The sequence below is a fragment of the Crotalus tigris genome, unplaced genomic scaffold (assembly GCF_016545835.1).
Source record: "Crotalus tigris isolate CLP2741 ecotype Arizona unplaced genomic scaffold, ASM1654583v1 scf7180000017686.862900, whole genome shotgun sequence".
NCBI classification, from domain to species: Eukaryota; Metazoa; Chordata; class Lepidosauria; order Squamata; family Viperidae; genus Crotalus; species Crotalus tigris.
Window position 1 is genome coordinate 274,532 of NW_024096566.1, and position 72,089 is coordinate 346,620.

Genomic DNA, 72,089 nt, shown 5'->3' on the forward strand with positions numbered 1-72,089 from the left:
CTTAGGTGCTTTGGAGAATAGCTTGACCCCCTCTTCTTTGTGGCAGCCCCTGAGATATTGGAACAGTGCTATCATGTCACCCCTCATCCTTCTCTTCATTAAACTAGACGCACCCAATTCCAGCAACCGTTCCTTATATGTTTTAGCCTCCAGTCCCGACATCTTTGTTGCTTTTCTCTGCACTTTCTAGAGTCTTAACATCTTTTTTGCATCATGGTGACCAAAACTGAAGCATTATTCCAAGTGTGGTCTTACCAAGGCATTATAAAGTGATATTAATGCTTCACGTGATCTTGATTCTATACCTCTTATTATTGCAGCCTAGAACTGTGTTGGCTTTTTTGGCACCTGTAGCACACTGTTGGCTCATATTTAAGTGATTGTCATGAGGACTCCAACATTCCTCTCACTTTACTACTATTGAGGGAGATACCGCCTATATTGTACCTGCACATTTGATTTTTCTTGCCTAAATGTAGAATATTACTTTTTTCATAGCGCCCAATGTTCAAGTCTGTCAAGATCCTTCTGTTATCTTAAGCCTATCTTCTAGAGTGTTGGCTATTCCTCTCAGCTTGGTGTCGTCTGCAGATTTGATGAGTTTCCCATCTATATCTTCATCCAAATAATGATAGGAACCTTTCTGCTATCAGGTGGATGATGTAGCTATCTCTTAGGATGATGTTGCTGTGTTTCGTTGATATGATGTTGTATTTTCATGTTGCATTTTTGTTGCAGTAAACTACTTCCAACATTATTTGATTGAACATCATATAATCCATAGTAAATAATTAAAAATTCAATTGAACATGTAAAATCTGTTTTGCAAGGAAGTTTATTATGATTGTGACATCACACAGTTGTTCAAGAATGTGCACACATTTCAGAATATATACAAGTACAGTCAATTAGACACTAAATATTAAAATGCAGTGGAATCACAAAGCAATTTATATGACATAAGTTCAACTCTAATGTACTCTCTAGATCAGAGGTCTTCAACCTTTTTGATTTGGTGGCCCGGAAAGGAAAGCAAGCACCGCTGTGTGCCAGTGTAAATGGCCGCATGCATGCGTGCACACATGCAAACGGCTGTATGTGAATGCATGTACACAGCAGCATGTGAACGTATGCGCATATGCAAATGGGGATGTGTGGACGGGAGTGCTGCAAATGGGGCGGCGTTAGCACTGACAGGACCCTATGGGCAGCACTAGTGCTGGGGGAACACTTGGGGCAGGGCAGTGTTAGCACTGATGGAATGCTTGGGGTGGGGGTGGTGCTAGCACTGACAAGATATTTGGGGCAATGGTGGTGGGATGCTTGGGGCAGGGTGATGCTATGCAGGCGGATGTTTGGGGAGGCACTAGCGTGAGTGTGTGGGGGTGAGTGCATGCATGTGCAGCCCACAGGTTGGGGACCCTGCTCTAGATGCAATAAACAGTACAATTAAAAGCTGAATAATACTAACCAAGACACAGTTTAAACAGAGAATGAAACAAATCAATTACAACTATGAAAAATTAAAGTTCAGAGTTAGTTATAGATTAGATTATGCATAGAAATTTTATTTTGAATATCACACATACATTAATCTCCGTTAGAATATTATAATGCATTGTAATGAGAAAAAAGTTATATTTTTAGAAATTAAAAATACTTGAAGTTTTCTAAAAATATATAAACAATTTATATTTATTATATGGCTTTTACTCAATTCAAAATATATGGCAATAATACTAGTTTCATTGATAATATTGGATAATGACTGTTGTGTGTGTGTGTGTGTGTGTGTGTAATGGCCTGGCTTAACAATGATCTTAGACAATATACTGCAATGTATTAATATTAAATTGCTTATATACTTCCCTGCGTTTCACACAGCACAGTGGAAAATTTCTACACATTTCTGTTAGATCCAAATGGAAAAAAATAAACTCTATAGTCTAATTTACAAGTTATAATAAATCTGTCATTTTGCTACAAATTATAGTATCAGTATATGGCTTGACAATCTTATAAGGTAATGGTAGGTCAGATATAATCAAAATTTGCTTAACAGGCCTTATAATAGCACATAATATAAGAAAATGAGCACAGAGAAAGTAAGAAACATATAAGAAGAAATGAAGAGAGATTAAGAAGAGACCGTACAACCATTTTCTGAAACAGTATAGAGTTTCCTGCTTGAGCAGGGGGTTGGACTAGAAGATCTTCAAGGTACCTTCTAACTCTGTTTTTCTGTTAAGCAAAAACTCATCTGTAGTCAAAAATTGTGGTAAATAAACTTGGACCAGGACCAGTTTCTAATAATTAACATACACTTATGTACATTCTGGCAATTAAATTTGAGTATCTAGCAAAAGTATTAATTCTAGGAACACTTTGGTTAATTTAGAGTCATATTACAGACTCACTTTGAGCTGCAGAAATTGAGTTGCAATCCTTCTGTTACTTTGCATGCTTTTAAGGCATATACATATAAAAATGTACATTTGTGGGTTGAAAATTGCAGTCAATATGCAGTAAATTCTATGTAGCAAATTATATTTCAGTGTGGCTATTTTATCTAAAAATACAAGTTTATTATTTGGAATTATATTTAAAATACAATAATCTCTCTTTAATATGAAAAATAACTGCTTTTAATTCTGTAAGAACACTTTCCTTAAAAATTTCTGATATAGTGTTAAAATATTTTCAGAGCATTTGCAACTGAGTACAATATGTTACTAATCAAAGATTCTGGACTTGCAGTAAGGTTTATAGTGTAAGTATTTATATTTTTTGGGCATATAATAATAAATTCCCTTGTGGGAGTCTGATAGTTAGAAAACAGTTCACAGAATCTAGTCAATCTAATTCCAAGTATATTTATTTAGAAGACAGCATTACTTAATTCAATGCAATATAAAGTACTTATTGGGGAGCAAGAGATCAACAGTTTATTATAAATTTTATTGAAAATTATATGGATGAAATTTCCTTCATTGTGAATTGTATTGATTTATTTAAATTTATTATAGCTCTCCATGCCTAATGGACTTTGGACAGTAGAAATGTTTATCTTCATTTTGGTCTGATGAACCCTAAAAAATTCCTGTTATGTCTGTTAATGACTATAGATATTTTACATTACACAGTGGTCAAACATGAGGCAGCACTAATAACTGTTACATGTACTTTGTATTATGTTGAGGATTTACTCAGGTTTACCTATTCCACTCACAGAACAGAAACAACAAAATAAAAAATGTTTGGTGGCTCACATTAGAAAACAATTGGAATTTATGTGGATAGTTTTAGTATAAGATCATATAATTAGGATGATAAATGTTTAGAATTTTTGGTGATAGTTTACTTATGTTTCTGTAGGTTACCTTTTCTGGTACTTTTTCACCATATTTCTAATTTATTTTTTAAATATATTTAATAAAATTGCAGGAAAACTGTGAACAAATAAGGATGTTTGAGCTTATCCCAGACTTAGTCATGATCCACTTATATTAATAGGTTGTTTAAAGCCAAGCCTGCTATTGCACAACTATGAAAGTAAAATATTTTAACATCTAATATTCTAAATATGATAAAATTTAAGATGAGCTGAAACAACCACCTGAAATTTAGCATAGAGCATATACAAGGTCAGTCATGGCTAAAGGAAGAAAAAGATCATTCAAGAAATGGCTGGTAAATACAAGAATTTAAAAGTTTCTCTTTAAATTGATTTGTTTAATTGTTTGGGATAATTTTTTCATTTCCACTTTTTAGAGTTTTGACTGTTAGTATATTCTTAAAAAATCAAATCAGTTTATAAGAGTTTAGACCTTTATGTTCCATATAAAATTATGTTAATTACTGTTTCCTATTTAATATCATTCATATAATAACTGTACCAGTCTAGTAGGCATGGCTATACACCCATCAACAATGATTCAAAGTGTTTGATATCACGTGAGCACAGCAATTGCTTAAATTTGAAAAAAGATGTTGCTGAATTTAACAAATTCAGTCCAGCTTTAATAAAAACAGAAGAAAGCAAATTAAATAATCCTATCTCTCATTTATATAAACTTCCATTCTATAGGTATAATAGCAATATCAATGTTGCTTTTTATTCTTGCTGGCCTTATAAATATTAGAAAACAAGTACTGATTCTTAATGATAAAAAAGTTACTTAAACATTTTATTATCTACTATGTAATAATTGTTACAAAAAGCATTTAAATACTGCAAATCTAATGTAAAGTGTGAAAATAATTCAAAATAATATGTGTTCCACTGTCTGTTGATTCTAAAATAATATACAAAATGATGGTGAGCAGTGAATACATTTTTCACATACACCTGGTGTTTTGCCATTATTTAAGAAAGGATGAAAAGAAACTAAATGTACATTATTTAATCGTGATGATAATGAATACCGTGTTTCCCCGAAAGTAAACCCTATTCCAAAAGTAGTCCTCAGCTGATTTTTTTGAGGGTGGGCCTAATAAAAACCCTACCCCAAAAGTAAGGCCTAGCGCGGGGCGGAGCGAGTCAGCCCAAATCTTATGTGCAATCACCAGAGCGCCCCCTGCCCCCGGCCTGCCAGGGCACTTCACCAGTGGCCACTGCTGGCCCCGACTTCTCCATCCGTCTGCTTGCCTGCGGCCACAACAAACTAAACCCTTGGCAAGCCCCAGACTCCGTCTGCCCTGCCTGCTGACCCTACTGCTGCTGGGATACCTCTTGACCACATCAGGTGCCATGTGACTGCCAAGTGGCTTCCCGTGCTGCTTTGGGCCTTGTGGGGCTCTTTGCCCTCCTGGCTGTGCTACTCTGGGCTGCACGGCTGGGCTGCTGCCTGCCAGAGCCGTTCGGTAGTGGCTGCTGGTGGAACCGTGCCACCCACGCCGCCATCTTTGGGCTGCTGAGTGCCAGCCTGCATGCCTACCTGGTGCTGCAGGCGCTGGGCTAAGGGCTGAACCTGGCGCTCTTCAGATCTGGTGGCACTGCAGCTCTCATGCTGGCTGGGCACTTTTGTCCTCTACAGGCTGCTTCTGCCGCATTGCCTTCGGCCCGACTGACTGCTGTTGCTGCCACCATAAGGTGAGGAATCAAGGCAGGTGGCGGTGGAGTTGCTTTCCTCTACCTGCCAGACACCTGCCAAAACCGTGTAAGATTGCTGCCCCCCCCCAGATGCACTAGCTTCCCCCAAGCATTTTTTTTTACTAATCTTTCAGCTGCATTGCATTTCTCTGTTCACTTCTCAGCCTTCATGCGTGTTTGTGGGAGAAAAAAAAGTTCAATCAGACTTTTTAACTTCTTGTGATTAGAAAGTCTAATTGAACTTTTTTCCCCCCACAAACAATGGCAAAGGCTGAGAAGCAACAGAGAAACACAATGCAATTCAAAGGCAGGTTAGTGGGGGAGGCTAGGGCATCTGGGTGGCAGAAGGCGGCAATCTTACCATTCGTGGCTTTGAAAGGTGTCTGGCAGGTGGAGGGAAGCAACTTCACCACCCACCACCACCTGCCTCGACTCCTGACCTTATGGTGGCAGCAGCAACAGCCGGCCAGGCAGAAGGCAATCCAGCGGAAGCAGCCAGTAGAGGTCAAAAGCGCCTAGCTGGCATGAGAACTGCAGTGCTCGCAGGGCTGAAGAGCACTAGGGTCAGCCCTTAGCCCAGCGCCTGCAGCACCAAGTAGGTGTGCAGGCTGGTGCTCAGCAGCCCAAAAACAGAGGCGTGGGCGGCATGGTTCCACCGGTGGCCACTGGCAAAGAGACCTGGCAGGCCAGTGGCGAGGCAGCAGTCCGGATCTGGGTCGACTCACCCCATGCCAGGCACAGTGCCTTTCCCACCACCCACCACGGCCGCACCGGCACTATATCTGGTACTATACTCTCTCCACCACATTGCTTCTCCACCCCATGTACAGGCCCCATCCCACCTCTGTGCACTTGCGGCCTACTGACATTAGTACCAGCAAAAAGTACCTCCCTGAAACTAAAACCTAGTACTTCAGAGCCCAAAAGAAAGTAAGACCAGGTCTTATTTTCAGGGAAACACGGTAGTAAGGTTAATCTTTGTTTCCGCAGTTGCAATACTGATAAAATTTCCCAATAGACTGTATTACATTATTTTTTCTTCCTAACATTTTCCCATTAATGCAGGGCCCACTTTTTGTAGCTCAACTGAATGTTGATTGCCTGGTTACTCTCCTTAGAAAAATATTTGCACAGATGATGTACTATAAAATTACAGAAGGTTGCTTCAGATTTTTAAAGAACTTAACAAATAACATTTATTTTGGCTGTGCATTTCAGCATCTTCACTGACTTTAAATGGCAATAGCAGAACATACTTAACTGGTGGAGCAAGGAACATGTTAGCAAAAAACAGAATAATGATCCAGATTTTGATATTTGAATGTTTTAAAAACCTACAAGTGAAGCTTCAAAAATGGAATTAATATTAATCCATTTATGTACATTTTATTTTAGCAGATTCATTGTAGAAACTGACTGTGTTTTTATGAAAACACAATAAATAGCACATTTAATAAAGCACAATAAATTTAAAATATACTATTAATATCACAGGAAACATTACAGGTAGCCAACAGTACCTTGGTGTATTCCAAAGAATATAGTCTTTTTAATTATGTTAAGATAATCGAATGCTATACTTGAATACTTCATTTTACTCAAAAGCTCTCAGGATGGAGATACAGTAAGTGAATGCCAGGAGGTATTGCCTATGACTATTGAAAATTAAGGCAAGATAATTTACATTGGTACTTTTCCATCTATTATATGTGTCACTATATCATAATCAAGATGTATATTAAGTAAATATGATGGCTGCTGAATTCTAGTGATCTGCATCTATACATCAAGAGAATAAATATTAGACTTTTGCATCTCTACTTTGGAATATTTAGTGATATAGTGATGTAAATGGAAACTTTAGATCTATCCTATTTGATTAATTTGTTAGAGCTTTCAATCAGATGTTCTACATTCATAGTATCCTTACTATCTATAACAGTTGTGAAAATGCTTCCCTAAACTAAACTTATTATATTTCAGTTGTTCTGAGTGAAATTTTATGTTTGTGTGCATGTATGGAAAATATGGGTTATATTTGGTAATTCAATAAATTATCACATTCATCATAGTATAGGATATATTGCTGGCTGCCCTCAAAAATCAATTTTTTTTCCTACTAAGTAAAAAAGTTAAATCATGGCAACTGGGCCAAAGTTTATTAAAATGAATAAATGTAATAATAAAGTTTATTAAATTTAATAAACTTTGATCCAGTTGCCGTGATTTAACCTTTTTACATGCTTTTGACCTGGATGATTGAGTCTACATTTACATATATTTCCTGCTATATTTATAATTGAAACAGTTATTGTTTAAACAGCCGTCATTAAGCTTAGTTTAGATGCTTCACACATAGTTCTGCTTTATTCTATCTGCTAATAGCAATCCTTTGGCTAATTTAGATATCAAAAACCATAGGTAGGTACCATTCAACATATTACGTAATATTGTTTAAGTTTACCAAGTTTTCTTAGAATTCTAACAAAATCCTACAATAAGACAATAAGGGGTAAGTGAAAAAATCCAAAAACAAGACCAGATGTCTGTAATTAAATAGATCTAATATGGAAGTTGTGGATGAAGCATGTTAGGTTATACTTAGCATTCAGAAACAAATTAATGGCTGCTATTCCTTGCATAAAACACAGTGTAGGTCAGGTTTAGGGTTAGGTATTTGGAATTGTCTGGGCTTGCTTTTTTTTTTTTTTGCATTTACTCATTTACTCCCAAGACTCCAACACAGAGATTATTGACTCTCAATCTATGCTATTTATGGGGTACAGGGGAGACAAAAACACCTGACTATGCTTTTTTTTTTTAAAAAGTATCTGCTTTAATCCCCTCTATGGGAGATATGTTGATTGCTGAACAGTCCTGGAGAATTCAACATTTATCACTTTTTGGTTGAATCTTAATAACTAGGCATTTCCTTTATTGACCAACAGTAATGTTTGTTTGTTTTTACATTTAAAAGAAATTAATAGCTTTTAATTATAACAAAGTTATACGGTAAATACTAAATCTATAATGGATTTCTTAAAATTTTCAAATAAAAACTTTTGAATATACTTCTCTGTTTTGAGGCAAAGAAAGTCCCAGATTCAAAATAGAAGAACCACCATATTGTACACTTTTATATTTCTCATTTTAGCAGGTAACTGCACTTTCATTTTTCCTTTCTTTTAAGTGGAGGAGATGGACTTGGGTGGCCTTATCTGGATCCAGTGGAAGTGCTCCCATCCAGTTGCACTGCTTAACTTTTTAATTTTCCATAATTTCCCAATATGTTTGGTTTGGATACTATATGAAATTTAAATAATGGCTAGATTCAGCTACACTTTTGACTCCAGAGATTGCTGGATCAAGGGGAAAAAACACTTCAGAGGATCTAAAGGCTAACAGTAATATCAACTGCCAATGATATCAGATACTGATATCAAATATATCTCATCTTTAGCTTACTAATCAGAGCATTAAGAATGCAAGCCAGAAAGCAGAAGAGCAAATAGATAAAAGTTGGTATAGTAAATTTATCTCTTGAAGTGCTGAAATCTAAAATAGCTCTACATTAGTTTGAACCAAGAAATAGATTTGGCCTTTATGACAGACCATGCCCAATGAACAGGCAGGACTAGAATAAGGAACCTAGATTGGTAACTACTCTTCTGGCCTTCAGATTGGTAACTACTCTTCTGGCCTTACTTGTGCCATTGTCCTTAGGAGTCTGCAGTAGTGGTGAGAACTAGCTATAGCTGTATTAAATGGATAAATGATATATATTTACCAGCTGTGATTTATGTTTTATTGAATTTATAATCATGGTTTCAGAATAGCTGTATGCTGTTTTATTTGTTTACTTACAAGTTAATGAATAAAAAGGTTTACATTTGATTAATTTAAAATTGTCATTAATAGCATTAAAAATCCGAAAAGTAATTATAATTTGCTGACAACTTTCAGAGGACTGTATACAGTATATGTGATTGTCGCTCTGAGGCCTCTTTATTGAGTCTTGTATGCTAAATGACTCTATATCTAATTGGTTGCAAGCAAATCCATTCAAAAGAGATTTATCCTGAATAAAGTTTACTGAATTCAGTGGAACTTGTTATCTGCTAAATTTGTTTAAAACTTAATCTTGGAATGGCAGGAGTGGCTTAAATATCCCACAAATCAAATTCTTCAAAATATAGTAGTTTTTATCTATTATGCTGAAAATGCAGTGTCTGCCTTCGCCTGTATTGCTTATATTCTGATAATATCACAATGCCTGAGATATTTCAGTCTAAAATAAAACCTATACAGTATTAGGTACAGACATTTAAAGGGACAAATATTGTGGTAATATTTTCATTGTATGATCACATGACTGTAATTCTTTCTGGTGAGGGATATGAATCGGATCCATTTCCATCTTCTATAAATTGTCTTTTTTCCCATCCTCTTCTGATCTTTCTCAGTTTCCTGTTTATACATGGTAGAAGCAAAATTACCTTACCCAGAATTACCATGCAAGGCAAAACAAGCGCAAGAACAAAATTTGGTGGTGTGTAAAATCTGTAGCATTCTTCTTCAAAGGCTCTTTTCCATCCATAAATTAATACATGGAAAGTACTTATGAGAAGTGCGACGTATCCAAGTGTAGACTTTGAGATTTGAAGATGAGAAACAAATAAAAATTAAAATGCTGACATGATGATTTGCACTTATAGCTAAAAGTTATTTATAAAAACTTAAACTATATTATATATGGTTTAAACATATATACTCAAATTAACTTTTACAATTAATAAATAGAAGGAGAAAAATGAATGGAAAGCTCTTAAATATTGAACCACTCATTGGAAAGACCTTTCAATTTTTACTGGACTAGTACAAAATATGAGATATGCTCTACTGTTAGAAAGCAAAACTAGAAACAGAGTTTGTTTATTTGAATAAATTGCATAGTTTTATGCCATAGTAGCATAGTTTTACATAAAGACCCCCAAAACAAGCAAGGAAACAAATCAATAAATAATATATAAATCAGCAGATATCTTCCATGTATAATTTTTATGTATTCCTAAAATGTATTTGGAACAGCAATAGCAATAGAACTTAGATTTATATACTGCTCCACAGTTCTTTACAGCCCTCTCTAAGTAGTTTACAGAGTCAGCATATTGCCCCCAACAATCTGGGTTCTCCTTTTACCGACCTCGGAAGGGTGGAAGGCTGAGTCAACCTTGAGCTGGTGAGAATTGAACTGCCGAACTGCTGGCAGCCAACAGTCAGCAGAAGTAGCCTGCAGTCCTGCATTCTAACCACTATGCCACCACAGCTCTTGGTTGAACTATGATTTGTGATATCAGGACACTGTAATGGAATTGTGAATGTTTTTTAAAATGATATAAATAACATGGTGGGAGGAAGTTAAAAATCTTTGACATCTACAAAAAATATTAAAATTAGTGGAGCTTGCATCAATTTTGATTCCCTCACATGCAGATGCTACTGTAAGGAATATGGAACATTTTTTTGCTTAAGCGCATTGCAGCTTTCATCAGACTCCTCCCCCTCCTTTTCTGTGATTTTAGTGAGTTTTACTAAAGGAAGAGGTGATTATCTTAAGCCATCGCAACTTTTGAAAGATTCATATGAACTCTTAAAATTCTAATACCCTCCTACTCTCAAATACACAAAAGACTGAAGTTTTTCTTCTCCCATACATCATGGAGGTCTTTGGGAATTGTGATAGGATAATTAATGAGATGCACTTTTTGTAGCGTTTGTATAAGCCCTATAGTGGTACTATTTTTTTTAAAAAATATTACAGATTGTAAAAACCTGAACCTTTCAATACTGAATGCCTACTAAAGATTTGTGCTAGATTAGACTTAGTATTTCAGTACAGTACACACCTGAATAAAACTGAATTCCCTCCAATTTAATGATCTATTTACTGATGGAATGGAAGTCACAGCCAACAGAGATAGCAGCCCAAGGCTCATTATTCCAAAAGAGACATACATTTCAATTCGCCATACTTCTTCCTCATTCCAGGAATTTTCAATATTTTCATGGACCTGGAGAAAGAGGTTACGGAATCTTTAACATTTTTAACACATATACCGAAAATTCTTGAAAATTAACTAGAATATCCGATGAGTTTTAAAGTGTACCTGGTGAACTATCATGAATGGGAGCAAAAACGAGAGAGAGTTCATTAAAAAAGAAGACTTTAGAAACTTTGGTAGATCTGACCCTTCTTTGTTTAGAAGAATAAAAAATTATGCAAATTAAGAAATCAATTGTGGAACTTCCGGTGGTGACGGCCGCGCCGATGGCAGGTTTTTTTAGCCATCCGCCCTGGGATGTGTCAAAGCCTGCTGAGACAGCGAGCAACAGCTGTCTCGCGGCTCGGAACCTCTCTCCCCGGGAGAAGGGGAGGAGGTGAGCTTTCCTCAGATAGTGGTAGAGCTCCCCGAGACCCCAAAGTTTTTTTTTGGTGGTCGGAGGGTGAGAGCTCCCACGGAGTCTGAGGTGTTTTCCACATTCCAGGATGCCTATGCCTTGATTTTTCTTCAGGGCAAAGCTAGACGCTGCTTCCATATCTGCGCTTAAAATGAATTTGTGAGTAAAATTTAAAGCAGACAGAGCTGACCAGAAGAGATTAAAATGGTGATTATTTTGAGACTTTAACTCTGGAAAAGAATTTATCTTCTCCTTTTTTTCAATTAAGAGTGGTGAAAAATGGCGCTGAGATGTTGATTCTTTGAGTGAAAGGACCGGAACTTCTATTTGGAACAATGTAACAGATTTTGTATTTATATAAAATGCAAGAATCTTCTTTTTTTCTTTTAAGGGGGCTTTTGTCTTTTTTCCTCCCCTTTTTTTCTTTGGTATTTGTTGATTTTATAAGATTTTAGCAGACTTTTTAATAAATGGTCTTTAAAAATAAAATGGCTTCAAAGCGTCTCGGAGCTTCTGTTGTTTCTAAAGCCTCGATCTTCCCGGTAATGCAGACAGCTCAGCAAGCTAAGTTTAAGGTACCACCACTTTCTCCATCGTCATCAGCATGTACACTTAAAGATTTACAGGATGCCTTGGGAAATATGGTACGACAGATTAAAGAAGAGATGGAGGAATTTTTTGAAAATAAAATCAGAGAAATGAGAAAGGACATACTGTTTGCATTTCAAAAGTTCATTGGTCATATACAGCGTCTGGATGATCGTATTGATGATGCTGTGGAAAATTTTGAAAAACTGGAAGATCGAATTGACAAAGTAGAAAATAAGGTGGAAATAATACAAGATGAAATTACTATGTTACAATATAGAGACAAGGAATTTCTTTAAGAATAAGGGGAATGAAGGAAAACATGCAAGAGGATTTGAGACAAGTGGTGGCAAAATATATAGCTTTTATTTTGGGGGCTGAGCCTGAAGAAATACTGAGAGAGATGGAAAAAGTTTTTAGGGTTAATTCAAGGGTTGCGAGGCAGAGGAATTTGCCATGAGATGTGGTTATTTATTTTTCTAGGAAATCACTTTGTAATGAAATTTTACAGGCTTTTTATAAGCAGAGATTTCAAATCGCAGCTCAAGATGTTATAATTTTAAAAGAAATACCTTCAAAAATTCTTAGAAAAAGAAAGGATTTTGCCTTTTTTGCTGACAAGCTCAAAAAACGACAGGTCCGGTTCAGATGGGAGATACTGGCTGGAATAGTGGTGAATTATGCGGGGATATATTATAGACTTAATACAATTTCAAAGGCGAAAGATTTTTACACTTCTGTTTTAAAGGAGGGCTCTCCATTATGTTCATGACCTGAGATAATAGAAGAAAAGTTGGAAGAGTAGCCGGTTGATGTAGGAGACATACAGGCTGAACCTTTGTAGCAGTCTCGTGACAGAAGATTTTTTAAAGAAACCTAGAAGGACTCGTGCAGCCTATAGACGTAAAGAAAAAGAACAGCAGAAGGTGGATGTTGGAATAAAGAAAAGGAAATGATGAACTTTTGTAGTAGTTTTTTGAGATAGAAGATGTTTTAAAGGAATAGTGAATGATTTGTGTAATATGTAGATGTAAAGAAAAAGAACAATAAATGTTAGTTTAGCTGGTAGTTTGATTTAGTATGTTTTAAAGGAATAGTGAATGACTTGTGTAGTGTGTAGATGTAAAGAAAAAGAATAATAGAAGGTGTTGATTTAGTGCAAAAGTTTAAATATTTGGGAGTATATATTATAATTTTTTTAATTTAAAATGTATAAAAATAATTATGAGATATTATGGGTAAAGGTGTAAAAGAATTTAAATTCTAATGATCTCTGTTGGTGAGAATTTTAGTGATTAAGATGAATGGTTTGCTAAAATTTTTTAAGTAGGAGGGTATTAATAAATTTACTTAAGGTTAGGGAGGAAAAAAAGTAAAGAGCCAAGTTTATTGAATGTAAGTTTGTTGGTGAGGTTATATTGGAGGGAAAATCTTGTGTTTATTATGGATGAATGGTTTTTAAAAGAAATATACACTTCAGCGTGGAGAAGATGGATAAATTACATGTAGAGTAAATATGGGATTTAATGGATAAATTATGATTAGAATTGATATGGGATTAAAAATACTATTTAGATTATGAATAATTTTTAGTTTTTAATTTGGAATTGCTTATATTGTTATTTTTGTTTTTTTAAAAATTTGCTTAAATTTGTTTTGTATTCGAGTTAAAGCACATTATTGATTTTGTTATTTGTATAGTTGGATAAGTTTATTTAGAATTTACTTGTTTATTTGTAACCCTGTAACCAGCTCTGGGAAGTGAGGGGGGGAGGGAGGGGGTTATTCTAGAGGGGGATATTGTTAAAAACTTGTATAAAACTTTTCAATAAAAAAAAAGAAATCAATTGTAATTCCTCTTTTTCTGAATAGTTTGTTTATAGCTCTAAATCGATCATTTGGAGAGTGGTGAGCAGTTTCCAGAAACAAGAAGATGAACATTATTGAAGCTAAATCAATTTTTTTAAAAAGAAATAAATAATATTATATATATTATTATTCATCACTACATAATTAGGTGACTATACATAGTATAAAATGTTAACACATTTAAAAACCATAATTGAATGTTTCTTTCATGCAGGAAGAAATGTCTAAGCAATGATCAACACAGCTCAAATTAAAAATCACACATGCAGCAATATCGGGGTGTTCTGAATTACCTGACCCAAAAATGATGTTTTTCTTACCTGTTGATAAGCTGTATTTAAAAACAGGTATCGTTCTGACCTCCTCATAGGCAGGCAGAGGCTGTAAACAACATGAACTGTTGCAAAGAAAAAACTAAGTAATCCAAGCTGTTTTCTACATTGCAGCCAGTTTTCTAACCAGGATGGAAACAATTTGTATTTAGTGCCATAATAAAGTTGATAAACAGCTGCCAAGAGCCCTGATAAATACACTAGAGATAATAAAGTAATTGCAACAACTGGCAATGTCTTGTTCACAATCTCAATAGGAATCTTATAAAAATCACTCTGGTGATTTCTCACGTAAGGGTGTATTACATCTCTAATAAAAGAATAGATAAAAAAGAAGGTGGCTAGGCCAACAGCCACTATAACTGGTCCTTTCCACAGGGTGAACAATTGAAGAGGTAAATTTTCAATCTCCCTTGCAGATGATAAAGAGCCCAAATCAACAGGAATAAAACTGAGCTGACGAACAAGTTCAATAACTTGATTTCGAGCTTGAATGTTGTTACTGCATATGTAAACCTAAAATAAACAAACAATCAATAACTACATGGACTAGTCAAACTAGGGTATGTATGTAGGGTATGTATGAGACTTCCTGCAATTATCTTTAACTCATTTTTCCTAGCACACCTCACAATTTACAAAGGCATTTGTAATTATTTTATCGATATTTTATTTTTATCTTTATTTCATGTTATATGAATCAAGGATGCAAAATATATTGCCCAGGACCGTATACAATTCCCCAAATCTTAGATACATGCCTTTGAGCTCCACCAAATATTGATACTAAATGCAAGTTATTAAATACATGCAACATGACCAGTAAACCGGTGAATAATTAAAATAGTTTCAAAAAAGTATCTTGCTCTTAAAGCAGAACATCTTTTTTCAGACTGCTACAAAAGCACAAAAAAATTTACATGCTTTACAGTAATGTATAGCAAATACTGTATGTGCTGTATTTATGCATGATCCAAAACGTTTCTTCTAAATTATTTTCAAACAAGTCTAGCCGCATTAATTATACTTACTTTAGTTTTATTTAAATTGAAGGCATGTTGTCCAACCGTCTTTTGCTCTGGACTTATCCACTTTTGATTGTAGATTGATGAGCCAACCAAAGACCAAATGAGGCTCTCAATCTGAAACTCTCCTCTGCCTCCTGATAAAAATGAATGCTGAAGCTGCTATACTATGAAGATGAGAAATAATCTCACTTCATTTTTAGGTACTCTCATATGAAAAATTACAGCATTTTGTAGCAGAGGTTTCAAGAGGTTTCTCATGTTTGTACTTGATAGTTAGGTATCATTTTCGTTGTTTTAAATGCTGAAATGCATAACTTACCTGTCTGCTTGCATCTTTTGGTCCTACTTGTAGTGCCCATGCTGAAATAACATTGAACCCTTTAACAACAAAGGAATCTGGGAAAAGGGATGCCAGGTACTCCGCATTGGCTTCTGGATACTGATTAATTTTCATGTTGTTGCTGACATCTACAAGGATTTTACCAACAAGTAGATGTTTGAGTTCCCACAAAGCTGCATAGTGTTCTCTGCGTATAGCAATAAAAATTATGTTTGCTTTTGCTATAGCATCTTCATGATGAGTGACATCAACAACATGGGGAAAGAATTCCGCCACAAATTTAGGGTTTCTGCTTCCTATTACCACATGAAACCCACACTTGATAAGCCTAGTTGTCAAGGATTTAGCGAAGTCCCCACTTCCAATTATGCCAATTGTAAGCTTACTGGTGTTCTTGATGTAATTTCTACCATTTGGTAAGAAAGTTTCATTTAAGACTTTAGGACTTCCCATCATAGAAATTGATTCCATATCTGGGCACAGAAATTATAAGGATATTTTCTAAAAGAAAACAGAAACACACAATTAATACCCTACACAATTACTTTTCACTGATATATTTTAAAACAAATTTCCTATATCAACACACACACAAAATTTAGAATGAGATGTAACATGCACATCTACAATATGAAAGACCTTATTTCTCTCCTGAAAGCTGGAAAGAAAATCTCTCTAACTCTTGTAAAAATAGGCAGGAAAAAATAGACTTTGATTCTAATCCTCCTTATATGTAGAGTATAACACTAGACAGAGTAAAGTATTCAACAAACGTCAATCCTAGTTATGGAAAACAAAAACAACCTCAGAGAGCATTTGTGACACAATTTTAGAATTAAAGTTAAGTTTTCATGAGAATTCTTCAGGAATATATTTGTCTGCCAAAGTAGGCCTATCAAAATACAAAGAAAAAAATAATGGGAAAATAGGGGAAGAAAAGTGGAAGAGGAAAAAAGTGCAGGGTAAAAGGGAAAAAAGAAAGAAAAACTTTAACTTCTGACTTTTTAGCGGAGTAGAATAAGATAACAACATATAGCCTCAACTGTTTACTTTTAAATAATAATATATTCTAGCCATTTCTATAACAATGAATGCAGTAATGCTTTGAACAAACATGGGCAAATTTAGAGAATGCATCCAAAATCTTATAGAATGCATCCAATGACTCCCATGTATTGAAATTTGGCCAATTTTGATTTTTAAAAAATGATCTAAACATAATCATGACATAATCACAAATCTGTTTATACCATAGAAAATTTCATTAAAATTTGCTGTGGTGATGTTTGTGCTATACTGTTCAATATGGGCTATTTTCAAGGCAGATACATCTTCGAATGTATCCCAATTTTTCCAGTGAAGTCAGTATATTAGAAGCTCTGTGTTGAAGGCATTGAGGAATCTGGTAAAAATGTATCCCTGAAACTATGATCCAATCAGGCATGGATTATCTAGTGCATTTGTCTCTGTGTATACTGTACATTTTTATTAAGAATTTTGATTATATTTATAAAATATAATGTAAACCAAACAAAGACAGGAAAGAGTAACAAGTACAAAGAAATTTATTTATTTATTTAGCCTATGGCAAGTATAAGGAAAAAAAAAAGAGAGAACAAAAAAGTAAGAAAAGAAATACATAAATAAATAAATCCAACATTCATCAAAAGTATAAACAAATTTAGTAACTCTTCACCCCTTTACGTTTGCAACATTTATCTCTTCATCTAATATCCCATCTTTTATTTATAAAGAAATCCATTACACATCTTTTCAGTCCTGGTGCGAACAGAAAGTCCAAAAAGGATTGCTACTGTATTTCCTCAAAAGTAGACCTATCCGAAAATAAGCCTTAGCTTGATTTTTGGGATTGGACCTAATATAAGCTCTACTCCAAAAATAGGCCCTAGTTTGGGGATGAGGCACACACCTAAAAATCAAGAAGGGGTGTGGAGCTGCCCCAGGCGCTCCATACCCACTTACCTTGCAGCCAGGCCTCTCCTCGCCGGCCCACTTCTTCTGCGTCATCCCCAGGCCTGCATTTCGTAGTCAGAGGCCTTTCCAGAAGGCCATTGCAGCCTTTGACTGCGAAATACAGAGCGGAGCCTCATTCTCAGCTGCAGAATGGAGCTGCTCCTTCAGCCGCAGAAGAAGTGGGCCAGCTGGGTGGGGCTGTCAGTTCCCCGAGGTGAGTGGAAAAGACCCCCCAAATAAGACCTGGTGCCTCTTTTGGAGGAAAAAAATAAGACCTGCTCTTATTTTCAGGGAAACATGATAGGAGTCATGGTAGCATAGTGGTTAGAATGCAGTACTGCAGGCTCATTGACTAGCCTTCCATCCTTCTGAGGTTGGTAAAATGAGGACCCAGATTATTGGGGGCAATATGCTGACTCTGTAAACCGCTTAGAGAGGGCTGCAAAGCACTGTGAAGCGGTATGTAAATCTTATTGCTATTGCTTTAACCTTTGCAAACCAATGCAAACGGAGTAATCACTGAGCCGCATGCAGTTCAACAAGAGAATTGGATGCACCCCAAATCCAATCTTTTTACAAAAAAATAAAGGAAGTCTGGAAGAGTGTAGATGAATAGGAGTTGGGAAAAGGTAATTTCTCTTTACATTACTTTTTCCCAATTCCTGTTCATGAACACTCTTCTAAACTTCCTTTATATTTCTAAAATAAACTATATTTTATTATTATGATACTATAATACTGATAGCTTACTGAGAAACAGAAAACTTCAATTTGTCCTCTCTTCCCAGAAATGTATGTACAAGCTTCTTAGTCCAATTTGAGATTAAAATCAAATTATCAGTATTGAAACTCTTACTGAGTATTGTACCACCATCTACTGGTGAGCAAAGAAATTCAATCTGTTTTGTTTTTTGATTTTGCTAAAAGATATACAGATATTCCTGTCTGTTTTTTGAATAAAGCTTGCAACATCCCATATAATGATAAATTTGGCCTCTGATTGGAATTATGCACCTGTGAGGGCGAAGATTCATTCTCCAGCACGATGAGTGTAGAATCCACAGGTGGGTAATCTCAGCCTTCCTGCTCAATTGAGATTAAGTCAGAAATCTGCCATGCCTCCTTTTGGACTGGACCTTCCCAGTTTTTGCCTTAGTCTTAGCTCAGCAGGACACAGTTTTTTTGGCTCCTCGGAAAACTAGATTAGGTTAAATATTAGTTACTAATTAAATTAATTATTTAGTAATCCAAATTAAATATTAGTCTTACTGGTCAATTCGGTTCCAAATTGTATAACTGGCAGCTGACTGCAACCTCGGTTCTAGCGAGCCTTGCAGGCTCCACCCAAGCTTCCTTCCTCGAATTCACAGGCCTCCAATATCAACGCAAAAGGCATTTCTCCAGATCTTCCTTCCAGCTGAGCGATCCCCTTGGGAGGCCAGACGGCCTCAGCAGAGCCCGTTTTGCCGCGAATCATCCAGACGGCGATCCGGATCGCAGCGGAGGCTGCGCAACACTCCAAACTGCAAGTCATTTGTTTTCGGCCTCAGTGGGAGTAGATAGGCCCAAAAGACTCTTAATAGCCCCTTTGAGGTTCCCCTGGACAGGGAAGGCCCGGCCGTCTCACAGACGGCTGTTATTTTTGGCGCGGCTGCAATTTTGAAGGATTTGCAAGTTGCGGCCGCCATTTTGGAACCGCAAAACCCCTCAGAAAGGCTTCCTGGCCTGCTAGGCCCACTCTGTTAATATCCTGCCATGAGCTTCCGGTGTGAGGCGACGGCGATGGCGGCTAGCTTTTAGCCGTCCAGCTGGGGAAGTGTCAGAGCCGCGGAGCGCAGCGTGCATCAGCTGGCCCGCGGCTCGGAAATCCCTTCCCGGGCAAAGGGAAGGGACAGAGAGTGCAGGGATAGAGGTAGAACCCCTGAACCCCCTCTGGATTTGTTTCTAGAGGGGGTGAAAGGAGTGTTCCCTCGGAGCTCCTGCTGATCTCCGCCTCCCAGCTGTTTTTGCTTCCTAGGAAGCAAAAGAAACCGCCGCTTCTATCTCCGTGTTTATAGCATTCTGGTGAGTAATTTTTAAACGGACGGAGCAGTTTAAAGGATTTTTTGTTATAATTTAGGTGTTTATTTTTTTTATTTTTTGATTTCTACTATTATTCCTCCTTTTTTTGTTATATTAGTGAAAGGATTTAAGATGGCGCTTTGAAAGTGTCGGAGTTTTTTTTTCCTTTCTCTTTTGTTTTACTTTCCCTTTTTAAGGACTGGTTTTTGCTTTTACTTTTGCTTTTGGCTTAGAATTTTTTCTTTTGAATTGTTTGCTCTTTTATTTTTTATTCTTTGGATTTACTCTGGACTTTCAAGGACTATAGTTTGTCTCTTTTTAAAAAATTTTTTCTTTTTTTTCCCTCCTCCCTTCCTGGCTGGAGGGGAAAGGGAAGTGACAATTGTGCTTTTTAAAATGGCTTCAAAGAGGCAGCAGCCTTCCTCAATACCCAAGGTTATTTCTTCTCCTATAACTTCCACTGCACAGCTACAACAACAATCTAAACATGTACCACCGGCTCAGCCACCACCCTCCCCTCCTCTATCTGGACTTTCAGCACAAGAGGTTAGAGGCATAATGGGAGAGATTGTAGTTCAAATGAGAGAGGAAATGAATCAATTTGTCTCACAGATTAAATCAGAAATTAAATCTGATCTCAAAGAAGAGATAACGGGGATAAAGACTAAATTGCAAGAAAACAATAATGAATTACGACAAGATATACTGGCAGCTGTTTCAGGTTTGGCTACTGTGGTGGTTAAGCTCGATGCAAGGCTTGAGGAAGTGGAAGACAAAGTTGACTCTTTGGATGACAAAATTCAAGATGTGGAAAGGAAGGTGGACTCCTCACAAGAAGATATTTTGATGTTTCAGTACAGACAAATGGAGTATGCCCTGAGGATCAGAGGCCTCAAGGAAGATGTGAATCAAGATCTGGTGGAGGTGGTCCTTACTGATCTGGCGCTGGCCTTGGATATGGATAAAGGAGAATTACAGAGAGAAGTGGAAAAAATTTATAGGCTCAACTCTTGGATTGCTAAGCAGAAGAACTTGCCTAGAGATGTGGTGATTTATTTTACAAAGAAGTCCCTGCGGAATGAGATTATACAAGCTTTTTACAATAAAAGATTTCAGATTGCTGCCCAAGATGTCATCATTCTAAAGGAAATCCCATCCAAAATTTTAAGAAGCAGGAAAGACTTTGCTTTTTTAACCAATGAGCTTAAAGCTAGATCGATGCCATTTAGATGGGAAATTCCGATGGGTATTGTTTTGAGCCATGCTGGGACACGCTACAGATTGAACACAGTTGACAAAGCTAGAGACTTTTATACTTCGGTCCTGGGTGCAGGCTCAACCTCATCTGGTCGGAAATCTCTGAGTGGCAAGGAAGTTGAGCAGCAATCTGAGGCATTAGATTTGGTTTCCGCTGGGATGATAGAAGCTGTAAAGCAACGCCAGACGGAGGTTAAAGAGCAGAGGATGACCCGTGCAGCCTATAAGCGTAAAGAGAAGGAGCAACGTAAAAAAGAGCCTAAAGAGAGTTCTCCTGGAAGTGCATCACCGCCGGTGGGAGGAGCAAGACCCAAGAGTTATGCAACACACGCAGCTCTTTCAGAGTTTGATGGTGTCTTCTCCAGGCTGCGTGCCAAGGGAGATGGCAAAGTTTTTGACCTGGAATGTTAATGGATTGAATTCTCCTCAGAAACGCAAAAAAATCTTTTATTATTTGAAGCAACATACTAATGATGTTATTTGCTTACAGGAAACTCATATTTTACTTAAAGATCAGAAATATTTAGTTAATGCTCGTTTGGGATCTCATTTTATATCTTCTGCTCCTGGGAAGAAAGGGGGAGTTGTTATATATGTTAAACAAAACCTACCAGCTTGTCTGGTAGAATCAGATCCCCAGGGGAGATATGTGATGATTGAACTTGGTATTTATGGTAAGAAAATACTTATAGTTGGACTTTACGCTCCAAATCAACAACAGGAACAATTTTATAAGCAGTTACATCAAAAAATAACATTGCTTGATTATAGATCAGTGGTATTAATGGGTGATTGGAATGGTGTCTTAGATACACAAAGGGACAAGAAAGGTTCCTCTCCTTTTCTTAAACAAGCAAGGCTACCTAAAGCCTTTTTTGATATGAAAGAAGACTGGGAATTAAGGGATTATTGGCGGGAACGTAACCAAGAGGAGAGAGACTTTACTTTTTTTTCTGATAGACACCAATCTTTTTCAAGAATTGACTTTTTCTTGATTACCACGGACTTGTATAATAAAGTAAAGAATGTTAAGATTTTTCCTAGATCACTGACGGATCATAGTCCAGTTTGGATGGAGCTGATTCAAGAGAAAGAGGAAAGAAGATCCTGGAGAGTTAATGAAAATTTGTTTAGACAAGAGAAGAATGTTCAAAAATTAAAGGAGTGTTTAAAGGACTATTTTGCTTTGAATATGTACAAGGGGACTTCAATGTCAATGGTATGGGATGCAGGTAAAGCATTTATGCGCGGTGTTTTGATAAAAATGAATAATTTTTATAAGCGAAATCAGATTCAGAAACGTAGAGAACTTGAAGATGAAATTAAATTAAAAGAAAGGGCTTTGATTCTAAATCCTTCTGATGAAAGTACTAAAGAATCTGTAAAGTTATTAAGGTCACAATTTAATATGTTGATAGCAGATCAAGCTGCAACCAACTTATTATTTATGAAACAAAATACATTTTGTAATGCTAATAAGCCGGGGAGATGGTTGGCTTATCAATTAAGAAAGAAACAGAGACAGAGAATAATAGAGAAAATAAATTACAAGGGTAAACTAGTTTCTCAGAAGGAATTAATTAAAAAATCTTTTTTGGATTATTATCAAAACTTATATAAATCTACTAATGTACAATTGTTAGATATAAATAAATATTTAGCTGAGGCAAGTTTTCCTAAACTGACTGAGGATCAGAAATATGAAATTAATGGCTTAATTACTAAGGAGGAAATTGCCTCAGCAATTCAACAATTGAAATTAGGGAAAGCACCGGGTACGGATGGGTTAACAGCTGTTTATTATAAAGCTTTAATGGAGGAGATGATCCAACCATTAAATGATCTTTTTAATGGTATCTTACAGGGTTTAGAGATTCCTCCTTCATGGCGTAGTGCCTTTATATCATTGATTCCAAAGGAGGATCAAGATCTTACTTTACCAAAAAATTATAGGCCTATATCTCTTTTAAACGTGGATTATAAGATATTTGTAAAAATTTTGGTAAATAGGCTTATGAGGGTGGTGCATCATCTTGTGCATAAAGATCAATCAGGGTTTATAACAGGAAGGTATATGAAAAACAATGTTAGACAAATTATTAATCTATTAGAATACTTAGATAAGAACAACCAAGTTCCTGCAGGGCTCATATTTTTAGATGCTGAAAAAGCATTTGACCAATTGAATTGGCATTTTATGCTAAGAGTAATGGAAGAAATGAATTTTGGTGAAAACATATTACAAGCCCTTAAGGTAATATATCAAAAACAAACAGCACAACTTATTGTTAATGGAGGTCTTTCGGAGGTTTTCACAATAGAGAAAGGTACTAGACAGGGGTGTCCTTTATCGCCATTGTTGTTTGTTTTAACATTGGAAATATTATTGATCAAAATTCGAGAGTCTCAGGAAATTAAAGGAATATATGTTAATAAAAAAGAATATAAGTTAAGAGCTTTTGCGGATGACTTGGTTGTTACTTTGTCGCAACCTGATTATTCTGTAGTAAACTTATTACAGTTGATTCATCATTATGGCTTGGTCTCGGGTTTTAAGATTAATGTAAATAAGACCAAAATTTTACCTAAAAATATGTCTAGTCAGGAGAAGCAGATTTTGACTAACCTGACGGGTTTTGAGATTGTTAATAAGGTAAAATATTTGGGGGTGATGTTGTCTGTTTCTAATGTAAAATTATTTAAAAATAATTATGAAAGGTTGTGGGTCAGGGTACAGAAGGACTTGAAGAACTGGGAAAAGTTGCAATTATCCCTCATGGGAAGAATTGCAGTGATAAAAATGAATATTTTACCCAAGTTTCTTTTTCTGTTTCAAATGTTACCAATTTTGAAAAATGAGATTAATTTAAATGAGTGGCAGAAGGGTCTTAATAAATTTATCTGGGCAGGGAAAAAGCCAAGGGTTAAGTTTAAAATTATGCAAGACTTCCGTGAGAGGGGTGGACTTAAGGTACCAAATTTGAAATTATATTATGATGCGGTGGTTTTAACACTAATCAGTGATTGGGTAAATTTGACAAATTCTGAGATACTTTATCTAGAGGGATGGGATTTACTTTATGGGTGGCATGCCTATTTAATATTCAATAAAAAAATGGATTGGGCTTTTAAATCTCATATCTTAAGAATTTCTTTACTTAGGATTTGGAGAAAATATTATAAAAGTGATTTCAAAGTACCATTATGGGCTATACCTTGGCATGCGATAGAAGCAATAAAAAGAGGGGTTAAAATGGATATGGTGTCTTACAGACAGTTACTTAAATGGGATGGACAAAACTGGCAATTAAAATCACGGGAAGAGTTAGCACAAGAAAACTTTATTTATTCTTGGTTCCAATATAGGCAATTATTAGACAGATGGAAGATGGATTGTAAGGTGGGTTTTCTTAGAGAAGATGAAAATCTTATCAAGCAAGTGAAGGATTCAAGACAAACCCACATTAAGAGAATTTATGCGGTTTTAGTTGAATTGGATTCAGAAACGGAACTAATTAAAGATTGTATGATAAGATGGGCGCAGAATTTTGGTGAGCCAGTCTCATTGGACACCTGGGAAAATATTTGGGTGAGAAATGTCAAATTTACACAAGCACAGAACTTAAGGGAGAATTTTTATAAAATGTTTTATAGATGGCACCTTGATCCACAAAAAATGTCTTATATGTACCCTGACGTGCAACCCAAATGTTGGAGATGTGGTTATAAGGAGGCTTCCTATTATCATATTTGGTGGTCATGCAGAGAGATAAAAGCATTTTGGATCAAAATATGGTGGAATATCCAGAGAATTTTTAGAAGGAGGGTAAAATTTACTCCGCAATTATTTTTGTTAGGTATTGTTACAGATTGTGATACAAAGGAGGTTGTTTTGATGTTAAATTTGATTACAGCCGCTAGGCTGTTAGTAGGACAATATTGGAAGAAGGAATCTTTGCCTACATTGCAGGAATGGTTTCTTAAAGTAGCTTATCTGGCGGAAATGGCAAAGATTTCGGCTTTCTTAAAGCAACAAACGCAAGAGAAGTTTCTTGCTGTTTGGGATAAATGGATAAAATTTATACAATTTAGATTGGGTATACAAAAATATTATATAGTTTTTTCATAAGTTTTATTTTCATATATATTATAGATAATCTTTTTATATATATAAATATAAAGTTCTTAATTTAATTTTTATTTTTACTTCTTAAGCCTATATTCTGCTCTGGGAAGCTCAGGGGGGGGGAAGGGAGGGGGGGGTTTTGGGAGGGGTGGGGTTTTTTTTTTTATATATATGTATTGTTTAGTTTTATTTTTTTGTATATGTTGTCTCTTGTTTTGTATTCTTTTTTCTTTTTTGTAAAATTTATAAAACTTTTAATAAAAAAAAAAAAAAAATATCCTGCCATGACAGGCACGGATCGGGGGGGGGCGAACCGGACAATTTAAAATCAGACTGCAGCCACGGTACCTTACCATTGGTGGCATAGGTGGCACGACCGCCATTTTGGATTCCCCAGTCACCTTCTTGGCCTATCAGCAATCTCTTTGACCTGCGGCCTTACCACCTCATTAGAAACCTTCCAAGCCTCACAAGGCCCTTGAGGTCCTAGAAACTGATCTGAACAGATCTATTAATAAAAGTGCTCATCTGGGCATTCACGACGAATGACAACTTCCATACAAGAGGGGGAATTTTATTAGTATCCACCTGTCCCATTTAGCCATGTGGCGCTGTGCCGCAAGACCTGACAAATAATTCTAGATAATTATCTGGCTGTCAGCCATTGCTGTTGCTCAGAGCGTGCGAGTTCCCTCTCTGACAACCAGATCTGCGTACTTAACCCCCCCCCTCCGGACATCTCCTGCCTGGAATATCCAGGTGGCAATGGCAGACAGTGCAACTCCTCAGCCATCGCAGGGCTCTTCTGTTCCCCCTTCAGAAAAAAAGCGCAAATCATCTGAATTGGAAGCAGGAGGAAAGAAAAAATCTAAGGCAAAGGCCTCGTCCACCAAGAAGCCCTCCAAAGCTGCTGAGAGAGAGGCCTCAAGGAGACATCAGGCACTGGAGAGGGAATTCTCCAGAGCTCAAAGGTTCACCTCCAATGGAGCAGAAGTGGACCGCTCACTATTTGAGTCTCAATTCGCGCCTCCCCTGTGATGCCCCTAGGGCATGGTCTCCTCAGGAGGAAACTGGACAAGTCGGTTCCCCTGTCCCCTCTCTAACAAGCACTTAGGGAAATTTCCCCTCCCCCAAAACACAGCAAGGCCCAGAAGCCACGTATACCCCTATGCCAGCTAGCATCCGCCCCACAGACCAACAGGGCATGTGGTCGGACCAATTTCAGGCCTTTATGCAATACATTGTTTTGTGCAAAGGCCTTTACCAGGCGTTTGCACAATACATGGGTCAATGGCCTTTACAGATGCCCCCTCCCCCCACCATCCCTGCCTCAAACAGGCCCTACCCTGTTTGCCAGTTCAGGCAATTCTGATACATCCTCCCAAATAGCAGAGGAGGGATCCGTGGACCTTGAAGCTTCGGACATATCTATGTCAGAGGACGAGGAGGCGGCTCCAGATCCATCCCCGGCATCTGGTCTCTTTTTTATTTCGATCACTGCTCCTAAAGGCCTGTACCATGGCCAACCTCACTCCTGAACAGGAGCCTAAGCCATCTACCACCACCACCCAAGACTTGAACCCTCTGTCTCAGAGCCGGTGGTTGAGGAGAAACAGATTCCATGCCCGACTTTCTTCCGCAGCACGGTGGAAAAGCAGTGCTCTTCGCTGGGCACTTTCCCTTCTCCCAGCAGGACAGAGAAAAAACTTTTCAATGTCTCCTCTTCCTTTTCTTCCCTCCTGGAGATGCCACTTGCGGACACTCCACTAACTTCCTTGTTTTCTTCCTCCACCATTCCAGGAGACATGGCAGAGGCCTTGAAAGTGGAGGAAAAGAGATTTGAGTTTTCCCTCCGCAGAGCTTACCAAGTTTCGGGGTGGGCGATCAAGGCGGCTACATCATCGTCTTTTTTTGCCAGGTCGTCCATCATGTGGCTCTGTGAGCTCCAGGCCCTCATTCCCCCTGGCCAGATGCGCCAGACATTGGGCAAATTGGTCGCAGCATCTGAATATGTGATGGACGCGTCGCTCCACTCTGCCAGGTACTCCGCCAGATCTATTGCAGCCACTGTCTCAGCCTGCAGACTGCTTTGGTTAAAACAATGGCTGGCCGACCTGAAGTCCAAGTGGCGCCTATCGACTGTCCCTTATAGCGGCACGCACCTCTTTGGCCCAGTCCTCGAGCCATATCTCATAGAGGGAAAGGACAAGCACAAGGAACTTGCACACCCCTTTAAGAGGACGGGCAGAAAGCCTTAACAGGATTTCCGTAGGCAACCCTTTCGTTCTGGTGCCACCTGGGATTGGAGGCAGCCCTATCGGGTCGGGCAGTCCTGGGGTTGGTCCCGGAGCTCTCGTTCCTTCCCCCCTAGACAGGATCGCCAGCAGGACTGCCAGACCCCTAGAACCAGGGCCCAGTACCAGACCAAGTGGCCCTTTTGGGGTACTGGAGGCCGTTCCTACAGATGGAACAAGTGACGCCAAGGCAACCTCTCCCATAGGGGGCCGTCTGTCCCTATTCAGCGACACTTGGGAGGCCACCACCACAGACTCATGGGTGATAGACACCATATGACATGCCCTCGCCCTGGAGTTCTTATCCATACCTCCAGGGCGTTTCCTACCATGCCCCAACACAAGAAACGCCATCAAGGCAGGAATCATGTCCATGGCCATCTCCCACCTACTGGAGATAGAGGCCATAGAGCCGGTGCCCATGGAACAGAGGGGACAGGGGTTTTACTCCATCCTGTTCGTGGTACCGAAGACCTCAGGAGGCTGGAGGGCAATATTCGACTTGAAAGGACTAAACTATTTCTTGGCCTACAAGCGGTTCAAGATGCAGACTCTCAAGTCCATCCTGGCCAGTATCAGGAGGGGGGATTTCCTGTCCTCCATAGACCTGACTGAAGCTTACTTTCACGTCCCGATCCTTCCTGAACACCGCAAATTCCTCCGGTTTTGTTATGTGCACCGGCATTTTCAGTACAAAGCACTCCTATTTGGCCTTTCCTTGGCCCCACGGATGTTTACGAAGATCTTAGCGGTTTTAGCCGCCCATCTGAGAATGATCCCGATGCGCATACAATGCTATCTGGACGATATCCTTATCCAATCCCGTTCCTTCCATTCGGCCCAATTGGACCTGGAAATCACCATCAGGACTCTTCAAGCTCACGGATTCTCCATGAACTTCCAGAAGAGCCACATGGTCCCATCAACTTGCCTCCTCCACCTGGGGGCGATCATAGACTCCAATCTGTGCGAGGTCTTCCTTTCCCAGGATCACCGGAACAACATCTGGACCCTCATCCACCGTATTCAGAGAGAGAAGGTAATTCCCCTAGTCCAACTGTCTCAACTACTGGGGAAGATGGTCTCCTGTATGAGGATCATTCCATGGGCCAGACTGCACTCCAGTGGTTCCTGCTACCCTTTCAGAAGCAGAACATGAGTTCTTCCACCAGGAGGGTGAGGGTCCCATGCCAAACATTGTCATCTCTTCTGTGGTGGACCTCATCGGCAATGGCCAGGGGATCCCCTTTCAAGGAGTCTGCCAGCCTCACCTTGACCACGGACGCCAGCCTGTTTGGCTGGGGCACTCATCTCTAGACACATCTAGCCCAGGGTCAATGGTCCCGTTCGGACTTGAGCCACAACATAAACTGGCTAGAACTAAGGGCCATTCACCTGGCACTCCGCCACTTCTCCACCATAGTAGTGGGGAGCCACGTACTGATATTGACAGACAACGTGGCAGCAAAGGCACACGTCAACAGGCAGGGAGAGACCCGCTCCAAGTCCCTTATGCTCAAAGCCCATATCCTGGGCTCTTGGGCAGAGGGCAATCTAAGATCCATCAAAGCAGAGCACAAATCGGGGGAGGCGAACCATCAGGCAGACTCCCTGAGCAGGTCCACGGTGGACCACTCAGAGTGGCGTCTTCCATGGGTCAGAAGGTTTCCTCTTCGACCACTGGAAGGTGGATTAAGGCATGCGTTGCCCGTGCCTATCTCTCTCAGTTCCTACCAGTCCCTAGATGCATCACTGCCCACTCCACTCACAGTGTGGCTACATCAGCGGCCTGGTCTACCCAGGCATTCATTGCGGAAATCTGCAGGGCTGTAACTTGGTCCTCTCCTTCTTCATTCATCAGACATTAGAAGCTAGACAAGTTTGCCTCTGCGAATGCTTTGTTTGGTCGGAGAATGTTACAGCAAGTAGTTCCATCTGGTGGGACACATTCCCAGACTATTCCCCCCCTGTAGGGACATGAGGGGCTTTGGTATGACCCACCGGTGGATTCTACACTCATCATGCGTTGTCTTACCTGAACGCCTTTTCTCAGCATGATGATGTAGAATCCACACCCACCCTTAAAGGCCGTCTGGGCCTGTGTCAGAGTAGAAGGAGCCAACGCGTCAGACTTCATCATGTTTTGCTTTGCCTTGTTCAAAAACTGGGAAGGTCCAGCCCAGAAGGAGGCATGGCAGATTTCTGACTTAGTCTCAACTGAGCAGGAAGGCTGAAATTACCCACCGGTGGATCCTACATCATCATGCTGAGAAAAGGCGTTCAGGTAAAACAACGCCCCTTCTCCGAGCTCAGAGAACGAACCTTCACCCTCATCCTACATCCGATCTACAGATATTCGCCACTTATGCACCTGTGTTGTGTAAAATACAAAAAAATACAAATATATTGGAAAATGATATGCAGGTATTCCTTGATTTATGACTGATTGCTGACCGACTGGTCAAAGTTACATTGGACTCTATGAAAAGTACTTATGACCCAGATTTGAAGTTCTGACAGCCCCCTTGGTCACATGATCACATTTTAGGTTCTTGGCATCCAACTTGCATTTATGGCCATTTTTGATGTCTATACTCATGTGACCACGATTTATGACATTGCCAGAAATTCGCAAAAAGCACTCATAGCAAACAATGGGTTCGCTTAATAAATGCTGTGTTTGCTTAACAACCCCTGCAAAAAAGTTTGTCAAATCAGGCATGGCTACATGACCCATTTAATAACCATCACAACTTATAGCCATAATTACCTGCAGTTTGTACATGAACTTATGTCTGTTTACTAATTTCTGTTAACCAATCTTCTGTATATACAACTAGGGGTAATCACCCAATTGAAGCAATGCCAATAAAATATACAATTTTAGTATTTAAGCGTAACATAACTTATATGGCAAAAAATAATGTCTTCTTTATTCTTACAGAGGTGATAATGTATCTTATGATTAAATATTTGTTAAATGCAATTGCTATAATACTTATATTAATATTTTTACAACAAACAAAAGCACTTTATTACTTCTCAAAATTTGTAGTTCAAGTATTTGATTACTCAAATATTTCTTTTTTTTAAATGGAAGTATTAGGCATATGGAAATATTAGTCTTAAATGTGATTTGAAAACCCAATTTTTGGTCAACAAACATTCTGCCAAAGCAATCTGATGAAATAATATTTTGTCAAACTAATGATGAGAAATAATGAATTACAGCATCCTTCAAAAGTGGTATTTTCAAAGGCACACTCTGAACCATTTTGCAATTTGCTAATGTTTAGAATGTTTATTTTTATTTGCTCTTGAACAACTAACTAAATCTACAAGATTTATACATTTATATTAAATAATTATTAATCTTGAAGCTTCTAAAAATTACTTATTAACTTTTATATGGTAGTTCTGCAATCAGAACAACTGAGACCTTTTCTTTAAAATACTGACATTCTGAACTTTTTTATATGCAATTTTCCGATAGTGATACAATAGTTAATGCAATACTATTTACTTAGTCAGTTTGTCACTTTTAATTCAACAAATAGCAGTGAAAGAGTTACCAAAACCTGCTGTTGGATTTGAACTTTTGGGTAAGCAATGCAGCAATATGACAGAAAAGTATTGCTACATCTCTAAATGCTTGAGTTTACAGTGTAGAACTGTAAACAAGATACTCCAGGATAGGGTAAAACTCTAAATAACATTCTTATTTATTTAAAAAAAATTGACTGATCATTCCTTTAATCCTCGTCAATTTAGCACCATATTTTAATTATTTATATATGTTTGCAGATAGTGATACAATAGTTAATGCAATACTATTTACTTAGTCAGTTTGTCACTTTTAATTCAACAAATAGCAGTGAAAGAGTTACCAAAACCTGCTGTTGGATTTGAACTTTTGGGTAAGCAATGCAGCAATATGACAGAAAAGTATTGCTACATCTCTAAATGCTTGAGCTTTACAGTGTAGAACTGTAAACAAGATACTCCAGGATAGGGTAAAACTCTAAATAACATTCTTATTTATTTTAAAAAAATTGACTGATCATTCCTTTAATCCCCGTCAATTTAGCACCATATTTTAATTATTTATATATGTTTGCAGAATACTTATAGTTTCATTACAGCAATAACCTGGGTCCTTTAAAAATATGGACTCGTATACTGAACTATATTAGCGAAGACATCTGCCATAAATGTTGATGGTCAAAAATATTAGTAATCTGAGAAAAGAAGATTGCAACATTAGCATCTGACAGTAAAATCTTTGAACTCATGAAAATAAGAATGGAAAGTCTGAAAAATCTGGGCTAATATTTAACATTAAAAAAACAAATTCTACTGTATCTAATAAATTTAATGATAAAAAGTTGCAGCTAGCAATGTGCTTTCTTGGGTCTAAGAACAGATAAAAATGGATATTTTGCTATAGAAGGAATACAAATTTAGACAAGAATATTTTAAATTATCTAACAATGAATAACAAAATGGAAAAACCTTCACAGATTCCAACAAAGTGGGAGAAGAAGGAGCCTAAGGCAATCCTTGTGGATCTGCATTCCATATCTCTGGGACAATAAAGGAGAATGTTGTTTTCTACCCACCAGAAAGATGGGCTTTTGATAGAAAGCTTATCTTATTTAAATACTTTTCCTTTTGATCTTCTAAATTGTATAGATCTGCGATAATCAGAAAACTGGACACTGGATACTGAGAAGATTCAAAAGTTTTGAATTACAAATTTATAATATGGTTACTATGAATACAATGGATTTCTAGGAGACTAGTTAGTCCTGGAGGGCGAGCTCCCATTACTTGCCCCAGCTTCTGCCTACCAGTTCAAAAGCATGCAAATGCAAGTAGATTAATAAGAGGGTAACAGCATTCCATGCTCCTTTGGCATACAGATATGCTGGCCATATGACCATGGAAATTGTCTTTGGACAATGCTAGCTTCCTTGGCCCTAGAACTGGACATGACTCACAGGAAAACCTTTACCCTTTTCGTTAGTCCTTAACCAAATAAGGCTGATTATTTCTTTGAGATAATGATCATCAAGCAGAAACTGACATATTTTAGCAGGTGATGCTAGTGGCTGCTGGACTATAAAAATTACTATAAAATTACTATAAAGTTGATAAAATTAAGGAAAATAGCAGAAACAGGTGACAAGTGATAAGAATAATGAATAGAATAAAAATAAATCTGGAAAATCCTTAGAAAATTTAGAAATTAATACTAGAGACAGAAGTGGTTAGCATACAATTACTAGAAGTTGATGGCATGTAATCATTTGTATGAAAATCAGCTACAGTACCATTATCTTCAGTTTTGCAGAATGTTCTGTCATTTCATGCATCAGAATGGCAAATTGTCTTCTGCTGCATCCCTTAAAAACAAGTTATTTTTTTTCCAATACTGAATCTAAATATGATGAAGCAAGTTCTAATAGATTCATGGAATAAAAGGAACATAATAGCACTAATAAATCTTATTATGGTTTATCACAGTCAACCAGGCTCTCAGACTCAGTTGTCTTTCCCAAGGACTTGGGATAGGCAGATGTTGATGTTTAATGGTGTTACAAATATTACTGCAGGATGTAAGCTGTTGCGAATAAAGCTGCCTTTTGCAATGGACTGATGGCAATTTTATCAATGCTGACAGTGTTTAAGTCGTGCTCCAGTTGTTTTGGGATTTCATTCAAGGCACCAATTATCATTAGTAGTACTCTGCTTTCTTTTACCACAATCATTCTAGTTTTATTTGCACGTCTTTGTATTTTGTTATCTTCTCCAGTTCTTTCTCTTTTGCTGTCTCCAGCAACAGAGTCCGCTATCCAGATTATTTTTGTCTTTCTTATCAATAATTGTTAAGTCTGGAGTATTAAGTGGCAGGTGCCTGTTGGTTTGAATTCTAAAGTTCCAGAAACTTTAGTGTCTTCATTTTATATTACTTTTTCTATTTTATGGTCACATCAGTTCTTGCTTGCAGGCAAATGATATTTCTTGCAAATCTTTCAGTGCCATTGCTGCTACTTTGTCATGCCATTGTTTATAGTCAATCCATGTAAGCTTCTTTTAGCAGCTAACCAGGTGATAATATTATTATCTATTTTTATTATCAATGAATTTAGAGATATGGTTAGTCCCTTTACTTACTGGCAGCCTTGTTTAATGATTGTTCAAAGTTACAACAGTTAAAAACAGCTTTTCAACTAATCTTTATAATAGAATTAAGATCATGAAAAATGTTAATACCACTTTACAATGCCTTAATAAGACCACACTTGGAATATTGCAAATCAGTTTTGGTCACCACGATATAAAAAAGATGTTGAGATTCTAGTCTAGAAGGGATGCAGAGAAGAGCAACAAAGGTGATTAGGGGACTGGAGGCTAAAACATATAAGGAACGTCTGCTGGAATTGGGTATGTCTAGTTTAATGAAAAGAAGGACGAGAGATGACATGATAGCAGTTTTCCAATATCTAAGTGGTTGCCACAAAGAAAAGGAAGTCAACCTATTCTCCAAAGTATCTAAAGGCAGGACAAGAAACAATGGATAGAAACTAATCAAGGAGACAACCAACCTAGAACTAAGTGAAATTTCCTGACATAACAATTAATCAGAGGAACAACTTGGCTCCAGCAGTTGTAGGTTCTTCAACACTGGAGGTCTGTAAGAAGAGAGTGGACAACCATTGTCTGAAATAGTATAGGGTTTCCTGCTTAAGCAAGGAGTTGGTATAGAAAACCTCCAAGGCTACTTTCACCTCTGTTATTCTGTGTTTCTTAATGATAAAATTGAGAGTGACATAAGTCTGGCACAATCATGTGAGTTTTGCTTAGCAACTGTGGTGTTTAGCAACAGTTGATGGTCCCAATTGTGGTTGGTAAATGAGGGTTGCCTGTTCAACAGTGGGATAATACTGTAAAAAAATCAATTAATCAAATGATATAAGAATGAAGATGAAGACAGGATCCATGAGTATAAAAGATTAGAACACTAGTTTTAGAACACTTCAAAAATGACAGGATAAAGATGAGACAGCAAAACAAATTTGCAACTGTGAGAAATACTAGTAAAAATAAATATAAATGGCACTAATAAACACAGATGAGTTTCAGGCAATGATTTAGAATGTTTAGTGTTTATTCAAAATGTTCTGGCTATAGAAGATGCTGCCAGACAAGTTGAACTTCCCTGTGACAAAACAACTATTTCAACAGAATATAAAGCTGGATTTGTAAACTTTAGAGACTTTGTGGTTAGCAATTCAGATGACTAGAACATTGCTGGAGACAGACACGTACCCTTAAAAACAGTTCTGACTAAAATGTTCCAGCTCAGTGATAGCATTAAGTAACAACAGACAAAGCACAGTGGGATCTGTCTCTGAACCCACTGCCATGTATCTGGGAAGATGTGCTGAGGGAATATTATCACTTCTATCCATATATCCCATGACATCCATCGAAATATCCTTATAATATAATTTATTTCTGAATAAAAACACACAGGAGTATTAAATAAATATAACCAGATTTTAGGCATATATACACTTTGAGGTAAATTTGTAATCTTCCATAAGATTCTTTTCTAAATGTACATGCTGATAATCATTTTATGGTATCTGACAGTTTCATGTACTGTGGTGCTGGATTATGTGAACAGATAAATTGCCATACACAATGCATAATTATCTTGATATTTTACTTCACATTTTAGTTTCAGAAAATAAAGTGAATGACAAAATACAGAAAAATATAAAAACAATAAGCAATTAAAGCATATTCATAAGAAGCTAAACTAGCAGGAATAATAAAAGTACTATTAGTAATCATTATTAAAAACCCAGTCTCAAATATATGATTAGTTTTTTTAAAAAATGTCTTTATTTGCCATCTAAATCTTGAGGCAGAGGATACTACATACAGGATTCTGACAACATCATCTTATTTTGAACATTTGTATCAAATATGCTCTTGAGATCAATGGTATATATGACAAAATGAAATACCTGTTCATTTTAAAGGATGACTTAAGGGAGGGGAGAATAACTCTCCATTTTAAGTTATGTAAAGTTTTAAAAGGTTAAAATCAGCTCCTTTAACTTTATTCATAACCTGGCAGCTGGTGCAACTGATAAGATTAATGGGCAATTCCACCTATTTGCTGGTTAAAATTCTAGCAGCATTACTGAATACCAGTTGAATTTTCTGAAAAATTTTTAACAGCAGTTAATTAGGGAACTGGGGGCTAAAACATATAAAGAACTAGAATTGGATATGTCTAGTTTAATGAAAAGAGGACTATGGATGACATGATAGAAGTATTCCAATATCTCAGGGGTTGCCACAAAGAAGAGGGAATCAAATTATTCTCCAAAGCACTCGAAGGCAGGGCAAGAAGCAATGGATGGAAACTATCAAAGAGAGAAGCAACCTAAAACTAAGGAGAAATTTCCTGACAGTTAGAACAATTAATTAGTGGAACAACCTGCCTCCAAAAGTTGTGAATGCTCCAACACTGGAAGTTTTTAAGAAAAGACTGGACAACTATTTGTCTGAAATGGTATAGGTTCTCCTGCTTGAGCAGGGAGCTGGACTAGAAGACCTCCAAGGTCCCTTCCAGCTCTGCTCTATTCTATTCTATTCTATTCTATTCTATTCTATTCTATTCTATTCTATTCTATTCTATTCTATTCTATTCTATTCTATTCTATTTATCAAAAATTATTTTAATCACATATAATATAAGCTATTGTATTATGAATAAGAGTTTGTAGATATGAAGCTAGTCATTCAACAAAATGAAAAACCATCTTAGATCGAGAGAAAAGATATATTTGATCTACGGTGTTGCATGAGTGCTACCTGCTTGCTCCCATACTATCCAAAACATCTTTCTACTTTAATTCCAAAATATTATGCAGAACTTTTATCAATATTTATATTGATAAACATTATACCAATATCAAACTAATAGATGTAGTTTTTGTTTACAATTCTGGTGGTTATAATTTTTTCTTTTGCAATACATTTCAAAACAGATGTGCATAAGATCATGTCATTAATGTTTTAAGATAATCTTTAGTTAGTAATGAAGTTGGACTTGGCATAAGCACCTGTAACTCTTGAATGTGTGCCAGGAAAATGAAGTAGTTTGTTATAATCCATTAAAGTATGTTGTTTCAGAATTGTTGGATCATCTATGAAATATAAATAAGCTAACTTATGATATGATAAGAATCCTGTATTTTCTTATATATAGTCCAATTACTAATTGCCTTGTTTTGCAAACTTTCAAAGTTACAATAGTGTAAAAAAATATTTTGTGACCAATCCTTGCATTTACAACTGTTGCAATGTCCCATACTTCTGTAGTGTCCCCATGCTCACGTGGATTGCCATTTGTGTGCCTTCCCCAACCAGCTTGCAACAAGCAGAGTTAAAGAAAACAGAAATAAAGTTGTAAATGGTGATCACATGATGTTTCACTTAACAACTATAGTGACTTGCTTAATGACTGACTAGGAAGTGACATCTTAAGTCCATCATGGTGATATGATTTTTTTGGCTTAGCAACCACATTGCTTAGCAATGGAACTACCAGTCCCAATTGTAGTTGCTAAGCAAAAACTACCTACATTTACATCCCCATTTTTTAGTCTTTTAGGCAAGGTAATCTTTTTCCTGTAAACTATCATTTAAAAGTTCAAAGGGTATCCTCCAGATGCTGCCACTGCTTATTTGATTTGGACACATTCTCAAAGAAAATCATAAATAGAGGAAAAAAATATTTTCGCCAGAAATAAAAACACATGAAAATAAAAAAAAAATTAAGCCATTTTTAATGGGGGGCATACAAATGATCACTTAATTATATTAATTATCACCTAGGGTAGTTTTCCTTTTCATTTTCAAGTACAGCTGACCAAGCCATCCTAAGGTAAAGTATATTTTAAGATAATCTCCTAATTTATTAGTACCTAGCAATTCAAAAGCATACAAATATGAGTAGATAATAAATAGGTATCAATTCAGTGTGAAGATTAACAGCTCTCCATGCTGGCCACGAGACTATGGAAATTGTCTTTGGACAATGCTGGCTTCCTTGGGCAAGAAATGGAGATAAGCACCTTGCCTTGGAGTCAGATATGATTGACAAGGAAACCTTTACCTCCCCCCCCCTAATTTATTAAGGCTCAATAGATGGTAAAATGGGGGGATCTAATCAGAACTCTAATCTAATCAGGAATGGGTTTTTCCTTGGGAGACCGCCAAGGAATATTAGGGTTGTAGCTTGGACTGGAAACTTAAAAACTATCCTGGAAAAATGGAATGGCATTCTCTACTGTTGCCAAGATTACTGCATGGCTATATGCATTACCAGGAATTATGATAGACTCAAAGACGACTTACATTTCTGCTCTCAATGTAAGTATTATAAATGCATTATAGTTATGCTCCCATGTTGAAAGTGGATGCTTATCTGCATTTTGGATTGTGGATATAACAGGTAGTTCAGTGAAAGGCTTTAATTAGGAAGTAATTATAGAATTCATTTGTAATATTGGTGAGTGGAAGAGGATCCATTACATTCTGTGCAGATACCTCTCTTCCATCTCATTATTAAGATTTGATCAAAGGAAGGTTACTATGCGCAATATATTTAATTTCCATTTTACATACTGAACTTTATTTCTAAATGACCATAAAAGTGTGTAGATCACCCAAAATTTCCAGTTAGAGCTCCCAATGATCTTTGCAATACTAAACTCCTGTGCTGTACCCAGGACTGAACAGGGAGCCTCTAAAGCTCATGTCCTATTGATTCTCTCTCCTCTACTTAGACTTTCGACACAGTGGTGTATTCTTTGACCTCTGCAGTTTAACAGCTAACCCATGGGTTAATCATTTTGTTGACTGTGCCTTGAAAAGAAATATAAAGACAAAAGATCTAATCATGGTTTTATTAGCCTGTAACCCACAGCAACCACATAATTAGGCCATATATAAACCTTGCTTTATTAAATTTCGTTTTTGCTCTGCAGCTTTGTCCTGAACTATTTGCAAGAGGATATCATGTCAAATAGCACTAAGGATTCAGCCTTTTGTATTTCTTTGGGGGGGGGAGCGAGGGAGGGGCGGTATATTCTGTTTTCCAGGGCCGTTTTCCATCCTGTCACCAGTTGAAAACCCCACAGGGCGAAGTTAAATAAAAATCAATGCTTCAGCTCGAGCAAGCTATTTCTCTCTACGCTCGCTGTCCTCCCCCCACCCTCTAGCCAGGATTTCCCTGCTCTTTGCTTTTATTTTCGGAAGGGACTGCGATGGAAAAAAAATAATCACGGGGGGTACGGAGAGTAGGTAAACCCGCGAGAGGCTCAGCTTCTCCCCCGTTTTTCCTCTTGGCTCTGCGTGATGTTACTTAATGAATTCATCTCAGCTTTGCTTGCTGTTTCTTTATTGCTCACCTCACTTCATCGCCCGTGCCGCTGCCCTCCGTTCCCTCTTGCTCACCAATCTTCAGCTTGCTGCGGTAGCTTCCAGCCAAGAGGAAAAGGCGCGCTTCTTTCGCCGCCTCGTCAACTCTGTCGTTTTGGAGATGGGTGCCACAGGCGAGCAGAGGCCGAGTGGGCAGCCCGCTTCGTCCTTGAACAGAGCACCGAGAAGGGGAGGAAACGGCAGTGGAGTATGGACAACAAGGGGGAGGGGGGCAAAGCAGCCGCCGCTTGTGCGCGTGCAGTCAGACAGAAGACGCCGCCGACTGCAGCGGGCGACTTCCACCCGAGCATGGAAGCGCGCGTGCGGAGGGGGGACATTGAACAGGCCCTACGGGCACTGTGCTCTTGCTCGCTCAGGAAGACCGAGAAGAGTCTAGCTGACAGACAAAAAACAAAAAGAAAAAACTTATAGTCCAGGAGCTTTATTTACTTCTGTTCTGGGTGTCCCTAGAATTACAGAACAAAAGCAAATATTTAGAAGATAAGGTGACTTCGCTTGATATACTATGTAATCCTAGCTTACCCTTCTGCCTGTGTACCTACTTATTTATATAAAATAATCCTAAACTAAAGTACTCCTGTGGGCTACTAGGTTGTGATCATGACTCATTTTTTCCAGCCTTCCTGAGGCATTGCAAATGTGATGCCAAAGATTAAATTGCGTGCATGTATACGTACAACTTAATGCTTGCTGAGGTTATTTAATAAAAGGAGATCATGTATAGCTGTTGTCCTAGTAATTGGTCTTGTAAATACCCTTGACCCTCGGTCATGTACTGATCAAAAGTACATTTGTGGAAATGTTCTCAAAGGTCTTTTTGTTCCACATGATAAATAGTTGAGAACGGTTTTCAGCGCATACTAGTACTGTAGAATTGAGGCTATTACTACAAATATTGTTATAATAATTGCAGGTAGTTCTCATTTAGCTAGTACTCATTTACTGATCATTGTTACAAGAGTGTTGAAAAAGTAACTTTAGGATCAATCCTTGCATTTATGACCTTGAGATCTGTAAACAAAGGAAAGTTAAGTATGGTAAGATTATAAGCACAGTTCTGGTTTCACTTAGCAACCAGTTTTCTTAATGACTTAGTTGCCAATCCCAACTATGGTTGCTAAATGAGGACTATCTTTACTTTTCTCCAGATTAGTTGCTTCTTACAAGCTCATGTTAAATAACTTTAGTATGAAGACAGAAGATTGGGCTGAGTGTTATAACTGGAGCAATTAGCTAGTGGGCAAGTAATTTAACTTTAATTTGTTGTGTTCAGTGCAAAATAAAATTTCTAATTAGAGTTGGCCATACAATCTGAGTTCCAGTCTTAGTAATATGTTACTGATCAATAACTCACTTCCCTTCCTTTCCCTGAAAAAATGGAAATGCTGAGGGGCTTTGATTATATGAATTTAGTAATATCTGAGGCAATGATAATATTTTCATTTAGCAATATGGTTCCATGTAATTTTGTTCTTCCAGGACTGCCTTTCCAGGAAGAATTTCTACCAGGAAATACCATTTATTGCTGCTTGTCTAATAGCCTACAAGGAAAGAGTTTTGGGATTATGATAGATAGCTCAGTAAAAACCTAATTCTGCATGCAGCTTCTGTGAAAAATGACAAATTTGGAGGTAGTGATCAATAGGAAAGGCATAGAAACCAAAAATGTCTGCAATCTATCTCCTCTTAGCACATTTATTAGGTATAAGAAAACCTTTTGACATCAAGCAGCAGATCCATTACAGAGTGCCTTGTTAAATGATTTGCACAATTCTTAATACTTGTGCTTGTGTATTTGTTTAGAAGGCTTGACAGCTGGGAGAACTATTTTACAACATTCTGAAGTTATATAGCTATAACTTCATACAGTTATGAGTAATTTGATTACATAGGAAGGAAGTTTAACCAAATAAATTTTGGGAAGTTACATTCAGAATACAGGTGTTCTGATCATCTAAGAAACAGTTCAGTAGTGTTAGAAAAAAACACATGGTTTAGAGCCTCATCTCTGAGATCATCAGAAAATTCTGAATTACACAAATGGAGAAAACAGGCAGAAAAAAATGTTTTCTTTAATAATACTGAAATTTAATTCATCCCAAGAAGCTATTTTTTAAAACAACTTACACAGAGTTTTTTAGGATTTTAAAATTAAGAAACATTTCAAAATATCTCTAAATCCAGTTTAATAAGCTGTTAATAACCAAATGCTACCTTTATATGGCCGAGAAATTTATTGGCAGAACATTCGGGAAATAATTGCGAACTCAGAGGTTTTAGACTGAGATGGGAAAACTCCTTTGCCTTGAAGACTGAATTAATTATTGGACTTGATTAATGCATATGCAACCCTCCTCTCATTCTTGTCCTATCTTTTCTATCAATGTTGCTTCAGTTGCCTTCTCTATTCCAATGACCTTACTATCATTACCACTTAGAAATTGACAATCTTAGGCATAACAGAAGGAGGACAAAATCAAGATTCTTCTTTCCTAACAATCCTGTTGACCTTCATTCTTTACTTTTCTACTTTTCCCACCGAGTCCGACTGCTGAGTTTCCATTGGCATTACCAGCAGATCTGTACAGGGGACCACATGACCACCACAGCATGTAAGTGTTACAAAACAGTTTGGACAAGCTGGCTCTCAGCATCCCATTATCACCAGAGATCCCCATTTTTCAATCTCCATAGCAACCTTTGTGTTCTGAGTGCCAACCTTAAGGCCTTCTCTCCCCCCCCCCATTCATCCTATTTATGACTCAGAAGTTACTGGAAAACAAGTAGGAAGCAAAATTATAGTAACACCCTGTTTTTAGGTTTCCCTTATGCATTTGGCTAGGAATGTCAATAAGTGAGTCAAAATTTTTAAAGGGTGGCTAGGATCACCCAAACTTTTTTATGTGTATCACATATGCTATGTATGTACAAAGAGGTTAGGTTTTAATTGCAGAGTTGCAATCACCATCTTGAGTTTTTTGACACCTCCTCCTATTTGGCTGGCAATTTTATTATTCACACATATTAAAATGATACAAATCTGTGTAATTGTGAGTTGCGATTTAATATTTATCACTAAGATAAAAACAGAACAATTAATTTAAAATGTGACATGGTGAACTTGCAACTGTTAGCATTTTTCATTTAAGACCATTTACTAACACTAATTGAATATTATTTTCTTATTCTCATACATTACAGAAACATCCATTGCTACCAAATACTGTATACAAATTTCCTTCATTTACATCCTATATCTGTCTGGATTTAATTCTCAATCTGTAAACAACAACACTAATAAAAATTCAAACAATCATCTGATACATAATATTCTACTTCACAATAGTATAACAATTGTTGAAAAGAAAGACAAAAAATTTGGATAGAGATGTTGCAGTACCTGGGGACAAGATAATAAAAGAGAAAGAACTGGAGAGAATCACAAAATACAAGACCTAGAAATAGAGCAGTTGTAGGAAAAGAAAGCAAAGATACTGTCAATATAATAGTCATATTGATGCAATCACAAAACATTTGGAAGACTACTTAGACTATTGGCGTTGACAAAAGCACCATCAGTCAATTGCAAAAGGCAGCTTTTACTTGAAACAGCTTACATTCTGTGATTTAACTTCATCAAACAATAACATCTGTCTATCCTAGGTCTTTAGGAAGGCCTCAATAAGTGGATAAGAATGCTAAATTCAATCCAAACATCTGGCTGTGTAACCAAGTATAATAATGAGCAGCAGCATCAGAGGCAGGCAAGGTAATGCCAATACTTTTAAAAGTTGTGGAAGACAACTTCATAGTATCACTGGGTTACCTTTCACCTTCTGCTACTATTATCTCTCATAGACATTTGATCTATTAGCCTTTAACCTAGGCTTTTAATATCCTCTTTTGATGTCTTATTTGCTTCTATGGTTATCTCATTTGACTCAGTAATGTTTCTTTTAATATTGGCAGAAAGTAAATAAACTCACATAGAAATTCTATATTTCACTAAATGAATTAGAGCTTGTTCATGACTATATCAACCAACCAACCAATCAATCACTTTCAAAAAGTCATGCCTGTCAGCCCCAACTTATAGTGATGAGGATTGGCTTTTTTCTTCTTACAAGGCTTTTGTATGGTTATCAGTTACCTGCCCTTCTCCCACTAAAATAAATGCTTTGAAAGCCTGGTAATTTCCTTGTTATGTGGCTGTGTCAAGACCATGGAAGAACAACCTCTATTCACGTGGCCAGAAAATGTTGATCAACCAACAGCATCTTTTTCCTGTACCATCATCACTGAAGTCACGGCTCTCAGGGTTTCCAGGAATGGATTATCTAATCTTTCTTTCTTGAAGCGAGAAATCTAAAATATCTCAGAGCTCATGGGATTTCCAAAGGACCAGAAAACTAAGAGATAAAAAGCTGTTAAAATATGAAAGTGCACATTCTGCATTTTTATTAGTTGCGGTTCTTTAATAGTAAAGTATGAGAATGTACTAAGTCCTTCTCCATTTTTCAGCAAAGCTCAAGCTTTGTGCAGTATCAAATATTGCAATGCTAGAAACAGGTTGAGACAGTTAAGGACTGAGTTAGACTGTGTGTGTGTCTGGGGGGAGAGAGATTGTTTAGTGTAGCAGTTAAGGCACTGGGTTAGACTCTCTCTCTCTCTCTCTCTCTCTGTGTGTGTGTGAGAGGGGGGGGGGCTGAGAGGGAGAGAGAGAGAAAGAGATTGTGTTTGGTGTAGCAGTTAAGGCACTGCAATAGACCCCAGGAAACTATAAATTCTAGTCCTGCTTTAGCATGAGTGAGTTTGTACTAGCCATTGTCTTTGAGTCTTAGGAAGAAGGCAAAGATAAGACAGCTGAAAATATTCTGTGTGTGTATACCCAGACACACATACTATTTTGTCAAGGGAAAATGAATGTAATTTTGTAAATACGTAACAAAAAAAAAAAAAAACCCAGAAGCAACAAAGTAAAAATCAATAGAAAATTCTACTTCTTCCTATCTCATCTCCTTAGATGCCAACTGTCTTATGCATAATCATTGGGAAATAAAGAAAGCAGTGAGGATTTCCTTTCCCCAAGATCTTCATTTCTCACCTCAGAAAAGAATCAATTTTGAGGAAATTTTCCTGGAGAGGAAGCAACTATATTTCTCTCCAGCGGTGCCATGTTATAGTTAGCTATAATAAATGATCCAATTATGTATTGATATGCCAATGTATGTAGATCTTGTAATTAGCAAGAGTTGATAATACATTCCATACCCACTAGTACACATGGAGATTCTATTAGATATAAAATGTATCTAGATAATATTTGCATCACTTATTTACTTCCCATCAGTGAAGAAATCACAACTATATAATTGTTTCTATCTAGAGATCTCCTTTACTGGATTTGTATTGTGGATGACAACTTGTTTCATGGGTAATTTAATTCCACTGCTGTTTTATTGGTATTATTGCCATGAAAAAAATGTATTACCTTATACATTATTTTTATTCAATAATCCTATGTTAGATTCACATGGTGAGATTTTCAGGGAGGAAACTGTTTCCTATTGTGTATTTCCCTCTGGGTACAAACTTCCAGCACATCTTTTCTTAAAAGGCTACTATAGAACAATCACTAAACTTCTGTTTAACATAAAACCACTGGAATATGAAGGTTGAAAAAATGAAATAAAGTTTTATTATATTGCATACATTCTTACAAAAAGTATACTAATAACTACTTTTAGATAAATTTATATTTACATTGTTCAATTCACAATATAATTTTAAGAACATAGTGAAAAGAAAATGAGAATATTCTCCAGATTTCAGAATAATCATCCTTACTAATTAGACCTCAACTTTGCACAGATGGAAATCATTCCTCCAAAAAACATAAAAGGTGAGAAATGCCAGATAAATCCATGCCCAAACTTCTTTCAGTCATAAGTTAACTATATTGTTAGGACCAAAGCTGCATTTTCTGCAGTTGTTTGGCTCTTGCATCAGCAAACTAACATAACTAGTAGTGCTCACAACTGACAATTATATAAACCAAATATGTCAAACATGCCAAACCTAAAGTGGCTTTAAAAGATTCATGCATCTCTTTTTCAAGTACTACAAATTATCTTGGAATCTCCAGGTATAGAATAATATGTTAGAAGACCAAATGCTGGTGGATAAATTCATTCCTTTTCTAGTTCTGCCTTTACTCACATTAGGCATCTATTTTCTGACAACAAATTCATATGCTATATCTCCTAGTCCAATATAGTGACATCTCCTACAAAAGTTGTTTTTAAAAGTATTTTATATAAGCTGGTTGCATTAGTTGATCTGAACATGCACTTAGATGAATATACAAATCTTTGATTTATTTAATGAGATTGTGGGTAAAAGAATGTACTGTGTCTATCCTACTGAGTTTCAGTCATTATAACACTGAGGCAAAGATGGCCCATTGTTCACATTATACTTTTTAGTCTATGTATTATCTTGTACATTTTAAATTGCAATACAATGCATATTTGAAGTATATAAATATTATACGTCCACAATATTCCTGAAGAAAGTTCTGAATAAGAAATTGAAATTTTGGTTTTTTTTTTTAAAATGAATTCCTGTATAGAATTTGTATAATTCGATCAGAGGCACAATCTCTGCATTTCTCAGTAAAAACTGAAATATAAAAAAGTAGGTGGATTTTTCTATTGTGTAGTTTGATCCTAGATACATCTTCAGAAGTAAACCTCAACAAGTCTAATGAGGTTTGCTCCATGCACCTGTAGAAAGAAGTGCAATTATATGTATAAATTGTTTTGTTTAGGATTTGGAAAAGGTCAGTGAATCTACAGTTTGGAAGTGATCTGTGTCTCATTTGTCACAACATCACAACCAGATCTGATCTTCTGTAGTCTCTTCCTAAAGCATGGGAACAGCAGGATAACTTTACAAGCCAGAACTACAATCGGAAGAATAACTGCTATTATAAACGTGGGTGGAGTATACCATAAGTACTGGTGTGGATCAATCCATTTATCCCATGCAAATACTAGTGCATGAATAGTACAAAGTAGCAATGCTACATATCCAATCTTGCTCTAGGAAAAAAAAGAAGAGAAGTATTTTAAATAGAGTTAATTAAAATTAAATATAATTCATAGTACCTGCTAGATACATATATTTAGAAGTATCAGTTAACATGGGTAAAAAGAACAGCTTAGTCTATTCATGGGGATTAACAGCAACTTGATATCAGAAACCAGCAGGCATGGAAATAAATGTTCATTTGCTTGTGACTGCAGGAATCAAACTGTGTCAAGACAAAAGCTGAAAGAGTTGGTTGAAAAGTTGATAATCTTAACTATATTAAAATTCTATAAGAAATTGATGAATATTTTTTGTTGTTCTTAATATCTATTTGTTTCAAAACACCAGTCAACAAAATATTAATACATAGTAACAAATTCAGGGTTTTCATCTCTGGACTTCTTGACATATTTTGTAAAATATATGAAATTCTGCAACAGTAGTCTAGAATTCTAATAAATAAATATTTCATTTTCTGAATTTAAAGAATATACCTCCATTCTAAAGTAAAAGGGAATATTTTTCAACCAATGAGCTTCCTTTTCTTATAACTCGTGTTCCATGAATTATATATCAACAGAGTAGAAATCAAATGAGTAGGAAAAATGTAACTAAGTTTACAGATAGCTTTCTTTTTCATGCATCCCATCATTATTTCACAATTTCAACCGGGAATAGCAGAGATTGAACATCAGGCTTGTAACATCCAAGTTCATGTCCTGCTACAAAAGATTATTTGTAATGATACATCTGTCCATCCATATACCTGAATATAATGAAACTCTCTCCAAGTCAATGAGTAGCTGACAGATGGAATTGATGTTACTGCCAACACAGCCAGCAAAGCAAGTGCCAGAATTCCTAGAGATACATAAATCTCCATTCTCCAGACATCATGTTCAATCCAGGCATTTTCCTTTTTTTTCTGTACCTGTGGAAATATTACACTTGAAAAAAAATATCATAAGGGCACCTTGACAGCCTACATAATATTAAATTCTAGTTGTACACATTTTGCATAGATAGCACTCTAGGAATCAGATTATATGGACTGACAGCCTATTGTCATTTTGTGATTGAAATATAAGCTGTGGTTATACCTCAAATAACACTGGAGTTTTCCCATGTGAAAGTATACATGGGTCAAGAATTGCAGTGGGAATAAGGAGAAAAATATCAGTGAATATGTGTAAACAAGCCCACATCAAGTTTACATCTGTATCATTTAACAATAAAGTTAAACAAAATAGGAATCAGCTGCTGCTTTGCTTCATTTTCTCAGCTTTGTGTACCAAATTAGGGCATAGTCATATTGAAACTATCGTGTTGTTTACACCAATGACAAAAAGAAATTGCATCAGCCTACACCAAAGCAAAGTCAATTAAGCTGAATATTTACTTACTTCAACAAAGTTTTAACCCCCTAAGAAGATTAGTTCCAATTCCTTGTTAACTTGATTTTTCCAGCATGACTCCCTTTATTTGCTGACAAACAGAATTCCTTCTCAAGCTAAATACAACCTTTGGCATATTGTGACAGGTAATGCAGTAAGGAATATTTTAAGTGACTAATCAAGGGAGGTTGTCTTGGCAACCACTGTTAATTTGCTAGGACAGTCAATGAATCCAGATAGTTTACAAAAGTCCTATATAACTGATGTGCACAGAGAATAAACTGTCACAAAGTTAATATTTAGCATGGGGGAATAGGATGCAAATTACATAATTTTTCCCTTCACATCTACATTTGACAAAACTTTCTGCATGATATACTTAGACAAAACTATTTAAAATTTCTAGCAAGATTTTGTGTCAATGACTTTAGATGTGCAAAAAAATCTCAACTACTCTGCTCTTGACAGATTCTACTAAGTTGTCTTCATTGGGTAAAAAGCCCAATTCCCAACCTCAATTCAACAATCCCCATGTTGTTAAAATAGCATAGTATGTATATGTAAGAATAATAGAATGAAATTAATGGATCCTAATGTGATGAAGCATTTAAAGAATTAGAACCCTTTCTTTTCTTCTCTGAATCCATTTTTTCAACATTACCCATTAGAGACTAGATCATCAAAAAGGCACAATGTGTGTGCGTTTGTGTATGTAGTGATACTGTAATAAACATACCTGCTGATATGCCCAGTTTAAGAGTTTGTATCTGTATGATCTCCTCAGTGGATAGCACAAACTGTAACAGGCATGCATGGAAGCAAAAAAGAAGCTAAGAAGCCCAAACTGTTTTCTTGATAACATCCATCTGTCTAACCATGGTGGAAAACGTCTATACTTAGTTCCATAATGGAATTGGAAGCCAGCAGCTAATATTCCAGGTAAATAAACCAAGGCCAGAAGAGTAATTGATACCACGGGTAAGACTTTGTTTATGACCAAGATTGGAATTTTATAAAATACGTTTTCTTGAGCAGTGACAAAAGGATGGATGATGTCTCTTAGGAAAGTATAAGTAAATATAAAAAAAGAGAGTATTAATGCTGTTTTCACTGGTAAATGCCATTTAGGAAAAATATCATATTTGCAGTACTTATTGGGAGAAGACTCAAACTCATCCATATGGGTTCTTTGATGCATGTGAGAGAACACAATTTCTTCAGGAATGCCAGGAGCTTGTAAGTCCATAATCTGAAAAGAACACACAGTACACATAAGCCTGTAGAGTGAGTTAGTATTACTGGTAATAGTAGATCCATGCATTATTTTTCTTTGTACGTTAGTCCAACATAAGTTTCCTTCCATCTGAAATTTCTCTAAGCCTCAGACTTTAGGTTACAGGAATTTATATAAACTGAGATTGTATTTCATTAGCTTAGTCATGTGTAATTTTAGGCACTAAATTATTTTTGGAAAGCTGGTTCTTCTGTATGTTTTCTCATAATATTTTGTGAACTTTCAAATTAATGGGAAAACATTTTAGCCAACGAAGAGATCTGAAAATTTTAAAATTGCATTGTTTTGTGATCTTTGAAGTTGGTTTAATAATGTAAGACATTAAGATAAGTTTAGATTTTAATGGGAATGCAGCTAATGTTTTCTTCCATAACTTACAAAATCATTTAAAAATGGAAACCTATATTGGAAAGTATTTTGTACTATTTGAAACTAATATTCTTCACTCACTAAAGTTTTGTATTTAGGATTTGTTTACCTAACAATATAGCTAAAATTATCTTGATTAATATAGAAGACCCATGTTTTTCTTAAAGATAGATGTGAACATAGTTGAATTTTAGGTTCCCAAAAATGCAGAATAAATGTGGTATATTTTATTCTAATACATTAACCTAAACATTATAGCAACAATCAAATGTCATCTTTTCTCACAGGCCTTTTAAATTCGACAAGACAACTGTAATGCTAATTAAGGGGTTCTTTATGTTAATGGTTGTTTCTAAATTCCATATAACTTCCCGCACTGAAATGGGAAGGCCAATGTTTTTACATTCTTACAACATCTTAATAAATCTTTTATTCAGAGATACATTTTTATGCTAGTAATATTAATTCAGCTAGAAGGTTTTAATGCATAACTTTGCCAGAAAGTCCAAATCACATTTTCTACATTATCATGGGAATATAAATAAAGAACCCAATGTGTTAAAAAACAATCAGAAACCTTTGAACAAGGTAAATTACTGTACCAGAAATCTTTTGTGGGTGATTGGAACATTACACTCTGTGAAATAGTTCCAGAATGTTTTGAGCAGCTTGTACATTTTAAAGAATAGAGAATCAATAAAAAAGGAAAAAAGACCACATACAGACATATCACAGTATAAACATCATTAATACCTCCCCCTCCAATTTATAAGGACTCCAAGCCATCCTAACCCAAGGCCAGAGAGAATATCCATATATTTAAAGACTTCTGGAACAGATCTCTGGAGGGATATTATTCAACAGAGAAAGCATGCTTCCTAAATTCTATTAGATTAAAGAAAACCTAAGTTACTGTTTGATTAAAGAAAACTGAAATGTAACAACACTGCCTGATTTTACTGGATGAACAGAAACCATGGAAGAAATAACCCTGTCTTATACCATTAAAGGCTTTATATATTATAACCAGCACATTGGCATCTGGAAGCTCACTGGAAAACAATGCAACCTGTTCTGCAGTGGTGTCACAGGGGTATACTGAGGAATGCCCATTGTTCATACTACTGCATTATGAATCAAGTGCAGTTTTTGAGTAGTCTTCAAGGGGAGCCCCATGTACTTATTAATTGCAATAATCAAACTATACAGGGACTAGGGCATGCATGACCATCTATAGGTCCTATGATTCCAGGAATGTCTGTCACTTGAATGCTAGATGGAACTATGAAAAGACTGTCTTGAATACAGGCAGCATCTGCCCTTTGACCAGGAGCTGTGATTTTCAGAAGAACACCAGTCTGAAATGGAGAAGTATAATTGCATCCAAGATTAAAGAAAATCCCTAGATAAGGGGAGGGGGAAGTCAAATACAAAGCCATTCAGTCCTGGCACAATTGAATCTGTTGCTTTTCATCTGGACCCACAGCTTCTAGACATTGGGACAAGGCACTGAAAGCATCATTTGGCCCATCCAAGGTCAATGCGTTAGGTATCATCTACATATGCTGGGCTCCAAGCAAATGGATGATTTCCCCAGTTGTTTCATATAGATGTTTTGCAGGAGGGAAGATAGCCTTGAGCCCTGAGGCATTCTACAAATGAATTATATATGTTTCATGGTCAGATCCAGCAACCAGAACCAAATACAAAAATTCACAATTAAACAATAGGTTTCTTCTGAGCACATCTGGATCCCATGTTTAGGAAGCTGTTTTTGATATTTGTAATGATCTGACTTCATAGCCATTTTAACGAGGCGATTCTCTTAAGTTTTGTTGTAATTTTAGAAACTTGATGTACATACCTCAGCTTCTACCGCGAGTCCATTTGGAATCAAAAACTCTTGTTTCTTTACCATTATTTACCAAGTATTGATAATTAACTGCTCTATATACCACCATACCCCAGAAAAAATTAGGGATGGGGCACCAAAGCACCATCCAAGGACAATTTAGAACAGGTAACTTAAAGATATAAAAATTACCGCATTGCCGAAAATCTCCTGTGTTATTTCAGAGTTCATTTTCCCATTTTCATCCTGATCCATATTCTTTGACCAATAATGGATGTCTGAAAAACAAATTCAGGAGTCTTTTGTTACTTATTTGCATTCCAAAAAAAGATAGTAATAATAAAATCTATAAATAATCAAAGATACTATTGTTTTGAAAAATCTTTTTTTTATAAAAACAGAAGGCCAAAATGTTCTTACAAAACTAAATGAAAGTATGGGAAGTTTCTATACTGAGATAAAAAAAAGTTGGATTAGAAAACATTAAGAACTAATGATGCTGTGTAATTCATAATTATTAATTTCTAATAATTTGGATCCTTAGTATTTGAACTTTATAGATTTAAATAAAGAATGTCACTAGTCTGACTCAGATATTTCTAAAACCTTCTTGACATTTTAATATGAACAGTCAAGTTTCTCTTCAAGTTATATTGATGTTCCAATTTTACTGAAAAATCTCATTTTTATAGAAATCTGAGCATTAAGAGTGTATATTTTTATAAGCAAATCTGATACAAACAGGATTCTGATGTGGACTCTAGTAACTCACAGATCTTTCACGTTCACCATCACTTCCCTTCTAAATAATCTACCTTGGTACCAAAACTTAGCTGGCTTTATGATGCCCTCAATCATGCCTTTATTGTTCAACTTGGATTTGAAAACATTTTTTATTGTGAGCAAAGGGAGTATTTTATTAAGGCGAAGGAAGAAACAAAGACATGGAATAGGATACCTGCAAGCTTTGTTTCATGGATCTGACATGGGTATGATGTTTGCACATCAGCTACATTCACCCCCATATCCTAATTAAGGTGATTATTGCATGCCATAGATTATATTATAAAACCCTGTGAAGTCTAATGTTAAAAGCCCCTATTCAACAGGATATATTCTATAAAAGAAGCCTGGTTTGCTTGGCTCAAGCCAACAATGACTTTAGGGCATCATTCAGACTTTTTACAGAAACATCAATATGGTGGCCTTCCTGATATCTAGGCTGACAATGCATGGCAAAAATCATATAATTAAAGTAGTTACAACTCTGCCTATTGTGAGAACAGACTTCAGCTATTAATTGCTTTTCAATTACACTTCTTTCGTGATATCTGTTTCTCATAACCTCTGGGACTAGGCTCTTTATCTCTAAATACTGAATACTAAATAAAAATGCTAAAAGAGAAGATATTAAAGGTTGCTGATCCAGCAACTCCTTAGTATTTATTTCAACCTCTGCAGTATACTAATTTTTATACAGAAGGCTGAAATAACATGGATATCACTTAGAGATCTGATTATATAATAGTTTACATCTGTTACACAGATATCCGTGGAGAGAAAACTGCCATCCTTTTTAAAATGAGAAAGGTTTGGGTGGGTGACTTTCATGCTGTTGCCTGAATCAATAGTTCTAAGTATATCAAAACTCACTTCAGATGGAATAAAGTCTTAATGAGCATAAGGGGTCTCATTGTTGAGTATCCATTCCCAAGACTGAAATCTTATCCATGAATGTAACTATTTTAGGGCAGTGGGAACCATTCAGGACATTTTGCATTGGTAGCAACCTTGACCACCACCACCACACATAGTCTTTGACTTATAACCATTCATTTAGTGACTTTTTGAAGTTACAACAGCACTGGAAAAAACGTGACTTATGACTGTTTTTCACACTTACAACCTCTGCAGTATCCCCATGATCACGTGATCAAAACTCGGGCACTTGGCATGTATTTATAACAGTTGCACTGTCATGTGATCACCATTTCCGACTTTCACAACTGGCTCCCCACAAGCAAAATCAATGGAGGATTTCAAACATCACATTATAGCCAAAATTCCTTGCCCATTGGATCATACAGTGTTTTGCATGGGAGAATATGTGGATAAAAATATAATTTAATTCACATTAAATTATAACCTAAAAGAAAATTTCTACAAAATAATGTATCACTGGTATTTAACACCAGATAAGTTATCTAGAATGTATAAAGGTATTTCAAATGAATGTTGGAAATGTAAATGTAAAGAAGGAACCTTTTAATCATTTATGGTGGACATGTGATAAGGCAAATAAATATTGGAGTAGGACTCATATATTAATGAAGAAAATTCTTAAAGGGAACATAAAGATTAAACCAGAAACTTTCCTTCTGGGTCTAATGGAAAGAGAACTGGGAAAAAAATTTGGAACTATGATTTTATATACGGTGAGGGCAGCAAGATTGCTCTTTGCACAAAAGTGGAAGAATGCCTCAATTCCTACCATGGACGAATGGTTACAAAAGCTGATGGAATTGGCAGAGTTGGCCAAATCGACCGTGCTGATAAAATAAAAGAACCTAAGTACTTTTGTTTCTACTTGAAGCCGCTTCTAGACTTTGTGCTTGAGGTGGGAAAAAAATGATATCACGAGTTTGGGTTTTACTGATTAGACTGACTTGCCAATACAGAAATGGCTAGTGCATACTACTATAGAAATATAAAAAGTTGAGATTTGATTTTAATGTCTGATTTTACTGCAACGGAGAGAGTTGGAAGTCAATGCCTTTTGTTCCTTCCCCTCCCCTTCATCACACCTTTTTTGTCTTCCCTTTCTCTACTGTTGTCCCCCCTGTTGTATTTTCACATTTTATGTTATAAATGAATAAAACTTAATAAAAAAATATGGAGGAAGCCAGATTTGCTTAACAACCTCATGATTCACTTAAAACTACAGTGATTTGCTTAACAATTGTAGCAAAACTGTCAAAAAAATGAGGCAGAACTTAACAACTGCCTTGCTTGGCAACAGAAATATTGGGCTCATTTGTGATCTCAAGTCACAAAGGTGTGTAACACCCTTTCAAGAGGTTTGCACAGTCCTATTTTACTGCACTCAGATCTTCTGAATAAGCAATCATGAAACTTGGCAGACAGCCTAACTGCCTATCAAAGAACTTGAGAATTTGTAGAAGTATCAATATAGGGGAATATATGCAGCTCAGGGCTGAACTGAGAAATTCTTGAATCCTTCTAGCACTGAAGATGCTACCTAGTGGAGTAACAAAGCATCTGCAAAGAAACCATCAAGCTCAGAGAGCACCAAGGGGTCCAATCTTGGCAACTTTAAGATCTGTGAACTTCCAACTCCCACAATTCCCCAGCCAGCCATACTGCCAAGGTTGGATACCTCTGTTCTAGAAGGTACACTAAAAATGTATCATTTTTATTTTTAATTCAGCAAAGCAAAGCTTGGAAGAGCCAGGTTGTCATATTCTGAGCTAAATATTAAAGTTAGTTCTGCAATATCGCAATATGAAAAGTGTATATTGCTGTGTACAGCATATGCAAGCAGGGAAATGTTCTTAATCCCTTTCCCTTTTTGCTCTAATACTGGATCTGCCACTTTTTCTTCTTTTCCTATCACTTCCCATTTTCCTGCTGATGCTGCAAAAGGCAGTGTGCCAGGCAGCTACTGTACTGAGATCTAACGATAAACTGAGCTTTGCTTCTGTGCCAGCATAGTCTAAAATTAAAAGATTCAAATCTACTTATATTGAACAGTCAATTCATTCTCAACTTATTGTCTTCTGTGACTCAAAGGACCCAGCAGGCGCCAGACGGTTCTAAGATTAGGGAACTCTAACCAAACCTTACCACTAAAAAGGGAGCAGAAAACAGTCCCATTAAGGGCTTTCCAGAAAGAGAGTGAAAAAGAGTTGGGGATGAATACAGTGATAGTTAGTGAAGCTCTGAACAGATGCATAACACGGGATAAACTGATTCTAGATCCCACCGGCTAGAAATATTTCTTGTTTTCTTACATCTCTTAGAACTATGGGTTTCCTATTTTCAACATTCCGTTAGAGTCAGCAGCATCTCATCATACTGTATTCCGAAGTTCCTTTCCTTTCCGGAGCTCGCTTCCAGAATGGAAAACGGGACCTTCAATCAAATTTTGGTCTCTACCTAAACTTTCGCACGAAACTTGTGACTTTGGGACCTTATGACGTCGGCTATTCCGTCACGTATTCTTGCCCAACATTGCTTTTGTTCGGGCGTTCAGGTCTGCACTGCGAGGGAGGCGGGGCCGGGGGTGTCTTTTACAGCCTCTAACTAATTCCCGAGAACCCACCTCTGGCTCGGCAGGTATTTGGTGAGCGGTGTGTTTTGCCTCTCAGGAACTGTGGATGGGCTGCCCTCTCATAGAATTGGAGTTGGCTCCGTTTTGGTGCTCGGGAATATTCAGCGACCGAACGCTCTGAACTTACGACTTTTTTTTCCGCTTTCGGGAGCCGGACGGGACGATTAAGGCCGGCGCAGAGTTTCAGCCAGCCCGGCGTCTCTGCTCTGCTCAACACGTTTGCCGCGCAGCATGCGGCCGTCTCGTCTCGCCTCGCCCCGCCCCTTCCAGCTCCGCCTTCGCATCCTTTTTGTGTGTATGTGCCCCGCCTTTCTTCTGCCTGCAGGACTTGGTTGATTGATATATAAAGTACCTCGTTAATCAAACGGAAAGAGGCAGCGCCCGGGAAAGCCAAACTTTGAAGAATATGCAGATGTAATAAGCAAACATCTCCCAGATAAAAAAGGAATGCACTCTGAAATTTGCAAACCACCCACCTTCCCCGTTTTGCATAAATATAAGATAAGAAGTAAGTACATTAACCACAGAATCTTTAATGCTGTTAGGAGCAGTGGGGATACTGTAAGCGGATGAATTTGGAAGACAAAACTCTATCCTTTAATGTCAGGGAAATAAATGCAACCGAACATCATGTTGTAACTGTACTGATGTCAGAAATGGTGAAAAATGCTTGCTTTTAAATTTTCCCTCACAAGTGCTCTCCCGGTCCTATCTGGATTCCATATGTACTGTAGCAACTAATATGATCAGCTATTGTACTTTAATTCCTCTAAGCATCACTGGACATATGCAAGGCCAACACTGAACATCCATCTCCAATTGGACTGTTGATCACACAAGCTTAGGTTTATCATGCCATCCTCCCAGTGATTTTAACAGGCACAAGCCCATCCCTTGTGACAGGTATTATTTAATGTGCAGGTCTCCCTCTATAGATTTCTGGTTTCCAATGACATTTCCTGAATGGAATAACAGAATAACAGACATGGAAGGGATCTTGGAGGTGGCCTTCCAGTGTAACCTCCTGCTTAAACAGGAAACCTTATAACATTTCAGACAAAGGGCTGCCCAATCTCTTCTTAAAAACCTCCAGTGTTGGGGGTCCTATTTCTATGGCTTATTCCATGGCTTGGGCTCAAATCTACAGACCAAAGACTCCATCAGTCTTTCAACATGTTGCTGCTGCCTTCTTGTCCGAACAATGACCAGTTGTGATATGGAGAACACATCTATAAGCTCTATTGGAGGATTTGGGAAAGAAAATGTATGAGTGAGACCTGAGCTGCCATTGTTTTGTTGTCCACATGCACAACTACTGTTGGGCAGTTGTAGCCTACTAATGGGGATCATCATGATGCAATATCAACCTCTAGGTATTTAAGGCAGGGCTTTTCAACCTTTTCACCCATTGTACCCTTTTAGGATATGCCAATATCTGAGTACCACCAGTTGCCTAGCAAGGTGTCAAAAACTTGATGACCCCCCCCCAAAAAACCAGAAAAAAGTGATAAAGTACAGGTACTCCTCAACTTAAAACAGTTCACTTAGTGATTGTTCGAAGTTACAATGGCATTTAAAAAAATGCCCTCAAACCACAGCCGAGCAAGACACCTGTCTGCCCACCTGGCGGTGCTCTTCTCCTGTACAAGATTTTCATTGTTGTGAGCATTTCTATTGAGGATTGGCAGCGGGGGTGGGATGGGAGGTGTTGGTTTTTATTCCCCCCTGTCTGCTGGGTGGTTGCAGCAGGTTTTGGTCACTTCACATAACCCTGGGACACTGTGACCGTCATAAATATGAATCAATTGCCAAGCATCTGAATGTAAATCACAAGACCCTGGAGATGCTGCAACATTCCAGCTGATCAGCACTTCTTCTGGGCTCAGCAGAAGCACCAGGATCAGGACTGAGCTCCAGCTGGAGCCTGGCGCTGATCCTGGTGCTTCCACTAAGCCCTGACAGCCCCGAAGAAGTGCCGATCAGCTGGAAAGCGTCACTGATCCTGGTGCTTCCGCTGAGCCCTGACAGCCCTGCAGCTCCAGCCATCTCTTGCTCAGGCTTGGCAGTGCTGCCACCAGTTAAGCTGATTCCCCTCCCCCGCTACCACTTTTTTAGGATGGTCTGTACCACCTGCCAGGTGCCAATGTACCACAGATGGTACCCGTACCACTGGTTGAAAAGCCCTGTTATAAGGGCCCCAGCATCTTCTGCCCAAAATAACAGAAAGTCTGTTCTTATGGATGCTGAATTTAACAACAGAAAACACTGTTTATGTTACCCTTGTAGGAAAATAGGGAACTTGGTGTTTGCCTTATTTAGAGTATTTGGAGTTAAGTGCCATTATAGATACAGGGCATAGTCCAGTAGAGATAACATGCTTAATATATATATTTATAAAATGCATATGCATGTTTACTGTTATTGTTATTTTATCTGCATCCATATGTGGAGTTCCAAGTTAGAACGGCACTGAAAAATTGAGTTATGACCATTTTTTACACAACTGTGGCAAGCATCCCCATGGTCACGTGATCAAAATTCAGATGTTTGGCAACTGCCTCATATTTATGATGGTTGCAGTGCCCCGGGGTCACGTGATCCCCTTTTGCGACCTTGTGACAAGCAAAGTCAATGGGGGAAGCCAGATTCACTTAACAACCCGGTTGCTAATTTACCAACTGCAGTGATTCACTTAACAACTGTGGCAAGAAGGGTCATAAAATGGGGCAAAATTCACTTAACAAATGTTGCACTTAACAACAGAAGTTTTGGGCTCAATTTTTGTCATAAGATGAGGACTACCTGTAACTATTTTAGATACTGGGTATCAGGTTTGTGGTCTTGATTGAATAGACGAACAGACATGGATCAAACTTGTTATAAAACCGTTGAGAAGAGAGAGGGAGGTACTGTATCTGACATCCCCGGGATAATTTTTGATATCATTTTGAGTCAAACATTTTTTGTTGAAAGCAGCTGCATAATGGAAATTTTTTCTTAGCCAGAGAAATTGTAGCAACACCTGGGAGGTCATATGCAAACTGAAAAGCTTTAGTAGCTACCTACCTGATACTCCAGCAAAAAGAAAGAAAGAAAGAAAAAGAAATAAAGAGCAAATGAAGATGCAAGTTGCTCCATTATATAATTCATTGCTAAGGCCTGGCTGCACAGTTCCCAAACGCTGATTGGCAGCTGAGCTATGCCTGTTGTTACCTGGCTGGCTAATGCAGGAAGGGCTAGCAATGTTATGTAGCCTTGCCAGCATTCCTCTGGTATATGCACTTGGGGAAAACTAGGAAGAAGAGGGCAGAGATTCCCAAATGATGACTTTCACACAGTTAGTATGATCGGGTCATATGAAAATCACCAGAAAAGGGTGACTAGAATAGTGGCTGACTAGGTTGGAGATGTGGTAGAAGCAAGATCATTGTTAGACAATGGGATATATAGTGTCAGTCCCAAAGAATTAGAACCACTCGTTAACTTCAGTTAAGCTGATTTATTGCTCATCCCTACATACAATAATCTTCTAATCAACTAATGGTCAGCACTAAATTAGTGTTAGAATTAGTGTTGATGGAATTCTAGAGGACCTGGAGTTGTGGGAACATAGTGACTCCAGGTAGATTCCTTTTTTGACTCCAGTCCCAGGCTCTGCCTTTCCTTCTCTTATTTGCAGAGATTATGAGAGACCGAGTTTTCCTGTCTGGTCTCTCTGTGTTACTCTGCCTTAAAGCAAGTAAGCACTACTTAAAAAAAATGTTTGGCAATCTTTTATGGTTAATGCGCCCAACTTCTCAGCAAGATTTATAGTACTGCAACTCCTATATCTCATTGTCCAATTTTCAGGGTGGCAGGAAATAATGAGAAGTATAGTTAAGCATGTCTGGAAGGCATCAGGCTGGGATGGCTGCTGTACACGTGCCTGACAACTCTTAATTCAGATAAGGTCTTCAATAATCTATTCTAGTTTATTTAAAATATGTATGTGAACCTGGTGACTACTCCATTTGAAATGCCTAGAGATATTTACATTTATAATTCATTTTGATATATCTATTGCCATGAATTAGCCACCATACGGATGTATTTTTCTTTCATAGTCCTAGAACAGATGTTGCCCCAGTAATAACTATAATTTCGCTTATGAATATTTATGTCTGTGATGGATCAGATTTTTAAATTTAATATTTAAGAAGTTAAATTGCATTATGCTCCTTCACCAACTGAACAAAAGCAATAAAATAAAGTTGACAAGTACTTTCATGTGTGGAATACAATCTAACTTATGTAATACATATAGCTAGACACTCAGTAAAACAGACTTGGCAACCTCTTCTATTTTATCCATTATGCAATAGCGCAATATGATCACAACTTTATGTTCAACCTATAGTAAGCATAATAACAAATAATACAGGTAACCCTTAACTTGTGGCCACAAATGAGTCCAAAATTTCTGTTGCTAAGCGAAACAATTATTAAGTGAATTTTGCCCCATTTTACGACCTTTCTCGCCACAGTTGCAAATCACTGCAGTTGTTAAGTCAGTAACGTCGTTCCTAAGTGAATCTGACTTCCCCATTGACTTTCCTAGTAAGAAGGTCGCAGAAGGTAATCACACTACCCCAAGACACTACAACTGTCACAAATATGAGCCAGTTGCCAAGCATCCAAATTTTGATCACATGACCATGGGGATGCTACAAGAATCATTTGTTTTCAGTGCCATTGCCACTTTGAGTAGTCACTAACCAAATAGTTGTAATTTGAGGACTACCTCTATGTAATAAAACCTAACACAAGAACACTGTAAACATTCCCAAACCAACTTTGTAGGTTGTCTTTTATATGGACTTGACTACACTTTTGTTATTGACTTTTGTCATTTTGTGTAATTTGGGCCCTAATTGTTTGAATTTATCTCTATATCTTCCTTACACATCCCAGTAGAACTTGAGGTTTCATTAACCAATATTTTTCACATATATTTGTTCTGCTGCCTTATTTCAATTTATATGGATTTTGCACTTTATTTAATTCTATTGCTTAAGACTCTCAGAATTATTTGTGACAGGGCAAGTAAAAAAAATAAACAAGTACATGTGAAAGATTGTTCAGAGAGTTCCTACTCAAAATACTAATTTAGTTGGTCAAATAGCCTTATTTTTCATAATTAGTCACAACTATATGGAAAATTTTTTGCCAAAGGACTTCTGTAAGTTACTACTCTTTTATGGACTATTGGGTTTCTGTGGTAAATTAAAATGCACAACTAATTTCAAAATGCCATAAGGTAAAATATGATGATGAACTTGGCTTCCACATCACTAGCTTTCAAATTGCTTCTGATATAAATTTCATTCATGATAGGAGTGACACATTTATTGTAAGTGACAAATAATTACATTGTATACACTAGTTGATTTTTTAAAGCACTCATAACTTTTCAGCAAGAAAATAATTATAATAATTGAAATAGGTGAAATCTAAAACGATCCAATCACTTAACTGGCTATTAGTTTCTAGGAGCAGGAAAATTACTATCTTAATTCATTGTTTTGGAATTATTTTGTAAAAATCTTTGATAATTTTTTTGTGTTTTGGTGATCCATGAAATTAATAATTGTTTAGAATTACATTTCTGAAACTTATTATTCACTGTTTGTTAATTATTATTCCACTTACTGATAGATTTCGAAATACTGTGCAGTGCAGAAATATAACCAGCATTACAGTACTTAAGTCATTAGCTACCCTAAAAAACAAACTACAACAGAGTGAATATCAAATATAAAAAATGTTGGTAGTTTCTAAAATCATTGATAAACTGTCAAATAAAAAAAAAACTCACCTCCCTTAGTGTAAACCAATATTTCTGTAAATAGCATGATAGCAGTGATAATTTAAAAACTCTATTTCATGCCTCTGACAATATTCAAGTCAGGTAGGGACCTGTTACTTCTGAGGGCTCTTTGTGAACTCTCAAATCCCTTCTGGTTCAAATGTGGTCAAATATGAAAGACGGTTTCCTTCATTTTTATGGTAGCCAGTGATTAAACGTACAGTGTTAACCCCACAAATACCACATGACTATTAAAAAAAATGAGGAACCATCCCCCAATTCTAGCCCTACCCTTATATATTATACAGGCTATAAACCTCAGGCCACTCCCCCAATCTTAAAGTAGCCCCCAGCCTCAGAAACTGCTCATATTGTACCTAGAGTTATACAGACATTTCTAGCTATTTGCTCCCATCTTGTGGTTGTTTGGATTATTTGCAAACCAAATACATTAATCCTAGAATCTAGATCAGTGGTTCTCAACCTTCCTAATGCCAAGTCCTTTAATACAGTTCCTCATGTTGTGATGACCCCCAACCCTAACGGCTCTCCAAGCGTGCACCGATGCCGCCCACTCACCCGCTGTGCCCGGGGCTCAGCATGCCTCGCTTGTCCTTGCCTCACTTCCAAAGGTCGCCGGCCTGCCCAGCTCCAGCTGGCCGGGGAGGGGGGCAGGAAGGCCGCTCCGCCGGCTCTGCCCAGCCTGGTTGGAGAAGTGCCCAGATGGGCAGAGGGAGAGGGGGAGGGAGAGAGAGGGAGGGAGGGAGGGAGGGAGAGAGAGAGAGAGAGAGAGAGAGAGAGAGCCAAGAGGGCGATAGCGCCGGCAGAGCTTAGTTCAGCCTCCTCTGCGGAAAGGGCCGCGAAGCAGTGCAGCCTCCCTTAGGAGATGCTCGACAGAAATGAATGCGGTGCTGCAATGGCCCCCATCTCGAAGTCGTGCAGAAATGGATAGAGGAATGGTGTCTCAGTTCCTAAGACCATCAGAAATATATGTTTTCCGATGGTGTTAGGCGACCCCTGTGAAAGGATTGTTCGACCCCCAAAGGGGTTGTGACCCACCTGTTGAGAACCGCTGATCTAGATGCTTAATATTTCTTCAAACACAGGAGAAATGATGGTCGTAGGCAATTTTATCTGTTATTGATCCTAGTTTGTTTTGTTTTTTTGCATAGAACCATATAAATACAACAATGATAAGGATATGCATGATTACTCAGGTGGGGTGGGATGGCAGTTTCCAAGCAATTTATAATCACTTCCTTTTTGTGCAGAGAGGAGAGTTTTGTTTATGTTTTTGTTGCTGTGGGAGTTCCTGTGGTTTGGGGCAGGGTACTTTGTTGAATGAATTTTATTTTTGCTTACATTGATGAAGGTGTTGTGATTATTAGCACTTATGATTGATTGATTAATGAATAATTAGTTTTGTAATATGACATTCTCTTTGTAGATTTAGTAAAATAAGAGGTAAGTTTTATTGTTATTCACACACCATACAATGTTATCATTACAAGTATTGATTAGGATTAGGACTAGATTTGATTTCAAAAAAGTGCTTCAAACTGCCTGTGGTGCAGACGTAGCATCTACTGCAGTTGCTTTTTCAGGATTCTGTGGCAATCACAAAACTGGGGGGAAAAATGCTTCTTTAAGGTTGATGACAGAAATGTCCAGGCTTCCAAAGCCCTTGAAACTGTTCCTGATTATTTCTCAACTGCTGCTCTGCTTAGTGATTTACTGATTAACCTCCATGCATAGATGGAATATGAGAATTGTATTCTCATTAGCTTGCCGAGCTTACTCAAATACAAATCTCTCTCAGCAGTGCAACTGGAATTGGATATTGATGACTACTCTCTAGAGAACAGCAAAAAGAGAAGTCATTGGATATTCAATATCCAATATCAGCAGCTGCCTTGGTATTAGTATGTCAAATCCACTGGGTCAAGGATTGGGTCCCATTTATGTAACCTGCTTTTCTAAGTCTTCTATGAAAATACCTTGAGCCAAAGAAATGAGCCATTGGTTTTCCCGGGCTCAGGCAGAGATGAAATCCTCAAAGATCTTGCCAAAATGGGGCCATACTAGACACTCATATCTATTTTTTTGCCGTGATCTCAAGAGGTAGGTGAAAAGGGGTAGAAAGGATTAAGAAGAACCCCCTAATTCTGTTTTTAGTAATATTGACTTATAATGTGGGAATGTCTTGAAAGACAGTGGGGAAAGATGCTGCCTACATAACAGTCAGATAAAAAGAGCATAATATACAACTGCATAATAGGCTGAGAAAGAGGCTCAGAAGGGACCCTTTCCAAGTTCTCAGCCGGTAAAGGTGACAGTCAGAGTTGCAAGATTCTGTTAATGTAGCTTTACATAAAGTAGAATCAGATCATGTGTTTGTGTTTCCTGTCTGGTCTGGAAAGGCTCACACAACATGATGCCATCACCACCATTATTTTTTGTTTTGCAAAGCAATAAATAAAGCCCTGACGTGAAAAGGAGAGCCTGCTAGTCTTCTTTGTGACTGCTAAGAAGACTTAAAAAATGGCCCAGTGAATTAGGATTTATAGCCCAATTATCTTGTATTATGCACTGCTGGCACACTGAACAGTTAGTTATGAAGTGAGTTAAGCAGTATGAACACAGCCTACTTGTTATAGTGTTTTGCTAATAAATTGAGATGGTCATTCCAGTGCTTGCATACTATGTGTGTCAATGTTATTTTTAGTTTTAAAAATTGTAGAGTACTTTTCATCAAGTATTGCTTGTTGCCAAATAAATACACTCAGCATCACAAGCTTCCTACTAGTCAGAATTATTAAAACATTGCAGTGTTGAAAAACAACAAGCCATTCATGATACTTAGGTCCTTTCTATTTACTCCTTTCCTTATGTTTGTTTATAACACCCACTTCATTTCTAAAAAAATGAAATACTAGCAATTTTATTCAGGCCATTTAAAAATAAATCAATAAACATTCATATGTGATTTCTGTTTCTTGCTTTGGATAATTTAGTTCAAATTTAGCTTTCCAACTTACCATTTTACAGTAATTTCATGTTAGATTGACCAAGCTGATAAACTTTTCTAAACTTTGATAGTTGATTTACAGCAAATGACCAGATGATGGCAGTCAAGAGACATAGAAAGAACTATTTCTGTAAACCTATAAGGATATGCATACAGTACTTGAAATCAACATCTGTTTGTAGGGGAATTGTGTGCAGCTCAGGCAGACACAGAGCCTGTTTCCATTAAAGAACCATGCCAGTCTAAATAAAAGTCTTGTTCCCTTATGAGTCAGTTGCCAGATTGGATATTAGAGCAGAAAGAAGACAAAGTGGAGAAGTGTGTCTTTTAACGAAGTATTTCCTTTGTTTTGGAATGAAATATTACAACTAAGGGACAATATATGCAATCGTGGCTGATTAACCACAGTCATTTCATGGTAAATAGAATTTTATAAGAAAAAATTTATACTGAAGAAAAAACATTTTGCACTTGGAACCTAAGGAGTAATACCGACATCTCATACAAACTGCTTCAACAGTCAAGGCAATCTACTAGTGTAGGGGTCTTCAAGCTTGGACCTTTTATGACTTGTGGACTTCAACTCCCAGAATTCCTCAGCCAGCATGCCTGGCTGAGGAATTCTGGGAGTTGAAGTCCACAAGCCATAAAAGGGTCAAGTTTGAAGACCCCTGTACTAGTGTCATGCTTCTCCCTCAAGAAGTTTTTAGCTTGTCTGCCCTCTTAATCTGCTTCTTTGCTGTTGTCTGCTTTCTTACCCATAAAATTAATTAACGATAAAATGTTCACAGGATGTTGGAAATGTGCTCAGAAAAATGTAACCAGCTAAATTTGGATGGCAGATTTAGATCTGTGAAGATGCCCAAACAACATTTTCCAAGGCTTTGAGGCAGGTGAAAGCTGAAGCTCTGTTTGATAGTATATTGTTATTGTTTATAGGCTTGTCTTTGGAGCACCCATGATCTCTTTTTCTATCTTTTCAGAATGCAGAATAACAGAGTTGGGAAAGACCTTGGAGGTTTTCTGTTCTGTGTGTTCTATATTTTTAAGAACTTTAAAATTGTAAGCTGCCCAGATTTTTTGATTGGGTAAATTGTGGCTGTATGTTTATGTTTATATGTATGTATGAATGAATGCAATTTTCTAAAGTTGGTTTGGAATTGGAATACTCAGTCCTTTTTAGAAGCTGGAGAAAGGAGGGAGAACTAAAATGCCATGTTAAAGCAACAATATCTGTAGAAGACTTTTTATATTCCTGCCTTAATATTCCTTTCTTCAGAGCTTTCGTTCACCTATATTTTTACATACTTTACCAAATAGATTTATTTAAGTATTTTGTCTCTCTGAAAGAACATACTTTACCATCAACCTGGGCTCTGTAGGTCTGATTGATACTATAATCTCATTCTCCAAATCAAGTGTAGGGGTCTTTGGTAAAATAAAGATTCGATACTGGCCTTAGTTCAATTTTATTAAAAACAGTGCTCTTCTGGGCTGCTTCAATCATAGGAGTCTGATTCATTCTCCTGTGAAGAGTCCTTAAGTAGAAGAATGACATTGATGTATGGATCTCAAAATTATAGTAATAAAAATATTCCATTCACCAAAAAATAAAGGTTGCCCAATTTTCTTGAGAACTCTAGTAAAGATAATGCTACTCAGCTGAGATTTTGATCCTCGTACCTCTGATTTTATTGCATGGGTTACTGTATGTATTAATATTTCTTTTGCATTTTATTCTTTTAGAATTCTTAACTGTACATTGCTTCATGGTTTGATGATCATTGAGGGAGAGCTGACATTACAGAAGTAGAAAAAAAAGGGACACCTTTTGCCACATTGCTGAAAGAAAGATTTAGAAGAGCATTTTTTTTCCTATCTCCTGAAAAGAAATGAGTAGGGTTTTATTTCTGGACTGGAGTAAAGATAATAACAATATGAACATGTCGTACAAGTCTGAATTAGACCTCCCTGATCTCTCCACTTAGGACTTATTTTAGAAATCTTGTCACAACATATTCTTAATACCTTGCAGTGATTTAGAATGGAACCTTAGGAATGTCCTTATTAGTCTATTTATAATTTTTATATTTATATTATATTTATAGTCATTTTAAAAAGTTATTTATAAAAATAAGGCAGAATAAAAATAAAAAATCAGTCTATCTATTGCTTATACTGGCAATCATCTTTTTGATCTTAGGCAAATGTCTGTGTGTGCGTAAAATAAATTTGCAGAGGAATTGTTTGTTTGATAAAAAACTCTGGCAATCATTTTAAGTGGTATAGCCAATATATTTAAACCTTCTTGATGGAGCCGGTGCGGGCTGAAGGAAGATTGAAAAGCTGCAGGTATATTCAGTGAATAACTTGTCTTTTTCTAATTGACATTCATTTTCACTTGCGGTCTCCAGTGGCTTTTTTATGGTGAATGTGGCATTAATCATTTTGGCAGTTCTAGAATAGTTGGGGACCAAAATTCTGGTTATTAATTATCGTGGCTTTCATACAGAATGATTAGTGGTTGCAGTCATTGTACTGTCAAAGCTGGCTATCTGAATGTAGTTCCGAGCCAGCTTTATTCAGGGCATTCAAAATATTGACCATTGGTGTAGTATATCACGGGCATGGATACTTTATTAATTCCATAGTCATAATTTATTTAGAAAAAAAAAGATATTGGGGAGAACAGAAATGTAACTAGCAGCCAGCCATTCCTAAAGAAAGCAGAGAGAAGAGAAGTGAACCTGAGTTTTGAGCTTTAAGAACTTTGGAAAATTCTTAAAAATCTTATCTATTTTTAACTGTACTGTTTTCCCTTAAGTACTGCTAGAATGCAAAGCCGGGCTTGCAGTAGAGCTGAGAGCTGAAATAGGGAGGTTGTTTTTTAAAATAATATTTAAAATATTTATTTATTTATTTTATATGACTTTCGCATTGCTCACTTCACTAGACTGTGGGCAGCTCACAACAATAATACTTTAGTAAAACTCCTAATATAGATTATACAGCCACTTGGACATCTAAACTTTTAAAATATAACTTAACACTTGGGAAAAGAAAAGGCTCATTCAAACTATTTTTCAAAGGGCTTAACAAAAAGAGGATAGTTTTCATCTGCTTCCTTTTTTTAAAAAAAATGTTTTACTGATTTTTTTTAACAATAACAATCCTTAGTGTCTGGTGTACAGCGTGTTGTCTTGGTTCATAAATTTAAAAAACAAATACACACATACACACACACAATCAATAGTAGTTAATTAACAGTCAATAATAATTAATTTTTATACGTCTATAATTAGTATATTGATTAATAATATATTTCTTCGATCTTCTCTTCTCCCAATAGTATTTTCCTTCTTCAACCTGCTTCCTCCTCCTGGGGAGGTGGAGGTCTGTTGTAACCTTGGAGGAAGATATTTCCATAGGATGGAAATGCTGCAGAAAAAAACTTGCATCTCTGCTGTCACTACCAGATCATTCAGAGAGAGAGAGAGAGACAACCTCTGGGCTACCTTGCAAAAATGGGATGATTCTGTTGAGACAATTTTCATAAGTAGTAAGAATCTAAACTAGGGGGTCTTCAAACTTGGCCTTTTTATGACTTGTGGACTTCAACTCCCAGAATTCCTCAGCCAAGTTTGAAGACCCCTGATCTAGGCCATAAAGCTCTGTGGATTTTAACAAGTACTTCAAAACCTTTTAGTTATCGTTGCCGTTTTTGCAAATTGGAGGTTTCTATTAAACTGGGACTGGCCCAGTGAGTGATTCATCTTCTTGGCCTGAAGTAGATATAAGAAGGCACATTCTGTACCTGCCCCACATTATGGCAGCTGTGAATAATGGTTATAAAGTCAAGCCAGACATGAACCAATGCAGTAGGATTCTAACTAGAAAATATACTATTGCAATATGTTAAAATGATAGTAGAAAGTTTGCTACCTGTGCTTCAAAAAACATACTGTAGTAAGTTTTAAAAGTACTCTATGAGTGTTCCTATTCAGGTGAGAACATGACGACTCTCTAAAGGTGCAGATAATCTAGAATGCATTAGGCTGAATGGATACTCATGAATGAATAGAAGCAAATGAACAAATGAAAAAAGAGGTTTGCATGAAATTGATTATGTTTCTCTGCACATTTAAAAACATTTAAACATATAATATGATCACTTCATAGTGGAAAAGATGTGCCAGGTATGTCTCTCATGTACTACTAGCCACTGATAGACAACTTTAAGACCTTTCTGAAGTTTATGATGACTTTTTAAAATTGTTAAACAGGATGGGAAACAGCCAGTCCTTTACTGAGATAGTAGCCCAAAGATGTCCTAAAAGCTTTACATTTGATAGGTTGAATTCAACTGCAGCTTGCTTGCTCTAATTCTGACTATTATCTTGAGATCACAACTGGCTGATCTTTCGGACTGAGTTTCATTTAAAGATGTACAGTGGTGGGAGTCAAATATGTGAATAACCGGTTCTCTCTGTGGATGTTGGTTCCGGAAGTCCATTCTGGGCCTGGGCAACAAAAAATTAGCTACCGGTTCTGCCAAACTGACGCAATATGGCTGAATCCCACCACTGAAGATGTACATGATCTTTCCCAATAGCTTCCTATCAAAATTAAATATTTACAGCCCTAATATATGCTTCTAACAATTGCCCTGCTAACTCATTATGTTTATGATTTAATTATATTATTTAATTTATAATATATTTATTTAATATATAAACAAAAATAATTGAATATAATAACAAATATAAGAAATGCCATTTGGATGTTTTTGTGCTAAGAACTGCTTAGTAGTTACTATATCATGGCTTTTGTTTTATTTAGTGTTTGTTGTGAATTTAGGTATTTTTGCTTGATTATAAATCATTGTAAGAAGGTAATATATACAAGATATAATAAATAGGTAAAAATAAGCAAAAATGGAAAGAACTAATAAAGAAAAAATAAACAAAAATCCTATCTTGAAAAAAAGTGTTTTGAATTAAAGGAGCAGGTTTTAAATAATAAATTAAAACTTAACTTCTTGGTGAATAGAAATAGGAATAGGAATAGAATAGAATAGAATAGAATTGGAAGGGACCTTGGAGGTCTTCTAGTCCAGCCCCCCACTTAAGCAGGAGAACCTATACCATCTCAGACAGGTGATTGTCTAGTCTCTTCTTAAAAATCTCCAGTGATGAACACCCATGATTTCTGGAGGCAAGCTGTTCCACTGGTTAATTGTTCTCACTGTTAGGAAGTTTCTCCTTAATTCCAGGTTGCTTCTCTCTTTGGTCAGTTTTCAACCATTGTTTCTTGTCTTGCCCTCTGGTGCTTTGGAGAATAGTTTGATGCCCTCTTCTTCGTTGCAGCCCCTGAAATACTGGAATTCTGCTATCATGTCGCCTGTATTTCTTCTTTTCTTTAGACTAGTCAAACCCAAGTCCTGCAGCTGTTCTTCATAGTTTTAGTCTCCAGGCTTTTGATCATGTTGATATTTTCGATTGTTGTCCCTAATTCAGGTCAGCCTGGTGCCAAAGCTGATGAAGAACACCAGAATGAGATGCAAGTTTTGTTTCCTTTTATTGAAGTGCTTCAGCAAAATGGGTCCCAGCCAGCAAAATGCCAGGACTCAGAACAAGAGAGGTAGGACAAGGGGGGGGGATATATAAGAAATATGTTGGAATATTCATGAACAGGAAGAGTCATGTGGTAACTCAGTCAGTCAATGTGAAGAAAGTGCTACTGAGTCTGTGCAAAAGAGTATTGAGTTAGGAGCTGGATTTCCAGTCTCATGTCTGTCTCTGGTCTGTCTCTGTAAGAAGTCTTCATTAAGCTATGTTGATGTAAAGAAGAATGGTATTGTAAATATTTTTATATAAATATAAAGTTATTTGAATCAGCTACATGCAGTCAACTGTGAGAGCTTCTGATTTATTTTTCACCAATAGAGAAATTAAAATTCTCTAACAAAATATCATCTAATAAACATTTTAGTAATGATGCAACAATTTCTCCTGTTTCTCAGCAGCCGGGCTCCCAAGCCTCTGCTGGCTAGAACTCCGCGTTTGTTTGTTTTTTACTTCTCGCCTTCACATGTTTCTGCCGTACCTCCTCGGCACTCCCGGGAACGGGGCGGGCGGAAGAAAGCTTGGCTAGGCTAGGCAAAGAAAAGCCACGGAGCCACGAGCTAAGATCGCAGGCAGGCCAGGGAAGGGGGTGAAGAAGAGGAAGGGGATTGGGAGAGAGAAAATGCCAAGCTTGTCCTCACCTCTCCCAAGGACCTCCTGCGCCACCTCACAGGAACACCTGGTTTCAGATTTACGCTGCAAAACTTTTTCTCACACAGAGAGGAAAAATAATTGCGGAACACTTGGGAATCCCTTGCAAGACACCATGTAGCTTGGTGCTTATTTCCTAATGCCTTCCCCCCATGTTTTCTGCTTCACCCCGAATTTGCCTCCCTTCCACTCTCCTTACATCTATGGTCTTAATACAGCCCTGTCTCGCTTTCAACACCCCCTAAAATTCTTCATTCAGAAGAATGAAGGGGCACGAATCAGCGTGTGTTCAGAAATGCCAATTCCGCGCCCCTGCCCTCTTGCTCGCACAAGCAAATGAGCTGGGCACATGCCCAGGATCGGGGCATGCAGCTACAGCTGATCCGCACTTCTGCAGAGCAGCCCAGAATCGCAGATCAGCTGTAGCTGCTTTCTGGGGCTCCTGCCCAGCTCACTTGCTCACACTTTGCTGGAAAATATGCCGCTTGCTAATTTAGCAGAAGTGCAAATCAGCTGTAGCCCGGTGCTGATCCTGGCGCTTCTGTTAAATTAGCAAGCGGCATGTTTTCCAGTGAAGCACGAGCAAGTGAGCTGGGCAGACCTCTCCTCTGCCTCTGCACGTGCACAGGCAGGTTTGGCATGTCACCATGGCCACCGGCAGCACAGCCTCCAGACACGCTGGCAGCCTATTCCCCTCCCCTTGTCCCTTCCTGGGCATGGAGGGGGGGAGGAAGGAAGGGACAAAGAGGGAGGGAAGTAAGGGACAATGAGAGAGGTAAGGAAGGAAGGAACAATGGAAGGGAGGGAGGGAAGGAAGGAAGGGACAAAGAGGGAAGGAAGGAAGAAAGGAAGGAAAGAAGGATGGAAGCAACAATGGAAGAGAGGGAAGGAAGGAAGGGACAAAGAGGGAAGGAAGGAAGAAAAGAAAGGACAATGAGGGAGGGACAATGGAAGGGAGGGAGGGAAGGAGGAAGAGACAAAGAGGGAGGGAAGGAAGAAAGGAAGGAAAGAAGGAAGGAAGGGACAATGGGAGGGAGAGAGGGAGGGAAGGAAGGCTCCCATGCCTGTCCCACCCCCTCCACCAGAGACCCACGGATCCCCTCAACATCCCCGTCTGCACCCCCCAAAGGCACCCTGCAACCTGAGTGATGAGCTGGCCATGCCCCCCTGGCCATTGACTTCATTTGTCAAAAAGTTGCAAAAGGTGATCACGTGACCCTAGGGATGCTGCAACAGTCATAAGTGTGAAAAATGGTTCTAAGTCACTTTTTTCAGTGCCGTTGTAACTTCGAACAGTCACTAAGCGAATTGTTGTAAGTCAAGGACTACCTGTACTTTATCATTTTTTTCCTTTTTGGGGGGTCATCAAGTTTTGACACCTTGCTGGACGACTGGTGGTACTCGGATATTGCCTTATCCTAAAAGTGGTACAATGGGTGAAAAGGTTGAAAAGTACTGATCTAGCCCAACCACCTGCTCAGGCAGGAAACCCTATATCATTTCAGACAAATGGCTGTCCAATCTCTTCTTAAAAACTGAAGAAAATTCAGAATTCTTTCATACTTCAAAAGCTTCAAAATTTTCCATATATAATTTAATAATATATTTTAATGTATAATTCCACAAATATATAGCTAAGG

At 37.3% G+C, this 72,089-nt stretch overlaps 2 protein-coding genes across 4 annotated transcripts; both read right to left on the reverse strand.

Annotated features, from left to right (window-relative positions):
* Window positions 1–817: 817 nt before the first annotated feature.
* On the reverse strand, window positions 818–39,703 carry STEAP2 (STEAP2 metalloreductase). 2 transcript variants are annotated; one of them, XM_039337806.1, is made up of 5 exons: window positions 38,965–39,703; window positions 15,688–16,209; window positions 14,329–14,856; window positions 10,999–11,163; window positions 818–9,741 (listed from the first exon to the last, which is right to left on the reverse strand). In XM_039337806.1, the coding sequence occupies exons 2-5, from the start codon at window positions 16,177–16,179 to the stop codon at window positions 9,457–9,459; spliced, it is 1,470 nt and encodes a 489-aa protein (XP_039193740.1). In that variant the 5' UTR covers window positions 16,180–16,209; window positions 38,965–39,703; the 3' UTR covers window positions 818–9,456. The 2 variants fall into 2 exon arrangements, with proteins under 2 accessions (XP_039193740.1, XP_039193739.1); XM_039337805.1 differs by having other exon boundaries at window positions 38,919–39,701.
* Window positions 39,704–44,624: 4,921 nt separating this feature from the next.
* Window positions 44,625–55,769, reverse strand: STEAP1 (STEAP family member 1). Of its 2 annotated transcripts, none has more exons than XM_039337807.1 (5): window positions 55,293–55,769; window positions 51,143–51,228; window positions 48,172–48,684; window positions 46,808–46,972; window positions 44,625–46,052 (listed from the first exon to the last, which is right to left on the reverse strand). In XM_039337807.1, the coding sequence occupies exons 2-5, from the start codon at window positions 51,203–51,205 to the stop codon at window positions 45,801–45,803; spliced, it is 993 nt and encodes a 330-aa protein (XP_039193741.1). In that variant the 5' UTR covers window positions 51,206–51,228; window positions 55,293–55,769; the 3' UTR covers window positions 44,625–45,800. The 2 variants fall into 2 exon arrangements, with proteins under 2 accessions (XP_039193741.1, XP_039193743.1); XM_039337809.1 differs by having other exon boundaries at window positions 55,429–55,577.
* Between the last annotated feature and the right edge of the window lie 16,320 nt (window positions 55,770–72,089).

What these genes read in the sequence shown, in the direction of transcription:
- STEAP2 (XM_039337806.1), bottom strand. Translation starts at nt 16,179, where the DNA reads ATGGAATCAATTTCTATGATGGGAAGTCCTAAAGTCTTAAATGAAACT. An exon ending in TAAATACAGCTTATCAACAG is followed by an intron (nt 11,164 to 14,328) that starts GTAAGAAAAACA and finishes CTCTTTCTCCAG; the next exon opens with GTCCATGAAAATATTGAAAA. An exon ending in GGGAATTCAGTTTTATTCAG is followed by an intron (nt 9,742 to 10,998) that starts GTGTGTACTGTA and finishes CAAATCTCAAAG; the next exon opens with TCTACACTTGGATACGTCGC.
- STEAP1 (XM_039337807.1), bottom strand. Translation starts at nt 51,205, where the DNA reads ATGGATCAGGATGAAAATGGGAAAATGAACTCTGAAATAACACAGGAG. An exon ending in AGGAGATTTTCGGCAATGCG is followed by an intron (nt 48,685 to 51,142) that starts GTAATTTTTATA and finishes TGTTCTTTTCAG; the next exon opens with ATTATGGACTTACAAGCTCC. An exon ending in TAAACTGGGCATATCAGCAG is followed by an intron (nt 46,973 to 48,171) that starts GTATGTTTATTA and finishes ATATTTCCACAG; the next exon opens with GTACAGAAAAAAAAGGAAAA.